General features: G+C 37.3%; 2 protein-coding genes and 1 non-coding gene across 3 annotated transcripts; 2 read left to right on the forward strand and 1 right to left on the reverse strand.

Moving 5' to 3' along the window:
• Positions 1-18,764: 18,764 nt before the first annotated feature.
• Positions 18,765-20,695, reverse strand: LOC131690250 (ornithine decarboxylase 1-like). The gene has a single exon (XM_058975848.1). The coding sequence runs from the start codon at positions 20,671-20,673 to the stop codon at positions 19,384-19,386; it is 1,290 nt and encodes a 429-aa protein (XP_058831831.1). The 5' UTR covers positions 20,674-20,695; the 3' UTR covers positions 18,765-19,383.
• Positions 20,696-27,995: 7,300 nt separating this feature from the next.
• Positions 27,996-29,298, forward strand: LOC131692692 (translation initiation factor IF-3, mitochondrial). The gene is made up of 2 exons (XM_058979875.1): positions 27,996-28,440; positions 28,495-29,298. The coding sequence occupies exons 1-2, from the start codon at positions 28,088-28,090 to the stop codon at positions 28,964-28,966; spliced, it is 825 nt and encodes a 274-aa protein (XP_058835858.1). The 5' UTR covers positions 27,996-28,087; the 3' UTR covers positions 28,967-29,298.
• Positions 29,299-29,500: 202 nt separating this feature from the next.
• Trnav-aac (transfer RNA valine (anticodon AAC)) lies at positions 29,501-29,573 on the forward strand. Its single transcript has one exon. It is a non-coding gene; the product is annotated as a tRNA-Val (tRNA).
• Positions 29,574-72,089: the final 42,516 nt, after the last annotated feature.

Here is a 72,089-nt window from a genome sequence, read left to right on the forward strand (position 1 = left end):
TAAAATTAAACAAATGCCATAACCACCCTATCATTCAAGTATTTAAAATACTTCCTGTTTTAGCGCGATTACTGTACTTCGCAAATTGTTCTTTGGCCTCCCACGCCTACAGTTTTCTCCTTCTGTTCTACGTCTCTTTTGTTTGAAAATTAATAAAATAATATAAAATAATGTAAAATGAAGAAACTGAATACAATGCATGACCTGGGGAAAAATCACAAATTTAAAAAAATAAAAAGCTAAATGAAATAAAAGAATTTTATGAAATGAGAAAATTAAAAATTATGTGAAACGAATAAAATGAATATAATAAATAAAGAAAATAAATAAAATGAAACGAATAAAATTAATTATATGAATTAAATTAACAAAGTCAATAAATTGAATAGAATCAGTAAAATAAACAAAATAAACTTAAATAATAAAAAGTATAAAAAATAAAAAGAATTTAATGATTAAATTGAAAAATTACCGATTTAAAAAAAAGTTAAATAAAATTGTGTTAAATTATTTATTTGGATGAAATGAGTATAAATTGAATGACTGACAAAATTAGTCCGATTAATGAAATGAAAAAACCTAATGAAATATATGAACTGGAAAAAATTAACAAAATACATGAAACCAAAACTGCGCAGAAACTTATTCTATTCGTATCAATCTTTTGGATCATTCTGATCAGTCTGTTCATTTTATGCATTTTGTTCATATCATTTACTTAGCTTGGATGACACGAATAAAATGCATAAAATGAACAAACTGATCAGATTGATCCAAAAGATTGAAACGAATATAATAGATAAAATGAAATCAAACGAACAAAATGAACAAAAAGAAAGCGGAATGAAATAAGAGATTCCACTAAGGTTTACACGATGGAAACGTACCGTATAAAAAACCGTGCAAAGAAATTGCGGTAATTGCGAAATTCGTGTAAAAAGCTGTTTTAATCCACCTAGTGGTGCAATTGTGCCTTTCTCATTTATCCAAACTACAATTCCATGGCTAGTTATGTTCAATATAATGGTGGAAATGATCAAAAAAGATGCAAACTTGAAATCGACCTTAACGGATTTGAACCAAATTTGGAGGAATTGTTTATTTTGGGCCAATATATAAAAACCCAAATTTTTGTGTCAATTGAACACCCCCTCGGGCCATGGGAGCACCCCCCGTTTTGGCAAATTGCCAAAACCCTTGATTTTCTTTTGATCATATCTCCGGTTCTATTTACTCTAGAATCAAACTGCAAAAAGCCATCTTTGAAGAAAATTATTCAAGTTTAGAAATAAAAAAAAATTGGCCGCAGTGCTACCAACTATGCGATTTTTTCATTTAAATATCAAAAGGTTATTTTTCTCTCAATACATATATTTTAATTTTGAAAATTCTATTGCCATTGTATTCCTGACATTTTTACGTAAAAAAACATTTATTATCTCAATATAATTTTAGCGGATCCTGAGATGTACCATTTTGAAGGGAAAAACTCATAAAAATCCATTTTTATTGGCCAAAAATGAGAAAATCTTCAAACGGTCATAAAAATAATTTTAACTCCTTGAACAATTTTCTTCAAAAGCCATCTTGCCGTTTGATTCTAGAGTAAAAGGAACCGGAGATATGATCAAAAGAAAATCAAGGGTTTTGGCAATTTGCCAAAACGGGGGGTGCACCCATGGCCCGAGGGGTGGTTTTTTGGGTTTGTGTATTGGCCCAAAATGAACAGTTCCTCCAAATTTGGTTCAAATCGGTGAAGGTCGATTTCAAGTTTGCATCTTTTATTGATCACTTCGCGTAATTTTTGTAATAAGGTCATTTGATATACACATCGTGGGCTAAGAAGGTTTATGTCACTCCTTTGGTTATTTGGGATGGGATAGAGGTATTCACACCTTGCCCTGGCTACCCGATCAGAAAGAAGTAACAGAATTATTACAGGCTGAGTTACTTTGTTACGATAACAAGTTTTGTTATAACTTTGGTCTCGTTAGTTGGTAAAATAACAGAAAACATAACAGAAAATCTTCTAGTATGTATCAAAAATATGGCAACCTGTGATAGGCTTCTATCAGAATTATAACAAATTTTGTTAGGTTCCCCCACGGCCAATATAGCTTTTATTACCTATTGTATAGTATCAACGAATTTAGCGTGCAAGTCTAAAAATAGAATAGAATAGAAAAATATAACATACATTTTTCGTTTGGAAGCAAAAAGCTTCATGTAGCAAAAGCTTTTTATAGTTTTGTTAAATGATTGCATACATGCTGGCTGATTGTTATTATGAATATATGACACGCTTGTTGTTATTTGTGGATATAGCGATTTGAACCGGGGTATTCTGAGTTTTATGGGGATGTTTCCTGCATGAACCAACGACGTTGCTTTCGACCGATGTTTAATGTTGGCATTATATTCTACGCATTCATCAAGGACAAAACGATTATAGATGCAGAAGATGTTTCCAGAACGCACACATTGAACCTTGTCAAAGCCTAAGGACTGTTTGTTTTCCTTGTATAATAAGCTTTGTTTTCATATAGTTTTGCTCACCATTACAGCTGCCTATATTACGATAGACTGAATAGCTTTATCTTTTCAGATTAGGAAGTGGAGCTATTTTTAGATTCTGAATTGGGCGCTTCGGTGCTTCTCTTGCACGTTAACATGATTTACACGATTTTTAGAAATAATGTCGATGCGATATGGTAACATTGAGCGGATAATTTACCTACATTATTTTACGAAGAATACGACAAATGTTACCTATGATTCCGAATAGATTCAAAGAAACATATATAAAAGTTTTGAGGCTTGCATTTTAAGATTTCAAGTAAAGTCGCTTTCGGGGTTTTGTTATTGGCATTTTTAATATGGGGAAGATCAAGCAAACCAGTACAATTATCTCACATCTAATAAATTCGAACAAATACAATTATTTACAATAGTTCAATCTATCAACTGCGAATATTATAACAGATAATCATAAAATTCAAGAAATTGTTGAGGATTCTTCGGTGTGACGAATTTTCGAATATTTCATGTTTTCTAAAATACATTTTCTTTTCTAAATTTTATTTAGTTTTATGGAGAACTATTCAATATTTTTACATTAACATTTTTAGCTGTTTCAAGCACTATCTAAAACACACATTTAAATTGTAACAGCAAACAATAATACCAGCTGGGATATGTACATATTCAGAGATTTCTAGGCCATTTTGAAATATTGATAGCTTTATGCAGCATACTCACAAATAATAATCTTTCAACAATTTGAACAGGTCGCATTATTCCTTTTTCTAACTTTCTACAAAATGAATCAAGTATCTTGATTATTACGAAAATTTGTTAGTTCGATGTTTTTTTAAAACGAACGAAGCACTATCGAATACAACGGAATCATTAGTACATACGCGCATTCAAAGTTCATTGTAAATGTCAAACTGTCTTAGGTGGAATGAAAAGATACAACAATCTCAACCTCAACTATTTTTATGCAGGGGTTTAAATAAAAAAATTTCAATGCTTTGGTAATTTGGAGAACGCACAAAATCAGATACCCACAAACTGGACAAGTGTCGGTTGTTTATGAAAAAATGAATCATGAATTATGATATCAGTTTATATCAGTTTTTTAAGTTCTGAAAATTCGTTTTCGCAATACGCATAATTAATTAAAAGAAAATTATTTATATAATCATTTGACTAAACTATAACAAATAGTTTAAAAAATGCTTTTTTATTTGAATCCGCGTATCTTTATTTCATTTGGAGTGCTTGATACTTCATGTATTTTTTTTAAAATAAGTTTTATATGAAAATTATAATCTTTAGAATAGCTTGTTGATAACTTTACGATTCCAAAACTTTTTGAATAAAGGTTTCAACATTGAAATCATATGCCACTTATTCAAAATTGCGTGTCAGACAAGTGTCTCAGAAAATAGGTAATCTCTTAATCAAAATGCAACCAAGTGAGTTAAACACCTTACTTTCAAGTTTTCCGCCACTTGCATCTAAAACTTATCTATTCTCAAAATTGTGGAAAACGCAAATATCCATGTGGAAAATGCAAATATAAGGATCAATCAATAAAAACTTCGAAAATTTGCTTTAAAAAGTTGAATAAATACGCATAAAAAGAGGCTTCAGCGTATTAGCAAATAGACAGTCATTTGTGTAATATAACAATCATTCACAGTTGATTGATTGATTTGTTTATTGGGGCTTTAACCAACTGGTCCTTTGCCCGCTTTACAGTTTACAGTTAGCGTTCAATGATAATTCTGAAAGAATATGTCATATATTATATCATCATCGTTATATGCATACATAAAAATCATATTAGCAGTTCAATGATATCACCAGAAGATATAATCTTGATATAAGTTTGCTTGCCTTGCTGATTGGGATATCACAAAAATAACACAGCGAGTAATAAATATCAACATGAGATATAAAATTGTTAGCTTTCTGTTATGTCGTTCTGATCGGGTAATAAGCCTAGGATAAAGCGCCTATACTCGTTCGTTAACTACTGGTATAGAATAGGATGTAGCACCTGAAGAACCTGGCTGGTATGGCTGAAAACTGTTTCTGCATTCGCTCCTGCTTCTCTAGTAATAAACTAAACAAAAGCGGTCTTCTCTGTTCCGGCATGTTCTGAGGAGTGTAGTAACAAGAAGCAGTTTATTAATGAATATCAATATCATTTGCAATCATTGTGACGCGAATTATATTAGGACGCCAATACGGGAGCAGTTTCGTCACTACATGCTTTGTAATGAGTAATGATACCTTCAAGGATAGCGCAAAAGGTGCTGAAAGAGCCTCCATGTTGCATCATGACCGATTTTTGAAGAACAGTTTCTATGCCAATATTCCAACAGATGTAAAAAAACTCTCCGAAATCAACAATAAATCCATGATGAGCGTCGAATTTATCCTCGACACCGAAAACTCCAGCAACCAGATAATAGCCCTAATCACCCGAAGGACCCTTTCTTACATCGCAGGATCGACCAGCAAAGAAAACCGTTTTGATCTTACCAATCAAACAAATTTTGAATTACGATGTAATCCTGATCCAAATGATTGATAAACAAAATGAAACGATTTCAACTGAAAATCCATATTATTGCCATAAATATTGGACGTACATGATAGAAATTCGATTGAAAAAATGGAATATGTTTTATTTTTACTAAACTTCTGAAGAAGTGTTCTTAGTTTTAGTCTCAAACCATGGTATATTTGAAATCAATTAGATTAAGTGCACTGAAGCGAATAACATATCTTACTCGTTATATTATTTATTTATTTTGTTTTCTTATGTTTTCTTATGCATTGATTAATTTTATTGATTGAAGTAAAATTTCAAAAAATTTCAAGTTTTTTTTCACGTTTCTCATGTTGTTGAGTACTGTCAGAAAAAAAAAGATTTGTCGTGTCTAATTCGAACCATCGAATTTTATACAGCTATAGTACGTTTCATTGGAAACGAGCCATTTTGAGGCGACGAATTGAATTGGCGCATTTCAACGTACAAAGCACCGGCTTTACCTGTCCCTTCGACGCCTGTTTATCTCCGTTACTGCATATTGCTGTATTTTTTTACTGTTTATACTGGCATTTGGTGTTAAAAATATCATCGGAATAAATGCACTTTCTGACCGGTTTTTGAATAACTTACCACTTGTTTAAAAAGAAATTTAATAATCTCCACAACGCCGTATAGATGGTCAAAATCGGTTAGAAACTACCGGAGTTACGGCAATATTAAGGAAAAAAGAGAATTTTCACGTATTTTAAATAAAAAATTAAATATTACATAAGAAAATTGACAAAACACGAATATTTCTGAGCAGGCTTCTTTACGAATGATTTAAGAATAAAGCTATGCAATTTAATTATCAATTAAAAAAAATTAGGCATATTAGAGCGAATTTAGTTCTAGGGTACGAATATACCCCACAAAACCATTTACGTACAGAAAAGTCACGAAACCGTTGTAGGGTTATTAATAGGAAGAATGTGGGTGGTCAGCTCTCTCTCTCTCTCTCTCTCTCTCTCTCTCTTCGTTCGCGTCCCGTATCATCTATGTTTTATATGGTTATCTTTCCAATCTTTGAAAATGAAGCTTGGTTATTGGAATTTTTTTTTTCATATCTCATTTATTGCAAATGTGCACTACCCAAGTAGCAATTTTGGTTATATTGAAGTTTTATAGCGTTTAGTAAAACTAATATTTAAAACCTCCCATGCTAACTTTATGGTCTTATGTACTTCCTGGAGGCTGCTATAAACCCATGTTATGACAAATTGGCCCAGTTTTATTGTAATCAGTAGAACTTGTTATGCAAACTATCATAGGAGTAATAGTTTTATTACAGTTCTATTCTACTCTTTAGATGTGATAATAAACCAACAGCATAAAACCTTCTCCTGACCTAGCAGTGTGGAAAACTACTATATGAGCGCTATTTAACCATCATAAAACTGTAAAGTCTTCCTGAAGAAGTCCATAAAACTTCGTATGCTATCCATGTTAGAACATTCAGTTTTAAACTGAATTTTTACACTGATTAGATGCATTCAATAAAATTTTATCGTGGTTTTATCCCTTAACATCGCATGATGCCAATCATCGAACAAAATGCCATATTGTAAGGTATACATTTTTTTCAGAATAGTGATAAAAGAATTTTATTATTGTTCATAACACACCCATGCGTGTTTGAAGGCATGCCGTTAAGGATTTATGGTGAAACATCATGAAAGAGCAACGCAAAATAAATGCGTCCCATGAATTCTACTAAAAAGAGCATTCGGTAACATTTTTTTGCGAATATTGAAACAACACTTAACCAAGTTTTAGTAAAAAATGTTAAATGTTTTGTTAAAAAGTGCAGATTCTTTCAAAAAAATGTCTCAAAACGTTTGATTCCACCCTTCATACGATTAAGAAGGCGTTTATTTGAGAAATTTTACGTCGCAATTTGCTATTTTTGCTTCAAGGCGACATTTTTTTTAATAAAACTTGGTATACTTGAAAAATTCTTTCATAAGACAATTCCTCCTAAAACGGTCATAACTGAGCAATTCATATAGCAAGCGTGTTTTTCATGGCACTTCTGCATCTATGTTAAGAGTGACAAGTTTTATGCTGGACTAAATCACAGCTTGCTGGTTTTGATTATTTTGACAGTGACTTTGTCCAAGATAGTAAATGGAAGGTGGGGGTTTTTACTATGTAACGGTGCGGTTGTCAAGTTTGAGTAGCGCAATAGATTAAAATACACACACTGAATACTCGCCATCTCTATAGTGTGTTCACCATTTACTGTCAGTGCCATTCCAATCGAGCACGAGATTTGTCAATAGTCCTCGTTCGATAAAGATTCGCAGATATTTTCTTTAAATTATGTTCCGAAATCTAGGGACAGATCTTGAGATGCATTTTTAAAAATCAACGAAATTAAACATTTACTTTCCATCGAAATAGGAATTTGAAATGCATTTTGCGTTGCGTGTAAGACGTCAAAGCCCTGCCACAAACTAATTCTACTCCAACAAAGTTTCGAACGAAGTAGATCAGCGTAAGACGCTTGTTCAACAAATGTTTCGGCAAAAGAGTGAAAGTTGATGCAATAATGGAAATGAAATGCGTTTTTTCAAATTGGATTCAAATTTGTTATGCATTTTTAGAGCGATCTGACCCTATTCCGAAATGCATTTGTATGAGCTTATTGTTTATAGTACTAAAACGCAGATGGGCTTCCTTTTTACATTTCTTATAAAAGAAATGTATAGAATTTGCTCAAACTTTCAAGATTTTTTCCGAGGCCCGGAGGGCCGAGTCTTATATACCAATCGACTCAGCTCGACGATTTGGGACAATGTCTGTGTGTGTGTGTGTGTATGTAACGGACAAATTCTCATTCGTGTTTCTCAGCAATGGCTGAACCGATCTTATCCAAACCAATTTTAAATGAAAGAACTAAAAAACAGTATGAACGCTATTAATTTGTTTTTGATTCTGATGTTTAGTTTCCAAGATATGAATGTTTGAATGCGCAAAAATGGCGTTTTTTGCAGTTTTTTTAAATTATCTGCCGAAATTGACAATGTAGATTAACAATTTATATGGTTTTAGACAGCTTTAACGAATACCTTTCGAACAAGCTATAGATTGTTGAAATCGTACTATTATCAAAAGAGATATTTAACATTAAATGCGGACGAAAGATTTTTATCATTTCCCATAGCCAGAAATATGACCAAAAACATGTAATCTATTATTAACGCCAAAACGGCTTATTTTAGGTCAATAGTATCTTCGGAGAATTTAATGGAGGCAATATGCCCTTTCTTTTGGTATTGTGCTTTTGCTGATTAATCCCCCTATGAGTGAGATATTTTCACAAATTTTTTTGGAAGTGATTATATCGAAATGATGCCTTCAGCAAATTTGTAGCTCTTACTTTTGCGAATAACGTTACTGAAGACTTCAAATATCTATTTTGAATACTTTAAAAGTTATGGCTTGTTGTTTGTTGATTACTCTTTGTCGCTTATTTATTGTTCAATATAGTAATAATCCATTGAAATAAGCCAAACATTATTTCGATAAAACGAATTTTGTATTTCATTTTACTATCTACAACCGCTAGAAATAATCACCGAACACTTCCAAGTTATCTGGAAAGAACTTGATAACTTATCAGTACAAAAATGTTCATTTGTGCGAACTTTCTGACTGCAATTTTGCTAACTTATAACCATCGGATCGATCTGAAACATATCGGAAAATGAGAAGCGAAATAAATAACTCCAAGCAACGGCGTAGCCAAGAGAAGGTTTTGGGGTTTAACACCATACAACCCCCCCCCCCACAACACCCAAAAAAAAATTGGATTGAAGTTGAAAATTTATTGATGCAGACTGATTTAATTCAATATTACAATAACAATTATCTGATCCGTAGATTGATAACCTGTTGTTGTAAACATCATGAGGACTTTTGATAAATTGTCGGAATGGGGTCCTGATATGTAACTGATCTCTTGGTCTTGATTTCACAGTTGTCTAATAGCATCAATATCAAATTCCTGTCTGAAAACATTCCAATAGAAAATTCCAGAGTTCTGTAATCAATCATAATCCTCAGATTTATTTTCAAATTGATCTCGTTTTTGTAGAGATGTACTGTAATAAGGGTCTTTATTTAATAGGAAGCGAAGTTAAAATTGATTTAATTCTATGAAACATAGAACTGCTCAACAAAAATGCATAAATTTCAACAATTGCTTAAAATGTTTTTGCCTTTCTCATTCACCGGAGGACCGAGTGTCATATGCTAATCGACTCAGTTCGTCGAGATCGGAAAATGTCTGTGTGTATGTATGTCTGTATGTATGTGTGTGTATGTGTGTATGTGTGTATGTGGAAAAAATGTGACCTCTGTTAATCAGAGATGGCTGGATCGATTTGCACAAAGTTAGTCTCAAATGAAAGGTACAATCTTCCCATCGGCTGCTATTGAATTTTTTATTGATTGGACTTCCGGTTCCGGAGTTACGAGTTGAAGAGTGCAATCACACAACAAATTCCCATATAAACTGAAATGAAAAATTTTCAAAATCAAATTTGTATTTTTGATGCCAAATGACATTATAATGCATGAAACATTGAGATTTGATGTAAACTCGAAAAAATAACGTTTGACAAAAATTGATTTTCTGGACTTTGGTACTTATTTGCTCTGTTACTATTTTCTGAAAAATTAATTCTGCATAATTTTAAAACTTCAAAAATTACGGTTTCGGAATTATGCCGTTTAGACATTAAGATCGATTTTCACCAAACCCCCACCAATTGTAAAATTGGTATTGTAAAAAAAACGTAAGGGCGATACTTCAATGCTGATAGGTGGGACCGAAAAAGTAAACAATCGCCAAAGGGACTATATACTATATATACAATCATTTTGTCAATTTCAATAGCAAACACAAATTTTAATTTAATAATTTCAAATACTTCATGAAGTTTTGGGTTTCGATCACTGAATCATGCAATCTAGGATGTAAAAAACACAATAGTTCTAAATTGGAAATAAAACCAAGTCTGGAAATATGCACTGTTGATTTTCTTTGAATGCACTATGAGTCACAAGGGCGATTTTTCGGTACAAAAATCAATAACTCCCAAACCGTTCATTTTAGAGAAATTATGCTGAGAGAATATTTCTGGGGATTAAATTCGCTTTCTTTTAAAGTAAAATGTAGCTAGGGTGGTCCTCTCAAACATTCTTTTCGAAAAATTATTTTTCGAACAAAATGGTATAGCAAGGTACTTACTTCAGCAAAGTTGTAGAAAAATGTTTTTCAGTTAACATTTTCAAATGAATTAAAGTTATAGCACTATCGGTTTTTATGTTATAATTATTTTTATTCCTTAACTTAGGGTGTTTCTGAAAAAGTCAGTTTTTTAACTATAACTTTTTAAATAGTTAGTCTATCTTCATACTCTCTATGAAGCAATTTTAGTACTTTTCATTGCGCATATTTCTGCTGAAGAATGTGAATCGATATCATTTTTCGTTATCGAGTTACGATCATTTTTTTTTTAAATAAAAATGATAGTTTTCAATGTCCTCTAACTCAGAAGGTTGCAAAAACTAGCAGCTAAATTTGTACTCTTTTGAAAGTGCATCAAAAATACTATAAAATATTTCAAAATCAAAGTCAGCATTTTTGCCCTTCGATGTCAAATATAAACAACAACACCACGAGTCGTGACAGTTTAATTGGTATCAATCTCATTCATGAATCGAATCGCAGTAGCCGACGACTGCTTTGATCAACGCGTGTAGTGCTTTGTATTATTAGTGCTGTTAAAATGGATAAAATAAAGTTGTTCGATCTCTGGAAAGTGGCCAAAGGTGAAAATAAAAATAAAATAAAAGTTGTGTTTGAGGAAATAATGAGATAATTTGATGTGGGACAAAATGAAAAAAAATAAGTTCACTCAGAATGCAAAAGCTGTAACAATTAAAACATGTAAAAGGTTTGATCAATTTTGGAAAGACAGTAATCGAATTGAGACGAAAGTGCTCGATAAAAATTCGAAATATTTTGAGAAGCCGTTAACAGTTCCTACAAAAGATTCAAACTGCACTTCCTCCCAAACCAGCATTCACAGAAATTCGTCGCTTACTTAGAACAGAATGAAGGGTAATCCTTAATTCATTTTCTTTTTAAGGCAAAATGCGCTACATTTTATATTATGTCAACACTTCCATTACCAACAAGTTTCATGAGCGAACAAGGAGCTGAGGCTCGGAACGATCGACTGAGTCACGGTAGAAATTGTTCAAGAGTCGCGAACATGGAAGATGTTTTCTTTAGAGCAATGGACTCGTCTAATCCGGTTCTTGCAGTTAGAAGATCCCGATACAGTAAACGCACTGAAATAAGTTCAATATTAAATGAGTTAGCACTTTGAGAAAAGAGACACGATTCAGATAACTATAACGACGACGATGCTGATGATGTTGATGATTGTGATTATAATAATTATGAGGATGACGATGATAATAAAGTAGTTACGTAGAATAGTAAAATAAATATCTGTCTGAGCCTAACGTTTTCAATATTTGTGTACATATATTTGACAAGCTCAAAAAATCATTTAACAACTCGACTTTTTGATCTAGTAAAGCAGGTTCTAAATGGCAATGACCAGACCCTTAAAAACAGCCGTATGCTGATGTCATTTAATCATAATGTTGATGTCAACATTTTTCGCTGAATGACAAAAAAGCAAATAGAGATATTTTACAGTATTTTTGATGCACTTTCGAAAGAGTACAAATTTAGCTGCTAGTTTTTGCAACCTTCTGAGTTAGAGGTCATTGAAAACTATCATTTTTATTTAAAAAAATGATCGTAATTCGATAACGAAAAATGATATCGATTCACATTCTTCAGCAGAAATATGCGCAATGAAAAGTACTAAAATTGCTTCAGAGAGTATGAAGATAGACTAACTATTTAAAAAGTTATAGTTAAAAAACTGACTTTTTCAGAAACACTAAAATGACACCCTAAGATAAAGAAGAAAAATAATTATAACATGAAAACCGATAATGCTATAATGCTATAACTTTGATGCATTTGAAAATGTTACTTGAAAAACATTTTTCTACAACTTTGCTGAAGTAAGTACCTTGCTACACCATTTAGTTCTAAACATAATTTTTCGAAAATAATGTTTGAGAGGACCACCCTAGCTACATTTTGCTTTAAAAGTAAGAAAATTTAATTTCCAAAAATATTCTCTCAGACATAATTTCTCTAAAATGAACGGTTTGGAAGTTATTGATTTTTGTACCGAAAAACCGCCCTTGTGACCCATAGTGGAATGGTGGGTTTTTTAAAGAAAAAGCGTTGATTTCTTAATTCTCAGTCGCGTTGGAAATTTGAGTAAAGTATAAACTTCAAATCGATTAAAAAGAAATCGATTTTTTTTGGCTCAGTACAATATACATAACCCCTTTAGAAAAATCAGTTTTCCCACCACAATGCATTGATTGAGGAATTTAGATATTTTATTAACAGAGCATTAGCAATAATTCGTTTGTATGTCTATTTTATGGGCCATTTTTTCGCCTTCCCATTGATTTGGTTTGAGATTTCTAGCACTGATGTTGTCCTATGCTGATTTGAGTGATTCTCTGAGTCCTGCCACTATCCCATGTAGTATGTGTTATCAAAAACATCGCGAAGCATCAAGTTCTAAATGTTCTCAAACGATATAATATCCGAAGAGAGTGATAAGAGTTATAAGAAATGTCTCATCACACTGTTAGGTGGATTAAAAGCGTTTTTGTAATATAATATGAGAAGTGGTTCTTAAAATGGTTGCAACGGCTGTTTTTGTCGGCAAAGTCAATTTTTGTAAACAGCCAAAAAACAAATCATTGCAACCCTCTCGTGATTGACAACTGCAACAGCACGCACAAAAAAGCTCTCACCTTTATTTACCATCTTGATAATCATCCTGGAAAAACGAGAAAAACAAACCAATCCTCCTGTCAGCGGTTGTTCAGAAATTCTTATTATCCTGCAAAGACGAAATAATCCTGACTTGGTTCGTCTTCTGCTTTGGGTCAAAAGAAATTGAGGAAGAATTCCATTTCCAAATGGAATTTTCGAAGTAACTTAGTTGCACTACAGTTACTATATTACATGCAAGTAAACAATAAGATTCGAGCTTCTGAGGACAATTTTATAACTCCTTAGTATAGCCACAGATAACAGACGTTTAGGCTCGATTTGAATCGTGTGTAAATACCTGCTGATGAAATTCCGAATAAATCAGACATCTGAAACATGTTTGGCAAACGTTTGCAGATAGCGCAGTGATCACTACAATGCAGTTAGAGTGCAGCTGTCAAACACGTGTAGCAAACAGTTGCGCAGATGGCAATAGTGAAACACGGATTTTCAACGTATATCAATTTGAAAGTTTACACAGGTTTTTGAAGAAATTTTGTTCTAGCCTAAACGTCTGTTATCTGTAGTATAGCTCATGCCTTTCATAAGAGTAATTATTTTAAAGAGGTTTTAATATAGACATTCCAAAACCTGAATACGTGCAATAATCTCCGATAAAACTGTCTTATAACTTAATTTCTTGTTGTATGTTAGTTTTATTCCAGTTTTAACAAAGTATATAGAACCGTTTCACAACCACTATATAAACTTGTAACCTAAAGCTTAATCGTGGAAGTCATAACATAGTTTTATAGTGAAATTTAGGAACAAATGAAATGACAGCTGCATAAAACCATAATAAAATCACCGGTTTCAAGGATTCCTTCATAAAACCAGGATAAAACAATGATAAATCCCCGAGGCATTTTAATTGTTACTTGGGTAGTCTTCATTTTATTTTTTCAAACTTGTACATTTTTTGTCGTAAGCAGGCATTGCATTTATCGCTCATGTGAGTAAATGCGCCCGGATAGTTTGCTACTGCGACAATAAAAACTCATATTTTCACACGAAAAGTTATTGGCACTCACACAACTTCTCCGGATAAATACAACCTGTTATTTCTCCGGATAAATAAAACAGCCGGAGAATGAGTGAATGAGTTTATCACGGTATCCTTTTTGCGTTCCCTGCTTTGCTGCCGTTATTCCAAAACACGATAAAACAAGTCTATCATACTTCTTTGCCGCTTTTCTTTGCAATTGAGTGTATTTTTTGAAGTTTTTATTGATTTGTCAACAGTTGTTACGGCATTTAATTAGCAAGGGACTGGAAGGTGAAGTATATTTTTCAATATTTAGAGCCATAGTACTCAAGGGAGAGCAAGGAGTTGAAGGGAGAAAGTTTAGAAAAGCGTGGAAGGATCATATATGCAAGCTTAGAGCTCACCGGCAACTTAACCTTTTGTCTGCTACCGTAGGAGTCAGGGTCTTTTGGCATTAGAAATGCGAATCACCTGAGTCTACGGCATGTCCGAACAAGCGTAAAGTAACTTATTACTTCATGCTGTCGGAACCGACAAAAAGTTAAGTCACGGTAAACTTCCACACTAAGCATTTGCGACGTTGAAACTCATTGAATGAGCCAGTTTTGTTGGTTCCCTCAACAAAAAAAAATTGATTTCCACAAAATTAAAATTTTATCACCTTCTCCGGTGAGAAGGAAAAAGTCAAATAAATTTTATCCGGAAAATCATTCTCATGCTATTTGTGGAGACAGAGAATTTTGCGACTCATCTTATCTCGGAAAAGTTGGACATCAGATAAGCTACTTCTCGCGTGAGTGAGAGAGAATTACAATCCCTGGTCGTAAGTGATTTTGAAAGTTTTTTGATTTGATTGCATTATAAGGGAACACGTATCCGCCGTGTAACGCAAATCGAGCTGAAGTATCTCTGAACTGCGCAAAGTGATTTCTTCGTTTATTTAGTATTTATTCGACCAATTAGGGCACCAATCCATAGGGCATTTAATGTGCGTGGGAAATACGCATGGTCTTGTCAGAATGGAGTGATGGCTGTTGAATTATGTATGATGATTGAGAATTGATAATTTGAGACAAGAATCTTATATCAGTTACAAATTTTCGGCAGTCATATCAGCATAAAGAACAAATGTTTATTGGCATATTTATTGGTTTACTTTTAGGGTTACAGGAGAGTTTTTGGGAGCACTAGATCGGGTACAAACGGATTTCTGTGTATTATTTCTAATCACCTGGTTTAGTGTTTATCAATTCCCTAAAGTGCCCAAAGTCCAGCTAGAAATCGTTTCGAGGCTTTTTGTATGATGAGGAAAGTGAAATTTAGGAGTTTAAGTAGTTAATTACAATGAAATCGTGATGCATGTCGTCGCTGTTGTGCTATCTTATGACAAACGCCATTTTGGGGTAAACTGAATTAGGTATGCCACATTACTTGTTTGAAAAATCTCTACAAGGTGGCGTTTTCAGAATTTTAAAATTCTACTTGGTTACTTAGATATAGCGAGAAACATGATGAGAAATTGTGAGTTTTTTGCTTCAAATCACTGTATCCAGGGATTTGCTCAAGTTATATTAAAGTTTTAGGTGTTTTTATGTGTGAAAATATCTGAGGAACAGAATGACATAAACATTTTCAAAAGAAAATTACACGAGTTGTGAGAAAAACACAGTTTTAGTTTTAAGCTGGAAATAAAGCATATTTGGCAACACTGTAATCAAAAATAACATTTTTTTTCTAGATTCCCTGACTCATTTTCTTCAAAATGCATTTCACCGATTGTTTGTAGACCATATGAGCGCAAAGATATGAATAAAAGTAAAAAATGGTTAGTTTTTTCTATGGAAAATTTTCCATGCACGATTATGACACGTCATACAAATTTTGTCGTCAATACACGCCTATGACACGTGTGAGTGCGACTTTTGTTTACATTCATAGTAAAAACTCGCAACATAGTCAACCGATCTTCGTAATATTTGAGAGATTAATGCAGAATAGATAGAAGCATCAATTGTCTTCTTTGGATTGTTTATACCATTTATAAGTTTCAAGATATTCAATCTCAAACTTTAAAAATCGTTTTTCTCGAAATGTGCTAAATGGCGCTTGTCATAAGATAGCACAACAGCGACGATGTGTGATGTGAAAAATGAGAACCAGGCAGCCATGCAGAGTGATAAAAAAGGGTGGGAGCATTATTCATTTTTAGTGTGTTGTTGAATGTGCGCTAAAAAGATGTGACGTCACAACCTGAAGAAATGATTTTCCTATGAGAAAAGGCTGCTTAATAGTGGCTTGTTTTCTCAATTAATGGGCAATAGAGGGCTGTGATGAATTGAGATACGTTCATAGTTGGTGTCGGTGTCGACTTCATAGTGCGGTGTGCGTGCAGGTGTACAAGGCTCCTTCGATGACTCCACCATTTTTGTAACGATTGCTGGCCTCAGTGGATGACGTCAAGATATTTTACTTCGTGAGCCGCTACCGTATAATGTCTAGGAGGAACAACGGCGATTAGGATGCGCGGATTTTCTTTTCTTTTTCGTTTACTTCTCTTCACTAAATAGGAAAAAAAGGGTTAGATAAGTTTATTGAATCTCTTCTGTAAGTAGGAGATAAGAACATAGAAAACTGGAAAATTGGTAAGTTCCCTATGAGCATGTTCTAATTTATGTATATATTTATATCATATCAATACACTAAGTAAGCTACATTAATTTTGCACTATATTTCCTACGAAATGTTGTTGAATGAACTTCTCATAATTAGCCTACCCTATTAACACAAACTCCTATTCCTGAAATATCTATGAAAGTAGTATGGATTCCCTGCACTTTCGCTAGTAGATATTGAACTAACATTCCTTCCCTTCCTCGGATTGTAAGGACGTGGCCAGGTGTACACTGTGATGCTTGTCCACTATGAAGAAAAAGCATTAATCCCAATTGGTTTTTTCCTTCCGATACGGTATGGTGGATATCTTGTTAAATATTAGCTAATCATTGTATAGCCACCCACGATTTTTGTAATCGTATATGCCATGCTATGCTACGAATTGAATTGGCGCATTTCATAATAAATGCTGAAAAACGTCGAAAAATATTTATTACCCAAGGAATATGTGGGCTAATTATTTATTTTAACTGAATTTGTCAACAAAACTGACTGAAAATTGTACTTTACACATTTCGTTGAGCTCGGCAATTTCTCGCACAGCCGAGTAATCAGTGAATTTTTATACTGATATCTCGGAAAAGTGTCATTTGTTTGCGGATTTTCAGCGAAATATTTCCCGAGTCTCAGCAAACAGTTGTAGGTTTTACTGAGATCTCAGCGAAAAATGAGCATACCGAGTGCTCGGCTGTTCAAATCATGGAAAAAATTAACAAAAAAAGCTAAGATTCGGTAGAAAAAAATAAGAGTGTAGTTTCAGGTTTTCAGACACGCCGAAAAAAAATCAGTAAGAATAATCAAATTTTGGTTTAAATGAACAATTTCCTGTTTGATATAGTGACAAACAAGATTCAGGTTTGATTTAATCATACTGTTGCTTGAAATTATCTACAAATTCATTTGTTTCAACAAATATTTTGTTTGAAACAACAAAATTATGATAAGTTTAACCTAACAAACAGGTTCGAAGAAACAAAAAAAAATCTTTAGTATTAACCAAAGGAGAGAACAACTAACATTTAGTTTTGTTTCAACAATGTTTCTATTTAAAATGCAAATAGAAGTATTTGTTGATCTAAACCAAATATTTGCTTTCGAGAAACTCCCATTTCAGTTTGAAACAGTCATTCGTCAAGTTTGAACTTCAACTAAACGTTTTGTTGTTTCAAAAAGGGTTGATTCTTCTGCGTGTATGTTTTATTTACAATAAGGTTTTTATACAAAATTGCTCCACCTTTTATTAAAGTGTCATTCATTCCATAAGAATTACATTGCGACGAATCGTGCGCTGAATAGCGCTACGAATCTTGCTGCGACGAAAAATAATTCTCGCGTCTCCTTTGGAAAAGCACGGACAATATCACTTTCTAGCACCGTATTATTTTCGGTAAATTTCTTAGTTACTTCGTGGACTATAATTTAATCAATAAATTGTATACTTAAGGAAAAACTTTGATTTTTGGAAATAAAAATGCAATAGGTGGCAATCTCCTACGTTATAATCAACTGGGCTAATATTTTGCACCTATTCCGAAAAAAAATTGGGAATCTTTTCTAAAAACCACTCAACCAATCACATTTTACTCAAAGATGAGTGGAATTTGTTAGCCTCGGTTAAAAGCCGGTGCTCTGAGCCCATTTGGTAAACCTATGAATTATTATTATAACGATGAATTTGAGAAACCACATAAAGAAATGAAGTACTTTTGGCTAGTTTGCTATGTGTCAATGCTTTAGTTTAGGTATAAATTCAAAAGCACTTCTAAAAGGGTACAAACACACTTGCTACTGTTACCTACAGATATGTAATATGTCTCAAAGGAATCTAATATATATGTCTCAAAGGATGGATTATTACTATAATATGACAAATTGGGGCATGTTTTTTTGTCCCGTATGTGTCAAGAGATTCATTAAAAAATAACACATTTTCATTCGTTTATTTTCAACTCAAATTGTAATGTTTGGTATCAATGGCTCCCATTGACGATAGAAAAGAGGTAAAGAGCCATTGGAAGTTTTTGAGTGCGTATTTCGACGCTTACTGAGAAAAAAATATTGAGCTTAGGGTACTCATCTTATCCCATCCTACCCTACAAGCAACAAAAGGAGCATTCAAGTTATGAAAGGTAAACACACCAAACTTGTATGTACTTTTGCCATTTTATTGCAGAGTTCCAAGCAAAAATTCAAGGTGTTACAAGATCTCAAACAAATGTTTTGCGCATTTTAAATTACTAAAAGTTACGCGTGTGCTTCTAAGAACCCAGGAAGTTATAAGCAGTCGTAAACAAGTAAACTTAGGGATTATTTTTCTGACATTAACCACCTCCATTGTTGTTGTTGGTCGTTTTAAACGATTATTCACGTTTGGTGATGAATCACTAAAATGGAATTACATTTATGGCAAAATCGGATCAAAATTATGCAATTATAAACGCTGAGCGCTAGGTTATAAGTAGATTCTGTTTATAATTTATTTACTTAGAGCTTACATGCTGATAAACTATTCATCACGTTTCTTATGTTCTAACGACTTCACACATTAACGTTTTCTATAGTCCAATAACTCCTTTGCATTGCGCACGCTCCTCATTACCGCACTGCACTCAACAAGGTTCACACGCAAACTACCAATTACATATGTTAATTCGTTTATCATTAATTTAGGTCAGCACATATCCAGTTGTTCCCCGTAACCGCGGGTGCGCTTCGTTTCAATGAGCTGCCACGCTTATCCAGCTTAATCTGTTCCCATGTCGTCCGACTGATGTAAGCCAACACCTTAGGTTTGGCGAAACCGTTGAAGTTAGTCGCCAGCGTTATCCCGTACGCTCCCATGTCGTCAAACACTAGGAAGTCACCTATTTGCAGCTCCTCCAGCATCATACCGGAGCAGATCAGATCCGTCGAGTCGCACGTTGGACCCCAAAGTGTTGATGGAAACCGTTCCGTTTGTGATCGAACAAGCTGTCGATTGCCGGGTATGACCAGTGGAGGACTATGGCGAGGATTTAACCAATCGAATGACCCGAAGAGGCCGTCGTTAAGATAGTACATGATGTCCAGGATGTCACCTTGAGGGTCACGCACGATTCGTTTGGATTGCACATTTGCGATCAATGTTACAGCGGATGCTACGTAGTATCGGCCGGGTTCAGCAATCACGCGAACATTGGATTTTAAAGGGAAAAACCGCTGAAGAGCCGAGTTTATAGTCTTCGCATAGGAATCGATTGGTTTGTCATGATCTCCAGGGAATCCTCCTCCGATATCTAACAGACGAAGATCGAATCCAATTGTGCGGGCAAATTCAAATAAACTGCGTGCACATTTTATTGCTCCGTAAAAACAGCTATGATCTTCACTTCCCGAGCCAATGTGAAAACTTATTCCAATGACATCTAAGCCCAAAGATTTAGCATACCGGAGCAATTGGGGTGCTTCATGTTCCGGATCACAACCGAACTTCTTTCCCAATGAGATCTGGGCTTTGGCAGAATCATAGCGAATTCGTAAAACTAATGACGCTTCTGCATGCAACTGCTTGATCTTATCCAACTCGATCTCTCCGTCGAATGTCATCAGATTAATACCGCAAGACTTGGCGTAAATAAGAGAATCCACTGATTTTGCTGTATGAGCAAATATAATCTTAGCGGGATTTGCACCTAGTTTCAGCATTTTCTCGATTTCCCGTTTGGAAGCACAATCGAATCCAGCTCCAAGACTGACCAGTGTACGAAGTATCGCCGAATCGTCATTACACTTTACGGCATAGAATGGTTCGACGCGAGACAACTGCTGACACCAGTTTCGATGTTTCACCACGACGTCATCCAAATCGAGAATATGTATTGGCTCATCCTGGGGCCCACGTGCCACCACCGAATCGATCACGTCCCTCACCGACGAACCGCTTTCGAGCAAATTATACCGAATCTTCCGCATTCCCGTAATCTATAACTGACGACCTGACCAAAACAACTAAGCCCTTGAATTTCGCAGGAGATCATTTTATAGTTTGTGAAAAATCTTCCGCAACGGGAGCAAAAATTCCACATCACTTATGAATGAACGCAACACGGCGTTCGGTGGAATGATCGTGCCTTGTTAACGGCTTTCGTATTATTCGGAAAATGCTCGCACCGATTGTTGACAGCTTATCCGCGGATAGCATCTACCAGTGCATCGTCGACGTCGGCCGAAGGGAAATCCCACGATACCGCACTAACTCTCCCTTTCGCGAAGCAAATCAGTGCCGAGCTGTCGGCACTTGATTAGAACGAATTAGAACGCTACCGCGAGGATAAGCGACGAACCATTTGATACAGTTAAGATGAAGGCTAATATGGTGATTTTAAAGTGATAGGCTTGATCTTGTATTATAGCAAGCTGATCAAAAGCATACAAACATTTTTTAGTTGAATTATAGCGTTATTAGTCGTCTTGACATTGCAATGACCATGCTGCAAAAGAAGGTTTGGAGGCAACGGAAATATTGCGTCAGAGTACCTCCAAATACCCTGGATAACTATGATCGCGCATGCATGATTAGCAAATATATCGTGCAATTATTAAGTAGTGATTTGTTCCGCGGTGATTTAATATCAATTGTGTTTATAAAGATGTGTTAATTGCCCGCTGCAGATTTAATAGATTAATATCTCAAAGCAGTATTGGAGCCATTATTACGAGGGGAAAATCTAGTGTGAATTCCTTTTTTCCAACCTATATGATGCAAAGTTGACAAGGTTAGGTACTTTTTGTGGTAGATCTTAACTGGGAAAAAAACTTCAATACATCTTCAACCCAACCGCCTACATGAGTTTCGGGTAATTCTACAGTCGTGATGTACGTTACTGAAAGTCTACGGTGGTGAATTCGCCTTTTCGCCTTTGTTCAAATTCCTCAGGGCGATTGCGCTGAGTAACGTGTTTGGGGGTATTTTCATGATCGGAAAAATGGGATTGACTTTCTAGGTTAGGTAACAATATGTTGATCGGAAAATTATTTTAAAATAAGAGAAAACAGTAATGATGGCAGATGAACATAATTCATTGATAATGTGTTGATATAAATTAGTATGCAACATTGTTGGCTGTTACATCAGTCAGTAGATAAATCACCTACCATTGGGCAGTCTCGATCAATCGATCAAAATCTAATCAATGTTTGTTTGTAGCATGTTTATCTGTATAACATTTGGGGCTCCTGTTGAGCTATGGGTATTGAAAGTATTTAAAAATTACAAAGAGGCAGCGGTAATGCTCCAAAATTCTGTTTCTCCACTGTTTTGCCCGTCTGTGTTGAACTGTATTGATTTTGTAGTGTACAGAGTGTAGTGACATGACGTCATATTATAATAGTCAACATAAGGCGCCTTATTCTCATAGTCACGTCACTTAGTGACTAGAACAAAATTTCCTTCTAGTCACTAGGTGACGTGACTGTGAGAATAGGGCCCAAGAATTTTATTTGTAACAAAATGATCGAAATGTGTACTAAATAGGGACGAGGAGTACTTTAGTAGGCATCAAATCAGCGAAAGTGTTCATTGTTTTCTTTTGTTAACTGCTACTGCTGCTTACTGATGACATTTCAAGCGATTTTGACGTTGTCAAACAGACCCCCGTCGATCGGCGGAAAAACGATGTTGCCTATTTGTCAAACTCTGTATTGGGGCATACGCTCTAATATTTACGAAATCTATACAAAAGTGACAGCTCAGAGCGAACCTAGAGAGACTCGATTCTAAAAACGAAATCAGCATAAGTAAGATGACCGAAGAAGGCTACGAGCTTTATTTTTATCATGGAGATTGCAAAATTTTAAAGGAAGATCAGATTGTGTTGATAGGTGAACGACGAGGTGGCTTGTTTTTGAAGTAGAATACTTCTTACGTTTCAATATAGGGGTCCCGTTTCAAAGTTTCTGCAGAGATATTTTCCCAGTTTTCAAATGCGAATAACTTCTGTTGTACTTATCGAAATGCAGCGAGCATTGCTAGGACCGCCTCTTTGCATCCAATGAACCGCGACACACATATAAAAGCAGCACATAAGAAAAATCAGTCTATTTTCAACCATCAAAGGCATCGGTCACAATACCCAGTGTGCTCCTGCTTCTGTCCGAGCCAGTGCAAAGCGAACGAAAATAGTTACTTGTGTGCATTGTCTGAACAACAAAGGATACCGTTTTATTCTTGTGTGATCGATCAAGATGACTAAGTCTCATCAACAAAACGTGATTATTCGGCCTAACACAGTGGCCATTGACTTCAGATCTTTTCGCATAAGACCAAGTATTCGTGATGTGGAACATCTGCTGAAGGTGAAAATGCAGCTTCGGTTTTCGGAAGTCACTTGCATACAGCTTGAGCACGTCAGGCATGCGGTGCTGATAACCTTCAACAAATTCGCCCAGGCGAAAAGATTCATTTCGCAGAACAACTTAAAACACGTGCTTATTTGTAACAACGCTGAAATCAAGATCCCTGTATACATGGATAATGGGAATATTGAAGTGAAATTACATGATTTATCTCCACTTACTTGTAAAGTGGCAATTAAACGATTAATGTCGCATTATGGAGCAGTGGAATCTATTACGGAGGACACATGGAGAAACTACTTCCCAGGTATTTCAAATGGCGTCTTTGTGGTGAGAATGCGGATAGACCAACCCATTCCCTCCTACCTTACCCTGCAGTAAAACACAGAAGGGGGTGATACCATGACACAGCGAACTCTTTGTACATATCAGGGACAAACTAATACGTGCCAATTCTGTGAACAAACGGCGCACTACGGACAACCCTGCCCAGAAACTGCTAAGGAAAGCTCAGTTGCAGAACAAAATGCCAACACCCAAGCCCCAATATCTTTACCTGAACCACAATCGGTTGCCAAATTTGTGGCTGCAGTTAAGGCAATAATGACAACTGCAAAAGTTTCAAACTTAACAACTAATACCACCAGTGAAGAAGCTACCACCAAGGATGGAGTGTTCACATTCGGGACCCGCAAGGGCAAGAATCCAGAAAGAAGATCTGATCGCGAGCATTACGGCAGAAATCAAGATGATGATACCAACGTAAGCAACAACGAGACAAACATAGGTAACCACGAAGTTGGTGAAAGAAGGCACATCTTCCCGACGCGAAAAAAGATCTTCGCTCGCAATAGCAAGTTGTGCGCACGGGATCTTACAGGCTCAAAATCAATTTTTATGGTTATTTTTATTTTTTACTTCTTGTAAATATATAAAAAAAAACCATGGCTCCTCTAAGCTAACGCATTGAGCTGTGTCAAATAAACGAATAAAAAAAAAATAAAAAAAAATCGTCAGGTTGCTTTCTGACCTCATAGTAGTTGCTACGTTCCGTCAGCTCGAAGCAATATATTCAATGACTACCGCCAGGCATCGTTTCAATGATGTACAGGCGCGCCAGTTTTATGCATACAATGATCACAGACCACAGAGCGCTCTTTAGTTCGAAACTAAATAAACGAATTTCAAGGCGATGGTGTGGTTGGGTGCGAAAGTCCGCACTCTCTTGCACTTTCAATTGTGTGTGGTGTTCTCAAATAAATTCACCACGGTGCGCGCTCCAGAGTGCACTGCGAAGGAGTGCGCTCTTTTATTAGTTTTCTTCTAGCAAACGGTAGTGTGGCTGCGATTGACGATTTGAAGGAGATTATGTTGGTTTGTTGAATACTGATATAAGTTTCTGTTGATGGTTTGGTACTGGAGGCAAACTGGGAAATGTGAAACGGGATTATCATTTAACTTATTTTGTTTGTGAATTTCATTGCTCTATAAGTGAAATGCTCCGTTAAAAGTAATATCCTGGTACTACTTTTGTTGTCGGTTATTATCATACGTGACGATTGCACGGAAATTGCGAAGAAACCTGGTTGGTTAAGGTTTGAATATATTATTTTTATAGGACATTCGCTTGAACTCTCTAATGTTGACCTTCCACGCGCAAATGCCCTTCTGCTAGCTTTTAACTGTGGAGTGTGTTTAACTTCCAGTGAGTCCAAATAGTATTTGTTATCCAATTTGGCCTTTATTTTATTTTATTTGTGCATGCCATGCTTTAAAGTGGTCTATTTCAAAAATAAAGCAGCTAGACGAATTCCTTTTGATCCCACTAAACGAATGTGTAATGAAATATTCAATAATGTGAGTAGTAACGGTAGTACTATCCACTTGAAAAATAATTACTCACTGGAAACTTGGGAACAAACATATATATATATATATATATATATATATATATATATATATATATATATATATATATATATATATATATATATATATATATATATATATATATATATATATATATATATATATATATATATATATATATATATATATATATATATATATATATATATATATATATATATATATATATATATATATATATATATATATATATATATATATATATATATATATATATATATATATATATATATATATATATATATATATATATATATATATATATATATATAAATAACAGAAATACTTGGTAACTGAATTTAATGCAATCATGCAAAAGATAGTGAAAATTGCAGCATTCGAATTACCAGCCTAAGTGTATTCTACTTCACTTCGGTTATGTCTCTGACATTACCTATCCATATTTTTTTCTGAAAGAGCCGAAATCAAACACATTAGAGAAATTTCAAGGTGTGAATTGATAGCAGGAGCTTAATGATAGGATTTTTTGGTAATCAGATATTGTTGAATATTGATTGATAAAGTAGAATTTTCTAGTATTAGTAAGTGTACACTAAAGAGGAGTGTTGCACTGTATTGATTTTGTAGTGTACACTGTATACACTTTGTTATTAGTTTATCGTTAGTGTGGCGAAGAGTGAATAAATTTCAGTGTAAATTAAATAAGGGACGATCCATAAATGACGTAGCATTTTTTGAGTGATTTTTAACATCCCTCTCCCCCATCGTAGCATTTCGTCACAAACCTCTAAATACCCCCCCCCCCTGGTAATTACGTAGCTTGTCGGTAATTCTTTCCTCCCCCCCCCCTTGTCACCGTAAAATTAAAAAAAAATGAAAAACGATGTTAGTTATTCCCCTTTAAAAAGCTACGTGGTATGACATGACCCCTACCCCCTGTCGTCACACATCATCACAAAATACAAAACTCCCCTTCCCCCATATAATGCTACGTCATTTATGGATGATCCCTAATACGCGGTAATAAACGTGTTCTCGAATCGTCTTCGTGTTCTACTTTTCCTTCGATATCACGCGATTTCCGACAGTCCTGGTGTTACCCATTAGTCGGGATGTCCGCTGCATAACCTGTTTGCCGTTTCCAACAGTCTGAATGTTGTTGGCTCGAATCAAAACTCGTCGAGTGTTAACAAAGTTCATTAGGCAATCCATGAGGCGTTTGTTTGACAATTCAGCAGTGGATTTTGTCAACAAGTTTGTTTTTCTCTACTGCTGCGAATAGCACAATCCGCCCGACAAACATCTTTCGTTAGTCTTATTCGTTTGATATTGGATCGAATCAATGATTTTGGCAAACTTCGTGCCTACCCGAGTGTCGTCAGATGAAATAAACAAGCTAAAAATAATCAGCAGATCAGAAACGTCTCATGGATTGCCTAATTTTGTAGTGTAAAACTGGCGCCCAGGTGGCGTAATGGGGAAATGGAGTGTTGCCAGATAATTGGTATTTCCCAGATTAGGTTTTGGGAAACTTCCGGTAACCATGCTATACCCTTCAGGGATATCTGTTCAAAGATATGCAGTACGATGCGGTTTACCCGCATAACCGAGCATCCGTCGGACGAGGTAGCCGCCGATTCGTCGTCAGCATCAGGGCATAAAATTCTCATATTGAGCACTTCCCACCAACCAACCAGCGTAAAAAGCGATGTGGCTACAGCCACGTTGGGAGGTGGATTCAAAACAAAATTGGCAACACTAGCGAAATGTAAACAAGAATGAACACTCCGGATAAACTTATTGTTAATTGATATTTCGACAAGTTTTGATTCGAGCCAAACGAAGGAAACCCTTTCCTACCGTTATATTCCAGTCAAAAAGGGTAAGTTGCTGGCTAACTGGGGGCTATTTGTCAACTCGGATGCGCCAATTGCCCTTCAATTTGCCAGCAAATTGCTGGCAATTAGGGGGCTATTTCAAATGCAACATTTGGGCGATTTGCCGCCGTCATTTTTTTGCCGCCAGCCCGCCCTTTAATCGCCCCCAAATCGCCCACGGAACACGTTATTATTATCTACTCACATATACTTACCAGTATAATAGGTAGTCACCACCAAACTATAGGAAGAATCAATGGTGAAGTTGGTATTGCACACCAAAACTTATCACAATCGGCCCTATTCTGCGCGGCGTGTGACGTGAGACGACTAATCTCACCTCACTTTACGTGACTTTTCTCACACTATTCTGAAAGTCGACTCGGGTGAGGCGAGATTCCCCATTGCGGTTAAATGGGCGTCTCACGTCACCCGAAGTGACTCTTCATCAGAATTGGGTGTTAGGTGAGATTAGTCGTCTCACGTCACACGCCGCGCAGAATAGGGCCGAATCTGACGTTCATGAAGACATTAGGTCAGAGATCTTGTTCTACTATACTTACACACGATTCTACAATTTCCCACATTCGTTGGCTAAATGAAGTGCACTAGACAAACAAAATACAAGCGATAACACGCCAATTGTTTAAAAACAATTTTAAGCATAAGCCAAACATGAACCACCATAGACTTTTCTACGGCTCATGTACGTACACGTCACATGACACAAATACTACTTCACTAGCTGGTGGAAAATAGTAAACAAAGACGGCAAAAGTAAATGGGATTGTTTTCAACCAGTAAGCTGCCCTGGTGTTCGTAAGACTGGCCGACAAGAACTCAATGTTAGAAAAACGCGAAAAACAACCAAATCCAGTTCAGCCGCCAGAAAAATTTGTCTAGGTATTGAAATTGCCTTTAAATTGCATTCGCAAATTGCATTTGTTCCTTGGGGCGATTAGCACAGGCGAGTTGAGTCAAACGTCAAACATTTTAAATCGCCTGACCACGTTCGTTCGCATTTTTGACAGGGTAGCATACAGTCGCCTAAACGTAGACATTATGATTTGAAAAGAAAACCCCTAGATTGCTGCAGCTATAAATGGTTGCGTTCTACGTTTCGCATTCTATTACTACCTCTCTTTTGGGTTGTCATATTCTACTGAAGTCTAAATACCTATGTAAATAAAAAACAACTGTTTTGCGCTTCAGAAGTCTCGAATTTATATTTTTATCTTTAGTTCAAATCTTTTTATCGCATCGAAATGAATATTTTGGGACAAGCTGTACGTAGTGCCATACGGATCCGACCGGCAATAGGCGTTTCCATTCGATCCTGTTCAGCAGCAGTAGTGCTAAATCCAGTAGCAGCAGTAGCCGCAACAAATTTTTCGCGTTATTCAACCAACTCGGCAAGGCCATCACCGCCCGGGTCAAGCGATGGGGGTGCAACGGGCACCAAAAAACCCAAGACGTCACCAAAAATCACACTGGTCGGTACGGATGATTCCGTGACTATCGTGAGCATGGACGAGGCACAAAAAATCTCCAAACGACGTGACCTCAAGCTGGTGAGAATAATCGACGTCGAGGTTAAAACTCAGCGACCGGTTTATAGGTAGGATTTTTCGTTTTTCGTCAGGATAAAATAATTGATCTTTAATGTTTTTAGACTAATGACTAGTGCGGAGTACCTCACAGAAGATTTAAAACGTCGACAGGAGAAAAAGTTAAATAGAGAACAAATGACCATCAAAGGCGACAAGCTGCTCTCAATCAGCGCACGAATAACGAGCCATGATTTGGAATCAAAAATTCACAATGTTCTGAAGTGGTTGCGTAAAAGCTATGAAGTTCGAGTCGTGATCGCTGGAGATGGCGACAAGTCTAAACAGGAAGCGGTTGCTGCTCGTTTTCAGGAAGCGACTAAGGATGTTGGAAAGATCCTTCAGCATCGCTTCAAGGAAAACAATTTGAGATTTAACATTATGCCAGTTACAAGTACCAGTGGCAACGTTGAAAACAGCTCGGAGGTTCCCAGTAAATCAGTGAAAAAAGATTTACTCGACGGAAAGCAAAACGGAGGCGTTTCGGACAAACAACCGGTTAGGGCGATTCACAATTTTGCACGAATGCAGGCGTGACAATCAAATCCCGAGCACGAGAAGCTACAGTCGGGTGATCGTCAGAAAGTAGTGAAAACTTTGAAACCGATTGCCTTCATTGGTTTGTTCCTAATGGCCAAGTATGCGTTTTGGTCATACGTGCTGCGAGATAGGTCAACCGAGAGATGACTATTTTTTTACCTCAAATATTTTTAATGCTTCTTTTGATGATAGTATAGTTGGGTCGTTTAAAAGTATGTTGTGCATTTAAATGGAAATGTTAGGTTGAGCGTTTCGTCATATCCTATTGAAAATAGTTTAACCTTACGGTAATGATGCATAGAGAGCCAATAAATGATACGTGTATTAGAACATGGACTTGTGGTTTTAACGGCGTTCAGCGATATGTTAGTTTAATTTGTTTTGGTTACTCTGAAAACAAATCCACTTTATTAAATCCTTTTCATTGAATTATCCAAAAATTTTATATATTTTACTATAAAGTTTTATTAATCACATTTATATGTTCGATGGTATGGAACACACCAATTTTTTGTACCATAGTACACATCTGTTTCCGTGGTGTAGTGGTTATCACATCCGCCTAACACGCGGAAGGCCCCCGGTTCGATCCCGGGCGGAAACAAGAATCTTTTTTGTTGTGTGTGTGTTGTGTACGTCTTTTAATGTTAATGCGATTGATTCATTAGAAAAAAAGCTTATGGTACAGATAGATGAGAGTGCGATGACCTAACTCCCGCCTGCATTATGTAGCCTATTTATTTATAAACTGAAATATTTTTTATTGGCCGTTTTTTGCTGATTTTCCGAGTTAAGAGGTTGTCTTTTGTCTGGATCTCGCCAGATTTCGAAAGCCGTTCGTTTTTTTAAGTAGATTTTCAATTTCAAAACTTTAGTGTATTTTAAATTAACATCATAATTCCTCCAGTACATCATAAAAATACCCTTTTATTTAATTTTTCCGCACTCCTTTAACATCATTGACCTTCATAAGACAATTCGAGCAGTTTTGATTTTGTATCTGATGGCTGCATACTTGCTGTTTGTAATTAAAGCGTTCATTACGATAAAGCCTGAATGCATACAAATCTTCTTTCTTCTATTAAATTCTATACGAAAAGCACTTCGTACACTGTACATTACACTGGTTTCACCCATTACCTACCATCTCTTTCTTAAAATAACATGATATCAGCTATTTGATCCTTCTGTGCAATAATGCAAATTGAGTGGAATGAAAAATTGCAGTTGGTGGGAAAATTGCACTCTAAAATCATAAATTTACTCGGGCGTATATAATAAGTCGATTCGCCATGTTGACATAGTCCGTTCTATGTTGAATATACTAGACGGCACGACACAAAAAAACCGACACCAAACAGCACTGCAGTATTTAAATACTATTCAATGGGGAAGTTTCCTTTCTCCGGTTTCCTAATTAAATCTCTGAAGAATCACTTCTGGCCGGTTATCACCATTCTTCATGGCAACGATGACACTCAAAGCGAAAGTTTTGCTTGGACAGTGGGAATAGTAGTGAGGGGGAGGGGTCAGCGAGTAATGCGAGAGCCGCAAGAAGCCCGAGGAACTTTAAAAAGATTAATTACAACTTTATCAAACGAGAACAAGAATCGGTGGAAATTAAAACTTTGCCGCACTTTTGTTTCGTCCAGTTTGGATATTTTTCTGTTCAAGTAGTTTTCAAATTCTTTGCATCGTTCACAGGAGGCTAAGAATTTTTATTCAGCATTTAATGAAATGATTTTTATAACCATTTAATCTAACTTGCAGTTTTTAAATGACAGCACAGTAATAGCGTAGGCGCACCTTTATCGATTCCATTTGTAGCGCGTTCGCGGAAAAGTATACAACTCAGGTTTTTACGTGTGACTTTTCAGCTTATTTGTTTCTGTTCAAAAATGAAATTAGATTTCTGACTAATTAAGGGGTTATATACAAAGTTGCACACCAATTTTTTTTCTCCGAATGTCAGCAAAAGTTTACTGAATTTTCATCAGCTGAAAGTTTCAGCAATACAAGATGCCGAAAAATCAATTTGAATTGACCCTGTTGGACAGATTCGCTTTGCTGTAAATTCAGTTTTCCAAATTGTCAAATTGACAGCGCAATTGCAGAATTCTCAGTATTCCGGACTGGATTACTGTAAATCCGGTATTTTCGCTGTCAATTTGACAATTTGAATTACTGAATTTGCAGCAAAGCGAACCTGTCAAACAAGTTCAATTCAAATTGCCGATTTTTCGGCATCTTGTATTGCTGAAACTTTCAGCTGATGAAAATTCAGCAAAATTTTGCTGAAATCGACTACCAAATTTTGGTGTGTGAGGACGAAAAAGTAAACTGAGCTCATGTTTTTTTTTAAAGGATTGTATGCAAATTTTGCTTGAAAAACCGAGACATGCGGATTGACCTGCTAGATTCCGCCAGAACGTATCGAACTTTGGTTTTAAAAAGATTTAGGCCTACTTGGAGATTTTTGTCACGTACGATATGTGCCGACGGAATGTAGCAGTGAAATCCCTAATAGTTGAGGTAATATTAGTTATCTTTAGGGACCGTCCATAAATGACGTAGCATTTTTTGAGCGATTTTTAACACCCCCCTCCCCCATCGTAGCATTTCGTCACAAACCTCTAAGTACCCCCCTGGTAATTAGGTAGCTTGACGGTAACTCTCTCCCCCCCTTGTCGCGGCAAAAATAAAAAAAAAAAAATAAAAACGATGTTAGTTTTTCCCCTTTAAAAAAGCTACGTAGCATGCACATGACCCCCTACCCCCTGTCATCAAACATCATCACAAAATACAAAACTCCCCCTGCCCCATATAATGCTACGTCATTTATGGATGATCCCTTATATTCATTTTCATCTGTAAGATGTTTTTTTTTAAAATTTCATGCAAACTTTGGTTTTAAACAGTGAAGTCCCGTTCCAACTTTTTTCAAAAACTTCTTCACATCGATTTAGTTGAAACCCTAAACTCTTGCTATCATTTGGATTTGTTCTGTTTCGAAGCCTAGTTCGTTAGAACAATTCAACTGTCAAAAGTTTTTTCAACTCCAAAGGAAGACTTTTTTTACAACAAGAATGCCCAAAAAAATTGCGCTTTTTTACAACTTCTTTTCTAATTTTTCTTTTTCGAAGCTTACATTGTTGCTTTGACATCAGATCTCCACGGTTCATGCATTTTGAAACCATATGGCATTACAATAAAATTTTTGATCTCCGAGATTTTTTCAAAAGTCCTTGGAACAAATTTTTTAAATTTGTTTTTAGCGGTTTTCATTTGCTTTGACACTAGATGTTGATGTTTCATGCTATTTTTAGACATATTTCGACGAAGAAAATATCGATTTTAAACATTTCATGTACTCTTTTGGATTTTTCGGATTTATGAACAATCAATATTCGAACACTGCACTTCCTTAATGATGACCGATTGAGCTAAAAATTGTATAGATTGCTTTTTCGGTGCAATAAGAATTTTATGTAGTACTTTAAGATGACCGTTTTGCATGCCTCATATAAAGAAAGGCTATGCAATCACTCCAAAAATCGAAATTCCACCGAGGACCAGAGGGCCACTCGATTCAGTTCGCCGGGATCGCCAAATGTCTGTGTGTGTAGGTATAACTGTGTCAAATGATATCACTCAATTTTTTCAGAGATGGCTGAGCCGATTTGCCTAAACTTAGTTTCAAATGATCAGTATAACGCTTCCATAACACGCTATTGAATTTTTAATTGATAGGACTTCCGGTTCCAGAGTTATGGGCTGAGTAGTGCGGTTACGCAGCAAATTCCCATGTAAACTGGTAACCCTATGATGTCCCAATGATGTTATACCTATTCAAATAATTTCTACATCACTTGGATTTGAGGGTCTAGATCACTAAAAACCAATCAAAGTAGCTTTGACCACATTGGATTTCTATGACGGTTCTTGATGCCCCCGGGGAACTCGTCTAGTTCCTAAGCTAATGTCACACAACAAAATTCAGTTCAAATGAAAGGTATAATACTCCCATTGACTGCTATTGAATTTCATTTCGTTCTGAATTTTGGTTCCTGAGTTACAGGTTGGTTATTGCGGTCACCTAGGAATTTCTCATAAAAACCGGTACAATCGTAATACCTCATAGGTTAAAAATCTATTGAAATGCACATCAAATTACTTCGATTTGCAGGCCTAGATCACTGATGGCGATTAATAGAATACATTGTCCACTATCGATAATTCCGGAAGTCCCGGGTTCCTTTCATATTCCAGAACTTAAGCCGCTTCGGTGATGGCTGAACCAATTTTGACTAATCTAGTCTCAAATGGAAGGTATAATATGCAGTTGGGTGTTGGATCCCCCATCTACCCCTTCCCCTTCTTCCTCAAAACCACACACCCCTCTCTCACCCCCCCCCCCCCCTCCTCCCTCTCAGACCAATCTCACACCCGCATTTCCTTCATCCACCGCGTATACCAAAATAAGTTTTAGGTGGTTCCCGGCGCATCCTCCCCTTCCCACTAATTATACCACCTCCCTTCCCCACCACCCCGCATTTAAAAACATGTTAACATGAACACAACATTGAACTCACGCTGATTACGCTAATAAAATATTATATTTTTGCTTGTTTCAAGTGTGTCAGCGTCGACATGTTGCTTATCAGGTTCTTGATAGTCGTGCACTTATATACAGAGCAGTAGCGTGCGGTTGGTCAGGTTGGCCCCCGCCAAGGGTGCCAACCTTAGGGGGCGCTACAATCTTGATCTGCTTTATAAAATAAGTGAGATTAAGTCATAAAATATGTTAAGATAGGAGTATCATTCCCAGGTACACACAAAATTATTGTTTGAAAGTTTAACTGAAAAAGAAAGCTAAAGCAGGCAGCATAAAGGCGCATAACTGAGAGTCTACCAAAGGAGCCAAAAGGCTACCCTACGCTCCTGTTTGTTCAGAATAAACAACGAACACGACAAAGACTTCAAATTTCAACAAAAATAGTGAAAATTATTGCAAATTTTTTTCGCTCGTTTTCTCAGTTTCATAGGAACAAGGGGAACGGAAATTTCGTCATTGACAGTAAAGCCGGCCGCCTTTATACAGCTGTTGCAAAGATCGTAGAGAAAGCTAGATCAATTATCATCGAGAAGAGAATCCCATGCCGTACCATGAAAACTGAAGTCTCCTCGATGCCGGGAGGAGTTCCGCAATATCAAAGTTGCCGGTTTCCAACCGTGGTCCAACCAATCCTGCACTGATTTGAATTTCTGATTGAAAAGCCACACGAGATTTTGGAAACACTTTGTTTCTTCTGAATTGTCTAAGACCAGGTGCTGTAGCAGAGCTTATACTTGCTGGTATATTTAGCGCCCTTTCAAGAGATTCAATTTATTTTCAATTTATTCTTCCAAAGATCCATTTGCTTGTTAATAGTGTAATACTGCATGCGCGACGCGCGGCACAAATAACTGACCATGCAGACGATTCTTGTCGAAGAAGATGTAAAGCAGTCTCGGGATACCCGACACTAGTTTGAAGAGACACCCCATTTTGTCCTGTCCAGTGCGATTATCACTCAAAATCTTCGCTCACTGGAGCAAAAGGGAATTGAAGGAGACAATTCCGTGTTTCAGTAGATCCACGCATGCCAAGTTCGAATCGATAACTACACCATCGATCTCAACTTTATGAGCGGGCATATAAACGGGCATATAAACGCGTTATAGTTCTTCATGAAAATCTTGTTGCCAGTAACGTCATTTGTCTGCTTTAGATAACACATCAGATCGGATACGGATCAGCCAGTTCAATGTGTTTGATTTTAAATGGAAGCTCGGAATCTTTGGCGACGATTCTTGTTCGACATCCATTTTAGGATCATTTGGGTCAATTCAGGAGAGTTTTTTTTATGCACGGACCTAAAGCCAGACGCTAAGTGAAAACTGAAGAATAGGAAGGAAGGGACAGAGGGGATATAATTTGAAAGACAAATCTGAATTTGATAGTAAAGGAATAAAGTGGTCATCTAGTTTCACACGATATATGGCTGGATGCAAGATATTTAATTAAAAACGGGAGCGAAGAATTTGTGAACAACTTAATCAGCAATAGATCATAAAAGCATCTTTGTTTCATTTGCTTGTGCAAAAAGATGGGTGGGTGCTACCTGGAATATAACCGGAATGGCGTGACTACGCTTGGACTGGTAAGTCAAATCTAATGATGTGCACAGTACTCAATAATCCACCTATCAATTCAAAGTTCCTAAAAATGTCTCCTCAGTATACTTGATATGCGATAGAGTGCCAATATTTATGGTCTTCTTGAAATTTCAAATCGTACGCGTATTAGTATCTGGAGTAATGTTGAAAAAATGTCTGTGGTGCAAGGAACATTCTTGAATTGAGATGAGATTTGAGTTTGAAAGTGCAGTATTTATTTTTTCGTATGTCAAATGTTTTAAAAATCAATGAAATGGTGAAACCTGGTGTAAATACGAAAAAAATTTTTTTTTTGATTTTTATTGAAGATCTCAGTTTGAAAATTAAAAGTACCAGAGAGGTAACTTCGTCAAAACAATTTCTTGTTAGGTGAAGATACAAGATCCGTTGTTTAATGCAATTCCAAGACGTTTGGCATAGCAAATAAATTAAAAGCAGCCTTGACAAACCCCAGTATCAACTCAAATCCAAAATTTTACAAGCTCCATAAAAGCTATCTAAAAAATTTTTGACGGTTCATTACATCCTAAGCATAAAAATTCGAATTCATTTTTTTGAATATTCTAAGGTCCTTTTTTCACGCGTGAATTTTTTTGCGTTTTGGCCGTTTTGCACAATCCCTTAATCGTGTCAAATTGAGCTGAACTTTTTCAATGATACTTTCTTCAAGGTGCTAATGTTATTGAGAAGCGTCTGGCTATTAAATTCGATGATCACCTGTTTTTTATACATGCCATTGGCACCCTAATATACAGTCTTCTAAATAGATGCTCCTTTCGTCGTATGAATCTTCCTGATTCTAAATCCTCTGAAAGAGACTCGCTTACCCAATATTGATTGATTTCAAATCCTTCTGTTAGCGAAGTGGAATGTTTATTGAAAAACAAAATGAGGCTTTTCGAGGCCACACTGTGTCTACTTTCAACACATCAGAAATGTGGTACTGCTCACGTTCAATATTTAAAAAATGATACTTTTGTAAACCCCGTAGTTTATATATAAAGATCTTTTTTTGTTAAATATAAATATGTTGAAATCTTAACCAAGATATATTTTGAAAGGTTGAATTTTATTGGAACCCTATTATACTACATAATCAAATGAAACAGACGAACGAACCCTCAGCAAATGCTCTTGGTATTGGTGTAGTATATATCATGTGTACTTCTAGTATATAAGATATTAGTTTTAGAACTAAAGGTTGTCCAAGAAATTATTGCAGAAATCGTAGCCAAGAAATTGGCGACGTTTTTGGAGATCATCTTTATGGCTCCCTGCCCAGATTCATAATCTTGGTTACGACATAAATCTGTCTTCGTTTGCCGCAAATGCCGATTGCTTGCCAGACCTAAAAAATCCTGGTCAGTTTCGATTTTTTGTTTGTATTTTTCGACGATATTAAATTTATCTGTGGCTGTAAATATCAGGCACTCTCGAAACAGTGGTATTCACTGCCCTGAGTCGTTTCTGAGTATACGATGGGATAATTTATAGAAAGAAATTTTATCAAATTTACCAAGAAATTTCACCGAATCTACAGAATATGAACATTACACGTTAAACCGCACTTCAACAAAAGTTGGTTAATAATGGTGCAATTTTTTCGTGAAAACCCAAAAAATGTGATGATGGCATGGACCAACAAAAATCAGAATCGAAAATTATCAATTGATGCCGTATTTTATACGCATTTTATGTGTCTTAAAGTGTTATACTTCAGCGATAGACTTCTCAACTATTAATTTTTTCGCCTATCTATCAGTTTGGATTGACATCTATTGACATAGTATGTATTTTATTTATTTATTTAATTGGTCTTCGGTATATACTGTACAGATTACTCTTAATACTATTGTTAATGTCAATATTAACCCTCCGGCACCTGCGCGAATGGCCTTCCGAGTGAGAAGCCGCACCGCACAGAGGAGTAACTAGAACAAATTCTTGGCCAATAATAAAAAAAAAATTTCAACTAATGTTAGATACGCCAAAATGCTGTAGGGCCAAATACTATGTTTGGCAAAATGTATATCTATGAATATGTGCACAGTTTTCCCTTTTCTTCTCCCTTTTCCACTGACCAACTGTTCATGCATCGGGAAAAACAAATGTATTCACTATACCACGAGGAGGAGCAAACAAATTATTCCTAGAAAGAATGTCGGGATAGTTAATATTTTTCGATAACATATCCTAGATGAACATTCTTTGCAAGAAAGTGCGGCGAGACTCTAACGTTGACAAATTTAGTTGACAAATCTAGCAACATGCATCTATTATTATACGGCGGAAGTTCCAAGGCAGCTTTCTGAGAGTAAATCGTACAAAGGTTCTCTGAACACGCTCCAACCGACTACTTTGGACGGCATTGTATGGCGCCCGTACTTGTACACCACGCTCTAAGGTGCTCCGGACCAGTGCGCGGTATATTGATTGCAGCGCGTAGAGATCCACAAAATCAACTATGTTCCGTTTCAGAAGCCCAGTGTTGCAAAAGCCTTCGCCGTTCTTGTCACTTGTCTGGATCTAAACACCAAGTCTGGGCTGGTTCGAATCCAGATGCTGGTCCGGATCCGGGAAGATCGAGTTTAGGAGCTGGTCCGGATCCGAGAACTGGTCCGGGTCGGGAACTGTACCGGATAATTTTTATTTCACTATCCAACCTACCCAGTAAAAAAAATCCGTAATTCCGGCTGGTTTCTGCCGATATTGGGGCAGATTCCAGCCTGAATTTGGACAGAAACCTGCCAGTAATGCGGTTGGTTTGACCCGATACTAACACTATCATAGAAATCAACCGAATTATCCTACATAGGAACAGAGCCGAGGTTGACAAATACACAAAAAGCGTTTGGTTGTGAGATACACATACATGATTAGCAACCGAAATTTGTCATTCCACCGTTTATTACCTTTGCGGGAATATGAGTTTAATACCGCAATGCGCAATTGCGTGGTCTGTTACCGAAAAGATAATAGAATCATACCCAAAAGTAATAGAAACATACCGGTCGGATTTTGGGTGAGACTAGTTTTGCAGACTTGATGTGGGTGCAGAGATCGTTGATGAATAAGAGAAAGATAAGTGGCTCTAGGTGACTTCCTTGACGTACCCCAGTTGGCGTTTCGAATTGAATGTGAACGTGTGGTACCGTTTCTAACGAAAGCAGATCGCTCGGAGAGGTAGGAATGCCATCTGGTTACCCATCCAGGAAAACAACTAATAAAAATTATTTTATGAAATTGGGCCCACCTTTTATTCAACCATATATCTTTTTGCTGGGTTAACTGTCAAAATGCTAACCCATGTGGCTAAATCTATTGTCAACTAAGAGCGATAGTGTCAGACAAGGACGTGTTTAGATTTTAGTAGAAAACTAATTAAATATCGTTCATACAAATACAAATTGTAACATTTAGAATGTTAACCTCAATTAACGTACTTAATAAAGGAAGAATGTTATTCTTCATTTAATGACCCAATCTCTTAAGCAAAGATTTTTGATTTACTCAAAAACAAAAAAAAATCGATTACGTCGAAACGACCTGAAGTTCAATTTATCGAGAAATGTTCAGCGGATGCTATGCAGAACTTGCCGAATTCTAGCATTCCATAATGTAGAACCGACTAAAACAGGGTATCCGAACAATTTCATAAAATTTCCGTTGACGTTTCAATCCTTCCAGCTACTTCAAACATCCCTGGTGGCTGCTTTCGCGGCGAATGCCCCAAAGCCAAGCATTTGCGGTAGCGATACATGCTAGAAAGGTGAAACCAAAAAAAAAAAAAAAATAATAAATACGACGCGGTGCACACAAAGGCTATTTTTCTGACCCACCCTGCCGACATTTTGTGCCGAGGCGCTACCAGCGGAATGCAACACTTTCTACTAGTTCGGCGATGCGATGCAAGCGAAATTCTGGGAAAACCAGGCTAACCGTGGAGAACGACGAAAAGCAAATTTATTGGGCAAACGTTGCAACCATCGCTCGTGGATTCGCGACCAGCGAGAAGCCGGTGGTGCCGGCATAAATTTTAATTGCAGTAGCACTTTTCCAACGGAGTTTTTGTGCCCAAAACAAAAGTGTTTTTTTTTGCAAGTGAAGTCTTTTCTTTCCAACGGCAGCCACCACGCGAGGTGGTCAACGGTTTGATATAGAATAACGGGCGAAGAAATTTACTGCATCGTTAGATAATCATCGCGATGCATCGTCTAACTAAATAAATTGGGGTAAACTGCAATCTCCAACCAATCGCGTACATTCTTTATTCAGTAAAATGGGTAATCTCTGCTTGGTGCTCATGTGCTTTTCTAGAGCATAGGGAAAAAAGGCTAAGCCATTATTTAGTTCATTTGGTTCCGTATTCTATTTTCGGCCTGCAATCGCTTTTGGATTGAGATCCAAGCATTTATTTTCGCTATTTTATGACTTTTGGCTTTCGGATAAAAAAAAATCAAGAAATAGTTGATAAAAATTTGATGCGATATTAACGATTTGAGTGCATCACGAAAATTTATATTCATAGCAATTTAGCAGCTGTGTCATTTATTAAAATAGGTGATCATTGATTGAATTTTACAAGGTCAGCAGTAATTCAAATTTGACCTCGTAAATGATTTGCGAAATTAAATTGTTTGGCCGATATTTGGCGAACTATTTGTAAATAAGCCCCCCTCCTGAATATATTGACCAAGCATAAGGACTCCGTTACAAAAATCGTATTTGTATTGTGTATTTCTAGTCGGTAAAAGTTTGTCGTGCGCTTTTTATGACACTGTGCGATTTGAATATTTGCATGTACACGAACGATTGTACCATCCGGACGATATAGCCATGAGGTTGCTCGTTTAGTATTCGAACAACGAGTGATTAAAACGCAGTACCATTTTTTTTTGTAAACTACCCGTATTCGACTTAGGTGCGAGTGTGTGCATAACCTAACCCGAGAGGCCTTATTGAAATCTGTGTTTCCACCAAACAAATTTGTTTACCATCTTTGATCCTCAATATAGAAAAAATCTGTGACAATCTGTGTGAAATTTCAAAAAAAAAACTGAAAAATCGGAATATTTTCAAAAATTTGTGGAAATCTGTGAAATTTTCGTCAAAATACCAAAAATATGTCATCTGTGAAAAAGAATCAGTGATTAAAATTTGTGAAATAAATCTGTGACAATGCCAAAAAACTGTGAATATGGTATCCCTGATTCCAACGTTACCGAAAATCTATAGCATCTACGGCTTATTGTACCATCTGGACAAAGTTTCCATATTTTTTTTAAAAGATTTTTTTAAAAATCCTTTGCTACTTTACTTACATTTTGCAAAATTGAATACAAAACACGGAAAATATTTCCGATCAGATAGTGCAAAAATGTTGTGGTTTCGTTCAAAAAAAATATCTCAACAGAAATGTTTAAAACTGGACACCAGCATTGAAACTTTAGAAGTATTCTACTTTAAAAGTCTGTTGGTATATAGTGGAGCGTCATGCTGGAACGGATTATCGATGAAAATCAAACAAGAAAACCAAAAATACTTCTTCAAGAATGCACTGAGGAGAATTATATAGTTTAGTGCAAACTAGTTTGAAAATTTTATTCGCTTCTAATGTCAACTGTTAACTCTAACCACAACTACTTTTCCTTGCCATTAAAAGATTTTCGCAAGCAATAATATTACAAGTTACAAATACCAATACAGATAATAAACCATTTGACTAGAAAAACCAACATTGAAAAACGTGTATTTCATTCATAAAACGGGACAACCATCTCATTCTAGTACTAAGGATAGCTGCATTCCTACAGATTATAAAACACTTTAAAATCATAGAAAGACATGAAAAAGTAAAATTGGATTGCTGTTTACGCTGTTCTGTGTTCGGAGTTCATTCCTCTCCATCTGTCCGGTCATCCACCTCAATTTTATCCTTCCTATTACATCCCACTGGAATAAATTGCTTATCGGTTCCCCGGATACCAACAAAGTACACCGATGGTACCCTAAATACAAACGTGGTCTATGGAAAATGAAGAAACCACTAAAAAGCACTTGATTTTCGTCCGCTCTGTAAACTACGGAGGGTGGTGTTTATACCCGGGAAGCATCCTGCTGGTCAATTTAGAAAGTATTTTCATCGTCCGATTCTGGCTTTGCGCAGCGTTGCAATGCTTTTGTTTTTTACTTTCGTAACCCCCCCCCCCCCCCCCATCGGATCGTGGGTTGGGGGAGCACAAATAGTAAATAGCTGAAGCTGACCATTTCTTGTCTATCACTTTGCACACTAACGTACCCCACTGTAACTCAATGATGCTGTCTGTGGTAAAGATTTCCGATTTGTGGTACTATTATATTGAATTCCGGAAGAGTAGAAGTGAATGAATGTTACTCCAGTGGAAACAGAGACAGTTGCCTTATGGTTGCTATACATATCGTTGTTATGGTGCAAGCTTGTTCCCCGGTGGCAATTTTTGATTATTCTAAGAAAAAATTGCTTGAACCTAAAGAAATGCATTGCTGAGCAGCTTACAAACGGATTATAGCGTGTATTGATAGGAACTCGGAATGCTTGCGGAAAAGTTTGTAAAATTTTCGTTCTGCGCATAATTGTCCTATGTATACACACGTACACGAAAAATTACCCAAATTGTTCTTTTGACTCAATTCTGGGGTATCTTTGAATAAGATAAATTAGGTGAGCCACGCTAAAGGTAGTTTCCATTTAACCACGACAAAAATCACAACTCATTGCTAGGATTTTTATACTCAGCCTTGGGTTATGTATACTCAAATTTAAATTATATTCACCTAATTTTGAGTGTAGCTAACGGAAGAACTTGACTGGGTGGAATATCTGATTTTCCCTTTGACAACACTAATAAGTGCGAATGAGACCTAAAACTCAAAAATATCGAAATTTGGGGGATTGACTCATATGCTGTTTTTGTGTTTTTTTGCCGAGGCATCTGACGTCAAAGATCAGTAGTCTAACATTTTTTTCACCATTTTGTACACAAAATATCAAACAAAAATTATTTTATAAAATTGAGCTATTACGACAACACCTTTCATTGAAATACCTTGACCCCTATCCTTTTGCTTATATACCTGTCAAAATGCTAACCTATGTGGCTTCACTGTCAAGGAAGATCAATAATGTCAAACGAGAACGTGTTTACATTTTTGTAGAAAATCAATTAATAATTATTCTGAAGTTTTAAGGATTGTACACATACATTGCTATATTTAGAACGATGTGGTCTATCGGTTTGTGTAATAAAAGAAGAATTTTATTCTTCATTTAATAATTCAATGAAAGATAAAAAATTAGGTTTAGGTTAGAAAAAAAAATAAAGATGGCCATATCAACGAGCCCTGGGCTGAAAAAGTTTCCTTTTAAACTACACAGAAAAAAATATTTTGCAATTTTAAGTTTATTTTCATGCACATATTTGGAGCATGAATATAAATGTAAAATTAAGTTCCACCACAAATACACATGACTTGTCGTGATATCTTCAACGTTTTTTATTATAATTTTATACGTGGATTAAAAATTACAGTTTCTTTAAACGGAAAATCAATGCACTTCAATGTGTTTTTACTCGAATACTGCTGTAAAATGAATGACATGTAATATTACATTAATGAAAGTGTAAAATTGTATGCTGTTTGATGCTCCAATTGATTTTAACGTAATTTTCAATTAAATTTTTGATTCAATCTTTGTATGTTTACATTCGTATTGATTTACACGTCGTTTAAATTTCATTATTTTTTGGTGTGAAACTAAAACACCTGTAAAATTGGAAACCGATCCAAGAAAAATTAATGGACCCGAAAATGAATTGAAGTGAACCAAAGGCAATTTTATTGAAATTTTTCATTTTTTGCTTCTTTCCTTGAATGAATTATTTTAAAACCACTAAAATTAATATGAAATCGTATATATAATATTTTTATTGATGCGAGAAACAAATCACAAAATTTAAGTTGCAAGTTCACTTAAATAGAACAAAATTCATGGTGAATATTTTTTTGTGGCATGTGTCCTGTCGCCTTATGTGCGTACAGCTTAAAATTAAGAGACCTACGATAACACGATATAAGATTACGATTTACAATAATACACGATCATTTCACTCGTTACCACAATGTGTGGCACAATGAGACATACTTCTGACAACTCAAAAACTGTTAACAAGCAACAGCAACAGTGTTGGAATAGGTAGAAAAAATCCATAGTGTATATTTTGTGGCGTGTGTTCTATCGTCTCGTGTGGCTTTCAGGATTTATGAATGCTTTTTGGATTTTTTAAATCTAAATCTAAGGGGAGGTTCTCATTCAAAATTTTCAAAGAATTGATTTTTTTCTTTGCCTTTTTTAAAAGGTATAAGTTTCTACTATATTGTGTTAAACGGGTTTTTCGATCCGCGCATCAAAAAAGTTTCTACAGATCATTGTTCGCAGCGGTGTCCTGGCCGCCATGGTTCGCTCTCGGCTCGAGACGGGCGCCTTAGGTAGAAACGTTTTTATGGCATTATGCACTTTCTCAGAATACTTCGCTTTGCGCTGTAATGGGTATATCTAAAACAAAAATCTCTTGCAATAATTTCAAACGACAATCACTTGCAAATAATGTTAGCATCGCTTGCAATTTTACAGTGAAAGCCGCTTGCAATTTTTGCAAGCTTATAAAATCTTTTCACCTCTTGCTATACCTACATACGTTTCTTCAACACAACTGTCAAAGGATTGCCACCACTTTCACGTGCTCAAGGAGATTTTATTCTCAGGAGATACGATTATCAAAAATGCCGATCAGCCATGTTGGTTTCAAAAACGACAGCTAACAACATGTTTACTATAGTTACCAGTGAAGATACACACAGAAAAAAAATATTGGTAAAAGTAAGAGTGTTCCGCTCTTAGCAAAAAACAACCAACGCCAACTATTAGGTTGAAAGTAAAACTTTTAAATTAATCAAGAATAATAATCAAAGTAAAAGTTTTCCTTTTAAGCAAATGAAGAATAGTACTCAAAATAAAAGTTTTATTTTTAATCTAAGACTATACGTTGGTTGTTTTTTGCTAAGAGTGAAAAACTCTTATTTTTACCAACATTTTTTTTTCTGTGTGTACATACATCTCGATATATGTTTGCTTGGATTTCGGTTTGCAAACAAAGTTGTTTGTTGTCATTTTTCTCCCCCGTAGCCCGTTGCACGTTTACCCCACTTCTCGCCTAGTTACTGCCAAAGACGAATCACCTTAGAACTCCAAGCACCTTGCACGTGTCTATGCTAGTTGGTATAGCAACGCACGGCGAGTTTTTATTTACTTTCTGCTTTTTATTCATTCCTCACTAATATCATTAAACGCAATATTGTGTTTCATTCATTACATATGAGTGATTATCAAATTGCGGATGTGCTGATTCTACGAGTTTTAAAGCTGTGTTAATAGTCTGTGCTATGATGTGCAAGAGCATGAGTTCAAATCTGGGTACGTCCGTTACTTTTTTTTTATTAATCGTGAATTTCTCCAAGTGTTTAAATAAGACTTTTATCCACTCATAACTATCATATAGCATGGTTGTATAGATAAGGTATTGGTTAGTGATATGCCCGGGCGGGGCATTATTTTTCAATGCTAGCAGTCTTTTTTATCTAACGCATATTGGTCACCAATACATATACATCGCCAAAACATAGGCAAAATTCGTTTTTTTTTGTTTCTTGCATTACATACAAGGAAGCTTCTTTCAATTTTTGCATATTACCAGAACCCTTGCAATTTTCGTTGGTATTTATTGCATTAAGGAGTTACATACCCTTTTAATTTTCAAAAGATCGATTTTTTTACTACTTTAACTGTGAGTACGATTTTTTTAGTATATTTTCCCAAATTTATACAGAGATGCGAGAAATAGATCGAAAGTTACAGCGCTTCCAAGTGCCCCGCGTCTACCAAGAGCAGTGGTAACTTGAAATTTCAAACTCGATTATCTCGGAATGCCGTTTTTCCAAAAATGGGTTTTTCGTGATCACGATTGCCGAAAAAACCACACCACCGATTTTCTTATTTTTTTGCAATAGATCGCAACTATTTTTTCTCGTACCTTAACGATTCCTTTTTTATGCATACTTTTTGAATCGTGTATGAGATTTCTTTAGTTTAATTTTTTGAGCTTAAAGCAACGATTTTTTTTAGGAAAAAGGTTATTATTTATTCAACTAATCGTAAAGGTACGAGGAATACTCATATGGTAATGGAATTTTTTGAGTTTTGGGATTATAGTTGATCTATTGGCCTTCAATTGTGATCACCGCAAACCTCTTAAATAAAAAAACCCTCTAAGAACGGTTGGTTTCAAAACCGTCCAATGAAGGACGTTCGTTGGACCAATTTGGACAACGTACAAATAACCGTTCAACAAACGTCCATTGTTGGACCCGTGTTGAACGATTTTGAAACATTTTTTGGACGTCTCAGTGGGAAAGGTTTCGGGGGGCTCCGTCAATTATCAACACATTTTCATAAACTTATTCTTATTTAGTTTTATGTAGTGAAATCATTGCTTTATGCCTTTACGTAAATTCAAACTTTCTTGATATTTTTTCTCACAAAAGGGTTACATATCCCTTAATGTATGCGATTCTTAGCTGGTATAGGGCGCGAAAACGTGTTTTACGGCTTGATCTGTAGGGGCATCGCAGACTAATTCTGAGTTATCGAACATCCACAGAAAAAGGTGAAAAACGAAAAATTTTGGTAAACATTTTTTTAAATCACATTCGAGTCCGCCATATTGCAATTTTAACTCAAATTCGTGTTTTAAATCACAACATACTTTTTTTCTCGATTTTTAAAATTCACTTATTTTTTAGTGGGAGTTCGTCATATTCCCAACCCACATTTGTAACATGTATTTGCCGCGGTTTGTTGTATAACCAACTGACTTCAGATTCGTAATCAGCGATGTTCAAAGCCCATACTTCTATGTAATTCTATTCTATTCTCTTCTAACCCTTACACAGCCAGTATTGAAAAGCATCCTGGAAAACACTGCAGATATTCTGTAATATTTTTCTTGTCAATATTATTATTTGAAGCATATTTTCATATGTCGCAAATATTAAAACGGCCAGGCCTACTGTACAGAGTTGGGTTTGGAGATGTTTCAAAATTAGACGGCAATTAAATTATTCATTTAATGAATAATTCAATTAACGAATTGTTTTGAACCTTAAAAGAGGACGAGGACGACCGTACCGACCGTTTCAGTTTGAGGGGGGAGTGACTTGGCTAAGAAGGTTAATGTTACTCCTTTGGTCATTTGGGATGGGACAGAAGTATTTATTCCTTGCTCTAGCTAATAAGCCTAGGTTAAAGCGTCTTTACTCGCTCTAAAACCCATAATTCCATGTATTTATCACAAAATATTGAACTTCTACCACGAATAAATCATCGCAAGTGGCGTCTAAAATTTAAACGCGTTTAACTCAAGACGTGATTTTTCAAAATTGTGTACAATCTTCATTTTTGACATTAAAAATGTCTTACTCCACTATCTGGAGCTAGGTGTCATTCTAAAATCTAAACTATCTCCCATGTAATGAAACTATGTAAGGTTTGCACGCTTATAACTCCGATATTACTAGATGGATTTTAATCATTCATACACCAACCGATTCAGAAACACCTAACTTAAATATTGGTAATAATTTAATATCTCCCCAATAAAAGTAGACTTTTGGAAATTGATAAAATAAAAAGTTCACGAAAAACGGGAAAATTACCATTCGTGAGGCAGATTTCTCAGACACAGCCGTCATTAGAGGGCACCTTAGTCGCTCAATCACACATGAAAAGTCATAAATAGAAGCGACGCATGTCCGTTTAAATCAGTTGTTGCTAATATCCCATACGAGCAACATCATCTCCGGGCGATGCAATAAGCGCTATCGATTTTCAGCAACGTTGGCATTTGCACACACTCGCACCTAAGTGACTAAACCATATACGGTTAGTTTATAAATAGAGGTGACGCGTACACGTTTGAATCAGTTTTTGTTCTGATGTCGAACGGGTAAGATCATGGCTGCAGCGTCTGGACGCTAAGCGGTAGACGCTATGCATTTTCGGCAGCGGTGGCCGTGTGCGGATTTTTCGGGTACCAGCACGGTGTCACAGAATGATTTGCAAAGTGGGTGGGTGGGGTGGTTTGGATTTAATTCAATACGGCAGAATGTGTGCTGTTCGAGAGTTTTGCGTTGAAAAAAATATTTATTTTATTCATGCGTGTGCGTTATAACTTGTTAATCCATGTTTACGGCGCTTTGTAGCTGCGTAGGGTAAAGAGCCTATTGGCTTTCATATGTTTCATATTTCGGTTATATGTGATATATATTTCGGTTATATGTGTTTTATCAGTAAGGCATCTGACAACGTGCTTCTGTAGTTATTGCACTGTTTAGCAGCGTAGTATTTTATATAGGAGAGTACACTCAGGTTTTTTTACGCGGTTTTTCTTGCGCGATATTTTTTACGCGGATTTTGAAATTTACGCGGTTTTCATTTACGCATTTTTTAAATTTACGCGGTTTTCATTTTGCGCGGCCTGTATCCCCCGCGTAAAAAAACCTGTAATTGCATCGGAAACAATCACATTCCTAGCAGAACTTTTTGTTTCATAATTTCAAACACTTTTGTTTCGTACTGTACAAAACGGAAAATTTTAAAACAGAACTTACCGTCCCAGCAGCAGTTTAAACGGGTGTTCTTTTTCGATTAAAATTCAAGCCATGTCTTAAGAGTATTTGTCCTGCCCTATGTATTTAAAACACAGTTCTAATCGCGTTTCAAAGTATACAATAAATAGAACGGTTAGGTATACCAATTTTAATTTTAAAATAAATCTGTTTTAAATTATGAAACAAGCCGCTGTACTGAAGATATAATTATGTCAGTCCCATTACCACATAAAACACCTTTATAACATAAAACGCTGCAGAATTGGTTTAATAATACAATGTTTACACTACATAGTTATAACACGTTTTAATAATTAGCAACAAGAAAAATGTCACCAAGATAGCATAAAAGCCCGTTTTAACCGGTAGTGCGAACGTTGTATAACAATGTAATTTATCAAATAATTTCATTTGTTCAACCACCAATCGATCAAGAAATACTTAACCTTAAGATTGTTTACTTAAGTTCATTAGTACATTATTAAAAATTTAAATGGAAAATGAAATTTCATATTTCATGGAGAATCTGTATATTTCCGTTGGCGGGCGTGAGCTTCCTCATCACAGTTCTCAATATGGAACTTTTCTTTTGAATATATTTTCTGAACAGACCAGTCTATTTTTACTAGATGGAACAGCCAAATAATGCCAATCACCTAGTGAGATACTTGATTAATTGTAATAATAGGTTACCGTTAAATGACCTTCAATAAGCAATAAGCAAGAACGTGAGTCGATATGTGTGATAGATAAAATTCATTTGCACGCTCTTGAAAAGAGCTACATTTTTAATGTCACTGTGGTCGTGTCCTGTACACAACCCTTTAATTTTTTAATCACTTGAAAGAGAACCTTTTCCATTGGAGGAATGATCTATAAAATCTACAAATTCTTTGTATTTAGTATTTTTAGTGAAGCCTTAAAATGGAAAAAGGGCCAGCAAACCGATCTCAAAATAGTTCGCACCATCACGTCAAATTTGAAGTTTTTTTTTTATCCGTTCTTAGGTTTAGTTTACTTTAGAGCCTTATTATTAGTTTTGTGTTTCAGATCGATCCTGAGGCAGCAGGCTGTACGCAGTTTTGGAATTCCACGCGCACCTAAACTTAGTCAGAACCACGGGGGTCATTTTGTTTTTTCCGACTTGAAAAGAATTGTAAATGAACACGAAAATATATGCTTTTTGAATCCTGAAACTGTTTCCTCCTATGTTCTTTTATTGGCCCACAAAAATGTTAAAAATTTTGTTTACTTTTTGGTCATATAAATGACCTTCCTTTAACAGACATTTTGAAGAATTTAATCGCTTGTTTTGACAGTGTTTGGTCCACTAAATCTTGACACAGTATCGGTATAAATTAGGGTCGTTTAGTGGTGTAAGCAGAGGGTTAATTGTGTGGTGCGATGTATGGTCAGACTATGAGGCAAAATATGGTCCACAAATGTTAAAAGTCATTATTTTCTATAGGGTATATAATGGGATTATGATAGGATAATGTATCGTAGAGCGATGGGGTGATGCATGGTCGTTCAATGGCCCGTTGATGGTGGTTCACATGATCTATCGTTACAATACACTATATAAAATGTAAAGTGTTTTGATGGGTTAAATAGACCATTCCCCTGGTCCTTATCCTTGGAAAGTATGGTTAGTTTATGGGACATTTCATGGGTGGATCACATTTCTAACACTAGGCTATATCAAAAAATTGTTGGCAGTAGATGTCGTTTTCTTAGTGATTTTTGTACAGTATTCTCCGTAGTGTGTCGTTTTATTACATATCCGGTACGAAGGAATATGTCATATGTACATAACGTGGTTTGAAAATTGATAACGCCCCCTATTTCCTATTGCTAGATCAGCTAAAAAGTAATAGGTTTGGTTAGTCTCTAGGCTCTAATAACGCTGATGGAAATACGTGGGATATAGTTTCTCCAGGTTTTGAACTTAACAGACAACACCTCTCTCTATTCCGCATTCTGACAACTTCTCAGAAGTGCGCGGGGATATATCATGTGGTCGTACCTCGATATGCTCATCGTTCTTCTAAACAGGAAACTTGTCATTTGTAATGATGTTTTGCATTTTGCTATGCATAATAAAGCTTTTCGCGACGCACGGAATTGAATAACATAATTGCACAATTTTCAGGAGAATCTACAAAATGACTGAGTCGAATTTGTAGAGTTTTCAGCATGACAATTTCCTGAATTTTCCCACCATATGCCGGTGTGATGGCTGCATCATAGAGTTGTTTCACATCTACTATGGATTTAAGTTTAACCCCCTCTCGTCCACTGAAAGATCAGCAGGTCGAAACAAACTAATGGGTTTCCCATATTACAGTCATTACAAGCGCTTCGGTTACAATACTGTCGACGGGAAAGCACCCGCAGACCTCCAACGGTTATCCACAGCAATGGGAAATTATTGCGCATCGCTTTACGATAATGGGGTGATTCCTATATATAGTTATATAAATATAGCGACAACAGGGGAGTGAGCATGCAGTTCGCTACACTGTCCGCTGGTCACCTCTGCGGATGCAACTTCAGCAAACTCCTGCCACAATGTGTAAACGATGAACGGATCCAGCGGTCAAGCAGGGGATGCATTTAAATTGAAAATGAAGCAACTTTCCGCTGGCGTGGCATGAAAACGATCACCGATTCGGTTTCGTTTGGTGCCGGTATCTGTTGGTTTGTGATGTCAATTTTCTATGTTTGATTGAAAACTCATAGATGTGGATTCTTTTTAGCTTGCAACAGATAACATAAACCGATACTGTAAAAAGGTTTGATTGATTAATTATTGGCCGCATAATTTGTATCCTTTTAGTTGCCAAGTTGGTCGACTGCTGTTACCGACTGAATACAAAGAGGAAAAAAACGAAACATCCCTCCATCGACTCGACTGAATTGAAATGTGGTTTCGATAGTACATAATTTAATGCGTTCGAGTTTCTGGTGCGCAAAGTAAATATCGCTGACAGGGTCCAAATACTATGAAGCCAATCAAGCAAACCTATTACAACTGATAATTTCAACGGGATGAAGCGAGTACTAACAGTGGGCTCCCTGGAATTAATATACACATGTAAAAAAAAATATTTTTCCATTACAGATTTTCTCATTATAAAATATCAAATCGGTTGATGAGTGCACATGAACGACAACACGCTGTGCCGCGCACAATTTATATTAGCAAGATTGTTTTTACCTCATATTGTACAACAAAACAGGCAATTATTGTTATATTGTTCAAAGAGCAACAAAGGAACGAAGTCCTGCCGTATCTGATTACTTTTTGTTTCATACATTTGTAAGTGAACAATTTCCGTAGCATGCTGCTATTGCACATATACTGGCTTGGATCGGGCGGCGGGTGAAAAGTGATGCCGGAGAATTTAATTTTCTTGCCGGTCATGCAGGAAAATTTTAATTTTCTATTCGAGTAGAGTTTGTAGGATCAGTAATAATGTAAAGGTTTGTGCTGGGTAGCGAGGTTTGGTTTGATTGTACGTTTATCGTTTCTAATTTCTAACTGGAGGTGCTGAATTTATTCTAAGCTACCCAAATAATACTAGCCTAGCTTGGATTTTGATTAAGAATCTAGAACATTAACTGACGTAATAAGTTATGGAATTTGCGTTTTGACTTCGTCTTATCAGAATCCGACATTAACTTAGTGATAGGACTAAGCTAGCGCTGGATTGACGCAAGCTCCGAAAAACAAACAAAAAAATTTGTGTTCCTGAGCAAACCTCAGGTTAGGTGTGATGTCCCGCAAGGTATTTTAAACTACACGTTTGCAAGGTGTAGAAGATGCTAAATCGAAATGAGTAGAAAAATACTGTTAGAATGTTCGAACGAAGAGAATAACGAATTTTGCACTTAAGCTTCTGATTTAGCAGGCGATTTGCAGATGCGTATAGAAATGGCTCAACTTCTATTTTCTTGATCTGGCGTCTTTCCATTACTACCAGTTCTATGACATCATGCTAACACAATTTTCTGATTTTTTACGACATTAAATTAGCAAGGGACTGGAAAGTGAAGAATATTTTTCAAAATTAAGAGCCATAGTACTCAAGGGAGAGCAAGGATTTGAAGGATGAAAATTTAGAAAACCGTGGAAATGGTCATATGAGCAAGCTTAGAGTTTACCGGCGACTTAAACCTTTGGTTTTCTATTCTACTTTATTGGTCTGTTTCTTTTGTATATCTATTAGTTACATGTATACCAAAATAGTTCGGTCAATTTATACACTTCTAATTAAGCTCTTTGCATCTTTTATTATCTTTAGTTGGCATGTTATGATTCTATTTATTAGTATAAATGTACAAACGCTTGTGGCTTTCACGATAAATCAAACCTGGTCATAAACGCGACCATGCAATTGCAATAATCTACACATACTTACGCCCGCGATTTCGCCAACATGAAAACACCCCGGTATACGTAGCACCTATAAACTTCCAAACGCGGTCTCAAGCATTAAACCACCACTCTCGCGATCATGAAACGGTCACGTCCGGAAGTCTATCCTCGATCATAGCAGTCTAGACTAATGCCTTCAGTTGAACCAATAATAAATGACACTCATATTCACTAGACAACACGTTCCATGGCGACATGACCGGGAACTCTAGTAATATGGGGTAACTCACTCCCTGTCAGAATGTGAATTGTACACCGAAAACGAAATATCAGAATGAAGGTCCGCGTGACCATCCAAGAACGCACGCGAATATATGAATGGTCACACGGTTACACAATCCAGTTTTGTACACGCGAAGTCACATGCACGCGAGCACACGTGACAAACATGTTAACATACGAACGCTTATGCACTTCGCGATTAACAACGCACATCTATGCCCTCGATCGCGCAAACTTGATAACACCCCGGTAATAAGGTGAACGTCTTAGCACTTACGAAGTTTCAAATGCTGTAATATTGTAGCGTGTGATTCGGACGGGAAGCCCTTCCGAGAACTTAGCTTTACAGCTCCAGTAGAACAGCTCTCGAAAAAAAAAATCGCAGGTCGAAATTAAAATTAACAAAATATGCAAAATATGAAAAAATTATCAAAATATGCAAAAATGCAATTTATTATTATGCTCGTCAGATGATTCTGAGATGATGATTCTGAGATGATGATTCTGAGAGACAGGAATAACTTCTCAACTATCATAAAAATAGATTATATGGTTTTTGAGGTCGCTGATTACGATTCTGATAACAGAATATGAAAATTCGAAATGGCGACTACAATGAGCATAAAACTCGATTTAAGAGAGTTTTTGAGGTCGCTGATTACGATTCTGATGTCAGAATCAGAGTCAGCGGACAAGAAGACATTTTAGGCCAATATAAAAAACATGAAATTTAGCCAAGCCATATTGGATCCGCCATTTTGAATTTTATATTTTCGACGTCATAATCAGAATCAGCGACCCCCGAAAACCTCTATAAAGCTAAAAATAACAGTATTTACAATGAAAAAAACGCGCCGCAAAGGGTTTTAGCTGTTGCACCTAATGCATCAAAGTCCTACGTATAACGACGACGTAAGCGTCTTTTGAAAATGAGAGGATCAGAGCTCAATTCCGAAAGCACTCGAGTTGAGTGTATAGAAAAGATAGAAGAAGTGCTCTTGAGTCGGTTTCAATTGGTTGATTATTTTGCTCTCATACCTCCGTGATTTTTGATCGTCTCTCTCATTTTAGTCCACAGCGAACAAAAACAAAACGAAAGATTGTCACATACTGAAAATATTGAATCGAAACAATAATCCCAACTTATTGACTTATAGATTCATCCAGTTACAACATTTTAGTCGCTCTCCGTGATAGCTTACTGATGTTTGTTCACTGTATTGCCACGTCGTTTTCATACTTACATAAACATTAATTAGAAACCATAGGAAGCGCCTAAAATGGTGCTACTGGTTGCAACATTAAGTTTATTATGATTGATTGACTAATATGTGGTTTAGCATCAATTGACATCCGATGGAAAGTAAAGATAAAATCACGACGGTTTGCTCTACGCCTATCAGCGAGGTTAGTATAGTATACGAGTGTATGTAATTTGTGGGTATATGAACATCTCAGCAAATACAAATTTGTATTTGATCTCAGTAACACCGCGGTTGCACCACTTCTTCGCTTGTCCAACAGACTTTGTGCTAACGATTAGCACAAAGACTGTTTATTAGGCTGGGGAAAATTTTTCCTAGCCAACAGTGTCGAACATCTGATTTCTTCCTTGTTTCATAACCTTATGGGTCACGAATGTGGACTTGCTCAATAACAGTGCTGGTGTTAATTTTGAGATACTTGATGCAGCTTTTACCGTCAATATTACCTAAACAGCAGCCTCAAATTTGGCAATTGTTTGTGGTTCTGGTAATGGTATTGGAGACTTGATGTAACGTGTGTAAAGATACAATTGTATTATGTTTTGTACGCGCAGGGTCAGGTAGGAGCTAATGCGACGGCCCACCTAGAGTCTCACCACAAAACACCATTTGAAATATGCAAAATTACGTCCTAGATTTATAATGAATTCCATTTCTTCCAAATGTGATATGAATATTTTCACGGTCCCGGTACAAGTAAGTGGTATTGGTTCTCGAAATCGAGCATTGATTTTCTCGTCGTCCATATACATGAGGATCTTAATTATAGCCAATGAGGTATATATAGGTGTGGCAGAACACACGGTTTGCTAGTGTTGACAACCAAAAATATGTAAACAATCCAGAAGCACAACGGGTCGACGTCATAACGGTCACACGATTCAATGGGAGCGGAACGACCGCTATGACGAAAGCAAGTCGATTTATACTGTGATCACTCACCACTCATGTAAGATTTATCTTACGAATACCAAAGTGCCATCTTTGCCAGACCTGTATATACGACATTGAATTATAGCGACGTCACAGAAACCACGTGCTACAAGTAATTATGCAAAATGACTGGTTTCGCCTGGGTTAATTTGTTGAACGCTATTAGCACAGAATCGCTGACATGGTAGAACTCCGTCAGCATAATCTCCATTTTCACCTTCAGCAAATTTTTCACATCACGAATGCCTTCTTAAGCAAAAAGGCCGGAAATTAATAACCCCCGTATTTGGCTGGGGAACCACTTCTCGCTTCTGTGACTCACTCACAGATCACCACAGCAAGAATGAAAGTAACAGTTTCTTTTGTCCTTCCGACGAATCACACAATATGAAAGAAACTGTTTTTGTCACACCCAGCATACTGAATATGTATTGTGACCGGTGTCTTTGGTGGATCGAAAAAGCAATTTTCCTCAAAATCTCATTAATTTGTTCAAACTAAATAAGATACAAATTTGTTAAGAGTCACCGAAGAAAATGGTTTTTCATCAATTTATTTTTGAAAAAAATCGGGGGGTGTGGCTAAATATTTTTCAAACTAAATCAATAAGGCAAAGCTACTTTTCTCGATGTTTTCAAAATCTGGGGGTACGATAGGTTACTATGCTCGAGGTTAAATTAAACAATGTACGCGCCTAGAAAATCACCGGTTCAACATTTTTTTATGCAGATTATTTAAAAATTCAGGTAAAAAAATAGAAGTTGCAAATGATGTGAAAAATCATGAAACCGCGAAAAAACATATTGTTTCGGCAGCTGCGTCTGGCTTTGTACTTGCGAATGACTTCTTCCTCGTCGCCGCCAGAGTATGGAATTGAAGTTGTTCATTCCTGCTCACATGGTTGCTTAGCTGTGAGACGATCAGCGGTAACCTATAGTGCTCCCAAACGGATGACCTATTGTGCCCCCAAGCGCATGTTTCATGTTGGTGCTCGTATTTTTTCAAAAACAAAAATATCGAAAAACCAACACAAAACTCGTGTTTAGCATTAATTTAAATTAAGAAAAAACGCTGTAGCCGGTAACAGCCGAAATGACAGTCGTCAACGATGTTCTCTACCTTGTATAATTCCTCTGCAATAACGTAGCAAAGAAAATGCCCAATACCTATTGTACCCCAATACCTATTTGACACCATTCTATTCTAGTATCTACGTTAAGTTTTACATTAAATGCAGCATGTCAATTCCAACAGTGGATAGTACTACTACAAAAAGCTTTTAAGAAAAGCATTCTTTCCTGCAGCTGAAGGTATCCCGTGGACGTCGTACCCAACTGAACTTCTAGCTGTAATTACCACGGCCATCGACGTCTGTTCCTGGCACAATTTAGTCGACGTGCAACATGAAAAAACTTTGATACTATATGCCCTTAGTTAGCTCTATTGTCAGATTAAAGCTAATATCTTCTTTATTCGTATAATCTGATCTTGATCTGTTTTTTTCGAACCAATTTTTTTCCGAAGTTTCTCGATTCAATAATAATAAACATTTATGGCGATAATAAATAAAAGATAGACTTTTCCTCTCCATTGATGGAAGTCATTTCGGCATTATTTCGAAGTTTTCCTTGCTGTACGGTGCCGGAGATAAATACCCGTTCTTGTGATATTTGTTCCACCAGGATTATGAGTTTGTTTCCGTTTCGTTGGTTATTTTTAATTATGTGTACACCAGCCAGCAGCAAGGCAGACAAAACAGTCACGCCGCAACGTCGGGCTATCGTGTTTGTTGTGCTTCCTGACCGGGCTGCTGTGGTTTCCCGTCTACTGTTTCAATGTAGGTACAAATAGCATTAGACAACAAGACTAGTCGACTAGGCGAGTGTAAATGAAAAGATTTTATCCGCTCTTTCTGGTATTAATTAAGCGATGAATTCAGCAAATCCTTGCTTATGCACCAGTTGAACTTTTATTCCGTCTTTTCGCTCGCAAGGCATGGTTTTTTTAGTCTCAACCGGAAATTAACCGCTGTCATGGCGTGGTGCTATTTCAGTGGTAGCGTAGTTTTTTGAAATAAATGTTAGTATAATTGTGCTATGAGCTTATAGACTAAGCTTAAGCATAAATTCGTTCCACTGAAATTTATAATCAGAACGGCGTTTCACAATTTAGGACTAATATTTGCATTGATTTAGGAAAAATTAAATTTCCTTTCCTAGACTTCGCATTAGAAAAAAACCAGGCGTTGAAACATTAAGGTGGATCGATATATACAATTTTCCAGCACAGAACTTTTTGAGTTCCTTTTGTAGTTCCAAATAGCTGTGTAAATTTTGGGGGTGATAAGTTGCTCACTGGATTTGTGCCTTGCGTTTAAAGTTTGTATGGAAATTAGTATCGGAAAGTCTACTTGATTGCAACCCCATGCGTTCAGATGGCTATCGCAGATCGTACTATATACGAACAAATCAACCCTTTGGATGCTTTCTGTGAATGTTTCAATGATGCTGTCCAACGTTTTGATTTGAACAAGAGTTTAGGCCAAAAAGAGTTTAGGCTGCCTATTATTTTATAAATGTTTGTGAGATTTTACCATACTTAAGGACTAAATGAATAAATAAATATATAAATTTTGTTCGGAATCAAAGTCCCTCTAAATAAGGTCCTAGCATACGTCAAAACTGTTAGTGGCAGTGAACAGAGACAACCTGTGAAACGTTGTGTTGATGACGTAGACGTTACCATTCGCCATAGTAGCTGTCACACATACCAGGACAGAGTTAGTTTTCGCTTTGACTCATGCTAGGACCTTTTTATATAAGAATTTTGGTTCAGAATAATATAAAGTTTGTTCAGAATATGGTTAATAATTTTGCTGAAAATTGTAACTTGCTGGTATTTTTTAAGAATATGTTATTAAGATTTTCAGATAGAGGGCTCCAATTAATTACTGAAATTGTTTGTTTCTATTGGGATTTTCGATTGATGTGCACCGGTGTAGTGGAGTGCACTGGTTTTGCACTTTCTAGCAGAAGTGTCAATGGAACATTCCCAGTTTTCTGCACTTTTGCTAGAATGTGCAAAAATGGTGTAGTTCCAGTGCACTCCACTACACCGGTGTCAATCAATCGTAAATCCCATATGAAAACTGCAATTGTACCCCCAACACCTAGTGCAAAATGGGGTCAAATAGGTATGGAGGTACAATAGGTATAGGTCATTTTGTTTGCTATGTTATTGCAGAGGTCGCTCGTGTTGCGTGAATTAGATGCACGGTAGAGAACATCGTTGACGACTGTCATTTCGGCTGCTACCGGAAAATTAATTTTTCATTTATCTTCGTTATGTTGCAATATTATTGAAAACTGATAATGCTTATCAATTTAGACTGTCTTTGGTTACGTTTTCCACGCAATTGAACTATTCTAATGGTAAATATTCTAAGGGGATTGTATTGACCATTACAAGGTAAAAATTGAGTAGCTTATAGCACTGCGGGGAAGCACCTATCTTTATGAAAAAGGCTTTTCGTGATTCTTAACTAGAGCTTCCATATCCCGGCCCAAGTAACAAATTTAGTTTTATGGTACACTTGAAGATATATTCAAAATTAGCTGCATAAAACAGAACATAAAACCAATTACTCTACAACACTGCTTCAAGACAGCCATTAACCCCTCTTAAGACGAAAAAGGCCCATTCTTAAGATGGTTCTCAAGAGTATTTTCCAAGGTTTTCTTAAAACTTTTGGATCTTATCAATACATTCCTATAGTGGTGTTCAAGAGCTGCTTAAAACTAATATAAGACTACCATAAGTCTTGATAGTTTTATGATATTAGCCAGAACACTTCTAGTGCGCTATGAAACTGCTTTGTTAGATAGAGAGGTTGTTGTATAGATGAAAAACAGAAGGTGTGGAAAAGCGGGCATCGAGCGGCTACCTTCTACCAGAGCTGTGGTACAACCAACGAGCTGGGAACCGGCTTCATAGTGCTGGGCAAGATGCGGCAACGTGTGATCGGGTGGCAGCCGATCAATGCAAGGATGTGCAAGTTGAGGATCAAAGGCCGTTTCTTCAACTACAGCATCATCAACGTGCACTGCCCACACGAAGGGAGACCCGACGACGAGAAAGAAGCGTTCTACATGCAGCTGGAGCAGACATACGACGGTTGCCCTCTGCGAGACGTGAAAATTGTCATCGGCGACATGAACGCACAGGTAGGAAGGGAGGCAATGTACAGACCGGTGATCGGGCCTAACAGCCTGCATTCCGTATCAAATGACAACGGCCAACGATGTGTGAACTTCGCAGCCTCCCGTGGAATGGTAATGGAGATCACCGGACCAAGTAACAAAAAATCAAATCGACCACGTTCTAATCGACGGTAGATTCTTCTCGGACATCACAAACGTCCGCACTTATCGCAGTGCGAATATAGATTCGGACCACCACCTGGTTGCAGTATGCTTGCGCTCAAAACTTTCGACAGTGCATAGCTCTCGTCGAAGCCGAACGCCGCGGCTAAACATCGAGCGGCTACAAGATGGCAGAGTGGCTCAAGAATACGCGCAGCAGTTGGAAGTGGCACTACCAACGGAAGAGCAGCTAGGCGCAGTTGCCCTTGAAGATGGCTGGAGAGATATCCGATCCGCCATAGGTAGCACCGCAGCCACTGCACTAGGTACGGTGGTCCCGGACCGAAGAAGCGACTGGTACGACGGCGAATGCGAGCAGTTAATCGAAGAGAAGAATGCAGCATGGGCGAGAATGCTGCAACACCGCACGAGGGCGAACGAGGCGCGATATAAACAGGCACGGAACAGGCAGAACTCGGTTTTTCGGACCAAAAAGCGCCAGCAGGAAGACCGAGATCGCGAAGCGATGGAGCAGCTGTACCGCGCTAAAGACACACGGAAATTCTACGAGAAGTTGAACCGCTCGCGCAGGGGCCACGTACCACAGGCCGACATGCGCAGAGATACAAACGGGAATCTTCTCACGGACCAGTGTGAGGTGATCCAGAGGTGGCGACAGCACTACGAAGAACACCTGAACGGCGATGCAGCAGACGACGAGGATGTCACGGTAACGCACCTGGGAGCACGCGCGGAAGACATTACACTATCGGCTCCGGATCTCCAAGAAATCCAGGAGGAGATTAGCCGGCTCAAAAATAATAAAGCCGCTGGGGTTGACCAAATACCAAGCGAGCTACTAAAACACGGTGGCGAGCCACTGGCTAAAGCGCTGCACTGGGTGATTACCAAGATTTGGGAGGAGGAGATTTTACCGGAGGAGTGGATGGAAGGTGTCGTGTGTCCTATCTACAAAAAGGGCGACAAGCTGGATTGCTGTAATTACCGAGCAATCACCCTGCTGAACGCCGCCTACAAGGTACTTTCCCAAATACTATGCCGTCGACTATCACCAATCGCAAGAGAGTTCGTGGGGCAGTACCAGGCGGGTTTCATGAGCGAACGATCTACCACGGACCAGGTGTTCGCTCTTCGTCAAGTACTGCAGAAATGCCGCGAGTACAATGTGCCCACACATCATTTGTTCATCGACTTCAAAGCCGCATACGACACTATCGATCGAGATCAGCTATGGCAGATTATGCACGAGTACGGATTCCCGGACAAACTGACGCGATTAGTGAAGGCGACGATGGATCGGGTGATGTGCGTAGTACGTGTCTCAGAGACGCTCTCGAGTCCCTTCGAATCACGCAGAGGGTTACGGCAAGGTGATGGTCTCTCGTGTCTGTTATTCAACATCGCGCTGGAAGGTGTAATAAGAAGAGCAGGGATCGACACGAGTGGTACGATTTTCACAAAGTCCGTTCAGCTACTTGGCTTCGCCGATGACGTTGATATTATTGCACGAAACTTTGAGAAGATGGAGGAAGCCTTCATCAGACTGAAAAGAGAAGCCAAGCGCGTCGGACTTGCCATCAACACGTCGAAGACAAAGTACATGATAGGAAGAGGTTCACGAGAAGAGAATGAGAACCGCCCGCTTCGAGTTTGCATCGGTGGCGACGAAATCGAGGTGGTTGAAGAGTTCGTGTACTTGGGCTCACTGGTGACCGCCGACAATGATACCAGCAGAGAGATTCGTAGACGCATCGTGGCAGGAAATCGTGCTTACTTTGGCCTCCGCAAGACACTTCGGTCGAACAGAGTTCGCCGTCGTACGAAGTTGACCATCGCGGAGGACTAACGCGCACTTGGTGTCTTCGAACGGAAAGTGCTGCGTACCATCTACGGTGGAGTGCAGATGGAAGACGGCACATGGAGACGGCGAATGAACCATGAGTTGCATCAGCTGTTGGGGGAGCCGCCCATCTGTCATACCGCGAAAATCGGACGACTACGGTGGGCCGGGCAGGTAGCCAGAATGTCGGACAATAGCCCGGTGAAAACGGTTCTCAATTGCAATCCGACCGGTACAAGAAGATGTGGCGCGCAGCGAGCACGATGGATCGACCAGGTGGAAGACGATTTGCGGACCCTTCGCAGACTGCGTGGCTGGCGACGCGTGGCCATGGACCGAGTGGAATGGAGGAATCTTTTGTATACGGCACAGGCCACTTCGGCCTTAATCTGTTAATAAATAAATAAAGTATAGATGAAAAGAATAAGCTTGGGAAAAAATATATCTATCATATGATGTTCCATTACCAAAATGGATACAAATAAAAATCGATAATATATGTGGCCAGCTTTTTCCGATAATATGCAATATAAAAGTGCCTCGCCGTCATACAATCTCTAAAACATTGATTTTTATAGGAAATGTTAAATTGTTTCGAAAATTCAATAGTATGTGTAATTGTTCATAATTGTCATATATTGGATTAAACGCGTGCATAAACATTTTTGCCTTTCTCAATAGAAAGGTATTGCAATTGCTCTGAAAACCGACTTTTTAACGGAGGCCCGGAGGGCCGAGTGACATATACCATTCGATTCAGTTCGTCGAGTTCGGCAAATGTCTGTGTGTGTGTATGTATGTGTGTATGTATGTATGTGTGTGTGTATGTGTGTGTGTATGTGACCAAAAATGTCACTCATTTTTCTCAGAGATGGCTGAACCGATTTTGACAAACTTAGTCTCAAATGCAAGGTGCAACGTTCCCATAGGCTGCTATTGAATTTCTAATGGATCCGACTTCCGGTTCCGGAATTACAGGGTGATAAGTACGAACACGCAGAAAATGTCGATTTTAATAAATTCTGCAATGAATGTATAAAGGTGAAAAATTTTCCAAAATATGACCACAACTGCTTCGATTTGTAGTATTAGGTCACTAGCATCCATTCAAAGTCTATTTGGCCACATTGGCCACCATCATCGGTTCCGGAAGCCCCGGCGTAAGTATCTAAATTCAGAATAACAGTCACATCGGTTTCTCGGAGGTGGCTAGACCGATTCGACTAAACTTGGCCTCAAATGAAAGATATTGCGTCCCCGTAAATGGCTATTTAATTTCATCCCGATCCGACTTCCGGTTCCGGAGTTACAGGTTGTGGCGTGCGATCACATAGCAAATTGTGATTCAAACCGATACTCCGATGAAAGCAAAAAAGGTAAAAATTTCGCTAAAATGTCTCTCAAACAACTTAAATTTGCTGTTCTAGGTCACCGACGGCCAACCAAACTTTCGTTGACTACATTGACCACCATAGACGGTTCCGGAAGTGCCCGGGAAAAGCGGCCATCTTTCAAAATTTACGAACTCACATCAGTTTCCCTGAAATGGTTGGGCCGATTTTCACAAACTTAGTTCCAAATGATAGCTCTATTATCCCCACAGATGTCTATAAAATTTCGTACGGATCGCTTATATGGGTCCGGAAATATAGACTAAATCGTCCGGTCACATATGAAATTCCCATATAAGCCAGAACTCAATTTTTTTTTTCAAAGGGGGGACCCCATGAAATTTCAGAAATCGAATTCGTATTTTTGATGCCAAACATCTTTAAAATGCATGAAACGTCGAGATTTTATGTTATCTCGAATTTTTTTTTTTTGCCTTTCTCATATAGAAAGGTTATGCAATCACTCTGAAAAACGTCAACCTAATCCCGGCCCGGAGGGCCGAGTGTCATATCCCATTAGACTCAGTTCGTCGAGATCGGAAAAAGTCTGTATGTGTGTGTATGTGTGTATGTATGTGTGTGTATGTGTGTGTGTATGTGTGTGTGTGTATGTATGTGCGTATGTGTCAAATAATGTCACTCATTTTTCTCAGAGATGGCTGGACCGATTTGCCCAAACTTAGTCTCAAATGAAAGGTGCAACCTTCCCATCGGCTGCTATTGAATTTTGGATCGATCGGAATTCTGGTTCCGGAATTACGGGTTTCAGAGTGCGGCCACACAGAAATTTCGCATAAAAACTATAGGAAAAATTAAAAATAGAATTTTTATTTTTGATGCTAAATGTATTCAAGGTGCATAAAACGTCGAGATTTGATGCAAACACGAAAAAAATTTGACGAAGATTCACGTTTTTGGATTTTGCACATTTTTGCCTTTCTCATATAGAAAGGTTATGCAATCACTCTGAAAAACGTCAACCTAATCCCGGCCCGGAGGGCCGAATGTCATATCCCATTCGACTCAGTTCGTCGAGATCGGAAAAAGTCTGTATGTGTGTGTGTATGTGTGTATGTATGTGTGTGTGTGTATGTGTGGGTGTATGTATGTGCGTATGTGTCAAATAATGTCACTCATTTTTCTCAGAGATGGCTGGACCGATTTGCCCAAACTTAGTCGCAAATGAAAGGTGCAACCTTCCCATCGGCTGCTATTGAATCACTCTGAAAAACGTCAACCTAATCCCGGCCCGGAGGGCCGAGTGTCATATCCCATTCGACTCAGTTCGTCGAGATCGGAAAAAGTCTGTATGTGTGTGTGTGTATGTGTATGTATGTGTGTGTGTATGTGTGTGTGTGTGTGTGTGTGTGTGTGTGTGTGTGTATGTATGTGCGTATGTGTCAAATAATGTCACTCATTTTTCTCAGAGATGGCTGGACCGATTTGCCCAAACTTAGTCTTAGTCTGAAAGGTGCAACCTTCCCATCGGCTGCTATCGAATTTTGGATCGATCGGAATTCTGGTTCCGGAATTACGGGTTTCAGAGTGCGGCCACACAGAAATTTCTCATAAAAACTATAGGAAAAATTAAAAATAGAATTTTTATTTTTGATGCTAAATGTATTCAAGGTGCATAAAACGTCGAGATTTGATGCAAACACGAAAAAAAAATTGACGAAGATTCACTTTTTTGGATTTTGCACATTTTTGCCTTTCTTATATAGAAAGGTTATGCAATCACTCTGAAAAACGTCAACCTAATCCCGGCCCGGAGGGCCGAGTGTCATATCCCATTCGACTCAGTTCGTCGAGATCGGAAAAAGTCTGTATGTGTGTGTGTATGTGTGTATGTATGTGTGTGTATGTGTGTGTGTATGTGTGTGTGTGTATGTATGTGCGTATGTGTCAAATAATGTCACTCATTTTTCTCAGAGATGGCTGGACCGATTTGCCCAAACTTAGTCTCAAATGAAAGGTGCAACCTTCCCATCGGCTGCTATTGAATTTTGGATCGATCGGAATTCTGGTTCCGGAATTACGGGTTTCAGACTGCGGCCACACAGAAATTTCTCATAAAAACTATAGGAAAAATTAAAAATAGAATTTTTATTTTTGATGCTAAATGTGTTCAAGGTGCATAAAACGTCGAGATTTGATGCAAACACGAAAAAAAATTGACGAAGATTCACTTTTTTGGATTTTGCACATTTTTGCCTTTCTCATATAGAAAGGTTATGCAATCACTCTGAAAAACGTCAACCTAATCCCGGCCCGGAGGGCCGAGTGTCATATCCCATTCGACTCAGTTCGTCGAGATCGGAAAAAGTCTGTATGTGCGTGTGTATGTGTGTATGTATGTGTGTGTATGTGTGTGTGTATGTGTGTGTGTATGTATGTGCGTATGTGTCAAATAATGTCACTCATTTTTCTCAGAGATGGCTGGACCGATTTGCCCAAACTTAGCCTCAAATGAAAGGTGCAACCTTCCCATCGGCTGCTATTGAATTTTGGATCGATCGGAATTCTGGTTCCGGAATTACGGGTTTCAGACTGCGGCCACACAGAAATTTCTCATAAAAACTATAGGAAAAATTAAAAATAGATTTTTTATTTTTGATGCTAAATGTATTCAAGGTGCATAAAACGTCGAGATTTGATGCAAACACGAAAAAAATTTGACGAAGATTCACTTTTTTGGATTTTGCACATTTTTGCCTTTCTCATATAGAAAGGTTATGCAATCACTCTGAAAAACGTCAACCTAATCCCGGCCCGGAGGGCCGAGTGTCATATCCCATTCGACTCAGTTCGTCGAGATCGGAAAAAGTCTGTATGTGCGTGTGTATGTGTGTATGTATGTGTGTGTGTATGTGTGTGTGTATGTGTGTGTGTATGTATGTGCGTATGTGTCAAATAATGTCACTCATTTTTCTCAGAGATGGCTGGACCGATTTGCCCAAACTTAGTCTCAAATGAAAGGTGCAACCTTCCCATCGGCTGCTATTGAATTTTGGATCGATCGGAATTCTGGTTCCGGAATTACGGGTTTCAGAGTGCGGCCACACAGAAATTTCTCATAAAAACTATAGGAAAAATTAAAAATAGAATTTTTATTTTTGATGCTAAATGTATTCAAGGTGCATAAAACGTCGAGATTTGATGCAAACACGAAAAAAAATTGACGAAGATTCACTTTTTTGGATTTTGCACATTTTTGCCTTTCTTATATAGAAAGGTTATGCAATCACTCTGAAAAACGTCAACCTAATCCCGGCCCGGAGGGCCGAGTGTCATATCCCATTCGACTCAGTTCGTCGAGATCGGAAAAAGTCTGTATGTGTGTGTGTATGTGTATGTATGTGTGTGTGTGTGTGTGTGTGTATGTATGTGCCTATGTGTCAAATAATGTCACTCATTTTTCTCAGAGATGGCTGGACCGATTTGCCCAAACTTAGTCTCAAATGAAAGGTGCAACCTTCCCATCGGCTGCTATTGAATTTTGGATCGATCGGAATTCTGGTTCCGGAATTACGGGTTTCAGAGTGCGGCCACACAGAAATTTCTCATAAAAACTATAGGAAAAATTAAAAATAGAATTTTTATTTTTGATGCTAAATGTATTCAAGGTGCATAAAACGTCGAGATTTGATGCAAACACGAAAAAAAATTGACGAAGATTCACTTTTTTGGATTTTGCACATTTTTGCCTTTCTTATATAGAAAGGTTATGCAATCACTCTGAAAAACGTCAACCTAATCCCGGCCCGGAGGGCCGAGTGTCATATCCCATTCGACTCAGTTCGTCGAGATCGGAAAAAGTCTGTATGTGTGTGTGTATGTGTATGTATGTGTGTGTGTGTGTGTGTGTGTATGTATGTGCCTATGTGTCAAATAATGTCACTCATTTTTCTCAGAGATGGCTGGACCGATTTGCCCAAACTTAGTCTCAAATGAAAGGTGCAACCTTCCCATCGGCTGCTATTGAATTTTGGATCGATCGGAATTCTGGTTCCGGAATTACGGGTTTCAGAGTGCGGCCACACAGAAATTTCTCATAAAAACTATAGGAAAAATTAAAAATAGAATTTTTATTTTTGATGCTAAATGTATTCAAGGTGCATAAAACGTCGAGATTTGATGCAAACACGAAAAAAAATTGACGAAGATTCACTTTTTTGGATTTTGCACATTTTTGCCTTTCTCATATAGAAAGGTTATGCAATCACTCTGAAAAACGTCAACCTAATCCCGGCCCGGAGGGCCGAGTGTCATATCCCATTCGACTCAGTTCGTCGAGATCGGAAAAAGTCTGTATGTGTGTGTGTATGTGTATGTATGTGTGTGTGTGTGTATGTATGTGCCTATGTGTCAAATAATGTCACTCATTTTTCTCAGAGATGGCTGGACCGATTTGCCCAAACTTAGTCTCAAATGAAAGGTGCAACCTTCCCATCGGCTGCTATTGAATTTTGGATCGATCGGAATTCTGGTTCCGGAATTACGGGTTTCAGAGTGCGGCCACACAGAAATTTCTCATAAAAACTATAGGAAAAATTAAAAATAGAATTTTTATTTTTGATGCTAAATGTATTCAAGGTGCATAAAACGTCGAGATTTGATGCAAACACGAAAAAAAATTGACGAAGATTCACTTTTTTGGATTTTGCACATTTTTGCCTTTCTTATATAGAAAGGTTATGCAATCACTCTGAAAAACGTCAACCTAATCCCGGCCCGGAGAGCCGAGTGTCATATCCCATTCGACTCAGTTCGTCGAGATCGGAAAAAGTCTGTATGTGCGTGTGTATGTGTGTATGTATGTGTGTGTGTATGTGTGTGTGTATGTGTGTGTGTATGTATGTGCGTATGTGTCAAATAATGTCACTCATTTTTCTCAGAGATGGCTGGACCGATTTGCCCAAACTTAGTCTCAAATGAAAGGTGCAACCTTCCTATCGGCTGCTATTGAATTTTGGATCGATCGGAATTCTGGTTCCGGAATTACGGGTTTCAGAGTGCGGCCACACAGAAATTTCTCATAAAAACTATAGGAAAAATTAAAAATAGAATTTTTATTTTTGATGCTAAATGTATTCAAGGTGCATAAAACGTCGAGATTTGATGCAAACACGAAAAAAAATTGACGAAGATTCACTTTTTTGGATTTTGCACATTTATGCCTTTCTCATATAGAAAGGTTATGCAATCACTCTGAAAAACGTCAACCTAATTTTTTTTTTCGACTCGCATAAGGTTTCTGGATTTTAACAGGGGCGTAGTTGATGGTTTACGGAGAGGGGTTACACCCCCCTCTACTGTTCACTCCCCTCCTTTAAAAATCTCCTTAAATCACCCCTCAGACCACCACCTCATACCCCTCCCTTTCAACCCCACTATATTACAAAGCATACCAATTTAAGCTGGGGAGTCGTTCGTTCATGGGACTTTCGCCCTCCTCACATACCCATCCCCGCATGACAAAATGAGTTAGCAAGCAGATAACATTGATCTAATGCTGATTAGGCTAATGGAGTATGATATTTTTTTGTTTCAAGTGTTTCACCGTCGACACGTAGCTCATCAAGTTCGTGGCTGGCATGCCATTGTGTATAAGTGCAAAGTGTACTAAGAATCTAATGGACATTTCCACAATTATGTTGAACATAAAAAGCCTCCGTGCCTTAGTTTAGAGAAATGAGAAAGGCACAATTGCACCGCTAGGTGGATTAAAACAGGTTTTTTGTATAAATCGACTTTTTGGGACTTTGCCGATTTCGCACCTTTTTGCCTTTCTCATATAAAGAAAGGCTATGCAATCACTGTAAAAATCGACTTTTTAACCGAGGCCCGGAGGGCCGAGTGTCATACACCATTCGATTCAGTTCGTCGAGATCGGCAAATGTCTGTGTGTGTGTATGTATGTGTGTGTGTGTGTGTGTATGTGTGTGTGTATGTGTGTGTGTCATTTAAACTCACACAATTTTCTCAGAGATGGCTGAACCGATTTTCGCAAACTTAGTTTCATCTGAAAGGTATAACGCTCCCATAAGCTGCTATTGAATTTTTAGTTGATCCGACTTCCGGTTCCGGAGTTACGGGTTGAAGAGTGCGGTCACACAGCAAATTCCCATATAAACTGGTACCACCATGATGTTCAAATGATGTAAAACATATTAAAATTGATGTAACATTACTCTAGTTTGCGGGTCTGGATCACTAATGATCAATCAAAGCAGCTTTGACCACATTGGCCACCTATGACGGTTCATGACGCCCCCGGGGAACCCGCCAAGTTCCTAAGCTTATATCACACCCATTCCACAACGAATTCTCTACCGATTTTTACAAACTTGATTTCAAATGAAAGATACAGTAATACCATTGATTGCTGCTGAATTTCATTCTGTTCTGACTCTTGCTTCCGGAGTTACAGGGGTGTTAGTAAGGATACACTGGAATTTCCCATATAAATCGGTACAATCGTAATACCTCAGAGGCTAAAAACTATTGAAATGGTCACCAAATTACTTCTAATCGCAGATTTAGATCACTGATTGCCAATCAAACATTCTTTGAATATATTGTCCACTATCGACGATTCCGGAAGTCCGGAATTCCGGGCATATTCCACAATTAAAGTCACATCGGTTCTTCGGTGATGACTGAACCGATTTTCTCAAACCAAGTCTCAAATGGAAGGCAAAATATGCAGTTGAGTATTACGTCGCCGCCCCTCCTACCCCCGCCTTGCCCTTACACCTCCCTCCTTCATCACTCCCCTCCCCTTGGACCACCCTCACGCCCGCATTTCCTTCATCCACCCCGTATACCGAAATAAGATGAAGGATTTCTGACGCATCCTCCACTCTCACTCTACTAACCCCCCATTCCCTCCACTTTCAAACCCATTCCACCAACATTTCAAAATATAATTACATGAAGATAACATTGAACTCATGCTGATTAAGGTAATTAAATACTATTCTTTTGCCTTTCTCATATAGAAAGGTTATGCAATTGCTCCAAAAACCGACTTCCTAACCGAAGCCCGGAGGGCCGAGTCTCATATAACATTCGACTCAGTTCGCCGAGATCGCAAAATATCTGTGTGTATGTATGTGTGTTTGTATGTGCGTATGTATGTGTGCATGTATGTATGTATGTATGTATGTATGTATGTATGTATGTATGTATGTATGTATGTATGTATGTATGTGTGTGTATGTGCGGATTTGTTAACAAAATGTCCACATCGGTTTCTCGGAGATGGTTGAACCGATTTTTAGAAACTAAGATTCAAATGAAAGGTATACTATTCTCATAGGTTGCTATTGAATTTCATTTTCAACCGACATCTTGTTCCGGATTACGAGTTGAAGAGTATGGTTACAAAACAAAATTTGTTGATTTGTCCACATCGGTTTCTCGGAATTTTCTGAACCGATTTTGACAAACTTGATTTTAAATGGAAGGTCCATCAGCTGCTGTTGAATTTTGTGTGGATCCGAGTTCTGGTTCCTGAATTACAGGGTGATACGTACGATCACGCAGCAAATCTTGATTCTAACGAATTCTGCGATGAATGTAAAAAGGTAAAATTTTTGCCTTTCTCAATAGAAAGGTATTGCAATTGCTCTGAAAAAAGACTTTTTAACGGAGGCCCGGAGGGCCGAGTGGCATATACCATTCGATTCAGTTCGTCGAGTTCGGCAAATGTCTGAGCGTGTGTATGTATGTGTGTATGTATGTATGTGTGTGTATGTGCGTCTGTGTGTGTATGTGACCAAAAATGTCACTCATTTTTCTCAGAGCTGGCTGAACCGATTTTGACAAACTTAGTCTCAAATGAAAGATACAACGTTCCCATAGGCTGCTATTGAATTTCTGATGGATCCGACTTCCGGTTCCGGAATTACAGGGTGGTGAGCACGATCACGCAGAAAATGTCGATTTTAATAAATTCTGCAATGAATGTATAAAGGTGAAAATTTTTCCAAAATATGACCACAACTGCTTCGATTTGTAGTATTAGGTCACTAACATCCATTCAAAGTCTTTTTGGCCCCATTGGCCACCATCATCGATTCTGGAAGCCCCGGCGGAAGTATCCAAATTCAGAATAACAGTCACATCGGTTTCCCGGAGATGGCTGGACCGATTCAACCAAACTTAGTCTCAAATGAAAGGTGTTGCGCCTTCGTAAATGGTTATTTAATTTCATCCCGATCTGACTTCCGGTTCCGGAGTTACAGGTTGTGGCGTGCGATCACATAGCAAATTGCGATTCAAATCGATACTCCGATGAAAGCAAAAAAGGTAAAAATTTCGCTAAAATGTCTCTCAAACAACTTAAATTTGCTGTTCTAGGTCATCGACGGCCAACCAAACTTTCGTTGACTACATTGACCACCATAGACGGTTCCGGAAGTGCCCGGGAAAAGCGGCCATCTTTCAAAATTGTCGTACTCACATCAGTTTCCCGGAAATGGTTGGGCCGAATTCCACAAACACTGTCCCAAATGATAGCTATAGTATCCCCACAGATGTCTATAAAATTTCGTACGGATCGCTTGGATGCGTCCGGAAATATAGACTAATCCATCCGGTCACATATGAAATTCCCATATAAGCCGGAACTAAATTTTTTTTCAAAGGGGGGACCCCATGAAATTTCAGAAATCGAATTCGTATTTTTGATGCCAAACATCTTTAAAATGCATGAAACGTCGAGATTTTATGTTATCTCGAAAACAATTTTTTTATAAAAATCGACTTTTTGGGACTTTGCCGATTTCGCACCTTTTTTCAGTTCAATATTACCGTGGCTGTTTTTTTCTTTTTCAAAATTTTAGAACTCGAATGATGATTTATTTTCCTGTATATAGTTGTCATGTGATGTACAATAATAAAATGTAATATATTCATTTGAAAGCTTTTAATGAATATAAACAACGCAAACATTCACGTGTTCATGATTGAGAAAGGCACAATTGCACCGCTAGGTGGATTAAAATAGGTTTTCTAGTTCAGAAATGCATTTCAATCAGTGAGAATCAGTTCAGTATATGAAAAATAGTTATTATTTTGATTCTTATGCTAATAGCTACTATTTCTATTTTACTATTGTCATTGGATTTAACGGAAACCACTATAAGATCTTATTAAAACTAATTATTCTTGCTCAAGAGTAATAGGAGTTTTTCAAGATCGTGATCAATTCATTTTTATTTATGATACACTTGAAGAACAGCTGTTGGCCTTGAATAAAACTAATAGGAATTTTTCAAGACAGATAGGTTAGATGGAAGATCGCCATAAATCCAGTCTATTTAACATTGAAAATGTCAATGTTGAAATAAAAATGCCTATGATTAATTATTATGGTAATCAAAATTCCATCGAAAAGTTGTTGATTTATTTCAACAACGCAAATAACGTTAAATAGAGCTTTATGAACAACTAACGACATCTCGCTATATGTACAGCACCTACAGATTTGCAAAGTTAAATGATTAATTTATAATCATCGTATTTGATGTTTATACATGATTGAGGTATATGTTACGTCTTCTCCGTTGGGATACGTCACATATCCCGTCAGTCGTTACAGTTTGTTTGTTTATTATAGAACGCTCTTATGCAAGAGTATTTTCACTTCGTTTAAA

This window comes from Topomyia yanbarensis, chromosome 3 (genome assembly GCF_030247195.1).
Source record: "Topomyia yanbarensis strain Yona2022 chromosome 3, ASM3024719v1, whole genome shotgun sequence".
NCBI classification, from domain to species: domain Eukaryota; kingdom Metazoa; phylum Arthropoda; class Insecta; order Diptera; family Culicidae; genus Topomyia; species Topomyia yanbarensis.

What these genes read in the sequence shown, in the direction of transcription:
- LOC131690250 (XM_058975848.1), bottom strand. Translation starts at nt 20,673, where the DNA reads ATGCGGAAGATTCGGTATAATTTGCTCGAAAGCGGTTCGTCGGTGAGG.
- LOC131692692 (XM_058979875.1), top strand. Translation starts at nt 28,088, where the DNA reads ATGAATATTTTGGGACAAGCTGTACGTAGTGCCATACGGATCCGACCG. An exon ending in ACTCAGCGACCGGTTTATAG is followed by an intron (nt 28,441 to 28,494) that starts GTAGGATTTTTC and finishes TAATGTTTTTAG; the next exon opens with ACTAATGACTAGTGCGGAGT.